The 60,948-nt window shown below is 47.7% G+C and overlaps 2 protein-coding genes across 2 annotated transcripts; one reads left to right on the top strand and one right to left on the bottom strand.

The window, feature by feature from the left end:
* Nucleotides 1-23,452: 23,452 nt before the first annotated feature.
* On the top strand, nucleotides 23,453-41,295 carry Cav3 (caveolin 3). The gene is made up of 2 exons (XM_041638872.1): nucleotides 23,453-23,847; nucleotides 40,532-41,295. The coding sequence occupies exons 1-2, from the start codon at nucleotides 23,734-23,736 to the stop codon at nucleotides 40,871-40,873; spliced, it is 456 nt and encodes a 151-aa protein (XP_041494806.1). The 5' UTR covers nucleotides 23,453-23,733; the 3' UTR covers nucleotides 40,874-41,295.
* A 3,918-nt stretch (nucleotides 41,296-45,213) lies between these two features.
* Oxtr (oxytocin receptor) lies at nucleotides 45,214-58,866 on the bottom strand. The gene is made up of 4 exons (XM_041642487.1): nucleotides 58,726-58,866; nucleotides 58,049-58,219; nucleotides 56,906-57,953; nucleotides 45,214-45,524 (listed from the first exon to the last, which is right to left on the bottom strand). The coding sequence occupies exons 3-4, from the start codon at nucleotides 57,822-57,824 to the stop codon at nucleotides 45,277-45,279; spliced, it is 1,167 nt and encodes a 388-aa protein (XP_041498421.1). The 5' UTR covers nucleotides 57,825-57,953; nucleotides 58,049-58,219; nucleotides 58,726-58,866; the 3' UTR covers nucleotides 45,214-45,276.
* Between the last annotated feature and the right edge of the window lie 2,082 nt (nucleotides 58,867-60,948).

The raw sequence follows: 60,948 nt of genomic DNA on the forward strand, positions 1-60,948 counted from the left end.
CACACGGTTCTGTTACCTTACAGGAGAACAGTGAAGTCCAGACAAGGAAGGGTCAGGGTAGGGTGGGAAAACACCTTGGCCAGGACTGTTTAGATGTGTATAGCCCCAGCCTGCTACCTAACCTTCAGACTCACTCCAGGACCCCCATAGATGGTTTTGTGAGAGTCCCTGGATCTGTTTGTCCCTCTTCCCAGTGTGGCCACATTGAATAAATCTCTTTTAGCTACTTTTTATTCTCAATTTGTCTATTTTAACTGCATTGTAGAGAATAGCTGAAGCTAGCTTCTTGGGGTACAGACTGTGACCCCAAGTTCAGTAACAAGGGGGGTAATAGGAATATTATGTGCCTCTTCTTAGGAGGACACTGATCCTAGTGGATCAGGCCTCCCTAGGACCTTAATTACTTTAGTCCCAATGCACTAAGAAAGCTTTAGCATATGGATACACAGAACATAGGCCAGCCACAGACTGGCCCTGGTATGGCAAAGCCTTGGGTTGTCCTAGGCATGTCAAGGACTTGACCTCTTTCATCATTAGGTGGCTTTAGAGAGGCTATGGCTCAACAGAAACCCAGTCAGAGAGGGTCAACTAGGTCTTTACTCTGAAGGCTCTCCTCAGCTGCCCAAATGTTCCTCCTGGATCCATCTAAGAAGACCATTGATGTGGGATTCCCCTCTGTATGCTGTAAATACCACTGGTGAATAAAAAAAACTGTGGTGGCCTGTTGATAGGACAGAACTTAGGTATGCGGGGAAAACTAAACTGAATGCTGGGAGAAAGAAGAAAGGAGTCAGAGAGAATCCATGGAGCTGCCACTGGAGACAGATGTGCTGAAGCTTTGCTGGTAGGCCACAACCTCATGGTGATGTGCAGATTAATGGAGATGGCTTAAATTAAGATGTAAGAGTTAGCCAATAAGAAGCTAGAGCTAATGCACTAAGCAGTGCATTATTTAAATAATATAGTTTCTGTGTGATTATTTGGGGGGCTAAACAGCTGGGAGCTAACTAGCGGCCTCCCTACAACAGATCATCTCTTCTCTCCCATAGTATCCACCCCTATAACATGTTCCTTCTGAAGATCTCAGCCTTTTTTCAAATAAATGACAAATACACAATGGGTTTGACAGTTAAATACCCAGTTTGGTCTTCTTTTGAATAAAGGAATGCTTGCATAACTGTTAGATTTTGAACATGAAATGTCTCTCGTGGGCTTATATATCAAGTGCTTTCTTGGCCTCCATCTAGTGATGCTATTCTAGGAGGAGCAGGAAACTTTAGGGGTGGTCCTAGCTGGAAGAAGTACATCCTCAGGGTAGTACAATGAAGGTTGTATTTGGTCCCAGGTCCCTTCCTCCCTCTCTGCTTCCTGCCCACTGTGATGGGAGCCCCCTGCTCCACCACACCCTCCCAGGCATGATGAACTGACATCTCTGAAACTGTGAGCCAGGATAAACTTTCCCTCCCTTAAGTGGTTCTCCTTGAGTGCTCGTCACAGTGACAGAAAGTCTAACACAACAGCCCTTGCTCAATGACTGAAGTTGATTTCAAGTCCTGTGTCAAGTCTAGAGTCAGGGCCTCAAACCACTGTGCTAGTGGCTTGGATGCAGTGTCAGCACCTCACAAACAGGCAATGAAAGTTTCTGCATTTCACACAGTCCAGAAGCAACAGGACCCCAATTCTAACCTGGGGCTTGAGACCCCAATTCTAAAGCTATTCCCTAAGAGTTGTGGTGTGGACTGCTTCTGACAGTGAAGAATGTCTTCACACACTCTTCCTGTCATTTGGCCTTTTAGTAGAATATAGGGTATGAAACCATCTCAAAGAAGACTCTGAATAATGTTGCATGTGATAGAGGCTTCAAGAGGCCTAGAAATAAATTCCTGGGGACCAAGAAACTTCCCCAGTTCTCCACTCCTTTAGAATCTGTTAAAGTATGCTTCCATTAAGCAGCCGTGAGCACAGATTACTTGGGTCCCCATCTTCCCTGTGTCCTATCTGTCTCCCATGCTCACTATCACTACATACACATTCACCTTAGACTGGACTCTTATGATGAAGATTCTGGCTTTCAGAATCTCTGAGCCCAAGGGAGAACGGGACAGCACTGCCATTAGTGACCTGAGTCCCCACTACCAAGACCAACACCAGTTTGCTATCAAACAGCATTAAAATCCCAGTTCTCCAGACTGGCAACTCAGCTCCTTGTCTCTACTTTCTTGACCAGAGTACAGACACAGTACTAGGGACCTTCTATCGAGGGCTGCTTTCATGGCCACATAACTCTAGATCCATTAAACACACACACACACACACACACACACACACAAGTGGTGGTGGTACTTGGTGCATGGAGCTGGAACTAGACCAGTCCAGCTTGTCCTGCTCCATCTCTGCTTCACTACCTTCATTGCTGGCAAGAAAACTGTTTCCTTCCTATACCTTGTAAGTCCATGAGTTTCCTTCTCCAGTCTGAACAGTCAGGCACCTGAAACCTCAGGTTCTGATGGTGTCTCTCTCAGGGTCCTTCATACTGCAGGCCATCTTGAAGATGCCGAAATGTCCTCAACAAGAAATGGTTGCTACGTGAGCTGTCCTGTAGTGCGTCATTGGATGAGTCTCCAGAGATGTTTCCTCTTTGGGCAGTGTGTCTTTGGAGACATGCAAGGGTGACTGACTTTCTTCATTGGGTCAGAAGTCTCGCATTCAACTACTGACTTCATGGCCGTGTCTTTCTTTGTAGCAGAGGCTCTCTCGTGCATCCAGAGTGTTCTGCAGTAAGACATCTTGACCAATCCAGATGCCAAGAGCACCCCCAGGACCTAGATACAACCAATGTCCCCTGGTGTTTCTGAGTGACAGCCACCATTTCGATACATAGCTGATGCCTCCTCCACTACACTGCCAGAGGGAACTGTTAGGCTCTGGGAGCAGGAATACTCAGGAATAAGTGACCCAAGTCACTTACAAGCCAGACTAGGAAGTTTTGGCATGCCTGCTGTCACAAAGAACATATACAGGTGAATCAGTGGTCCTAAGATATAGAGGGGGTTTGAGTTTGAGAAGATTCTGAGACTCTGTTGAATATGTTGCTTATATGGAAGGTACAAGGAAAACTAGCATCACGAAGGGGATGAATGCAGGAAAAGGGCATTGCCAACCATGGTTAGCCTGTCAGCCAGTCATTGGCTGCTTATGTCTAGAGTATAAAGCTCATGGAGACAAGTGGCAGAATTGAACACCACATGCTACAGAGTTATCTCTAGCCTGAGAGTCAGGGGTATTTACATACCAATTCCCATCATCCAATGATCATAGGCTTCTCACATGGAGTGATGTTTCCCCAAAGCAGGCTCCAGGGACAAGGGAATGCCTTCAGGAGGAAAGAAAAAAAGGCAGGAGCAGGGAGTCAACTATCCATGCACCAAATTCTATGTCGGCTGACTGGGCCTATTGGGCCTCGCATCTACACCAGTGAGCGTTCAGGTCTCACCTCCCATGAATGGTTTGGGAATTGGTTGGTTGGTTGGTTGGTTGGTTGGTTGGTTGGTTGGTTGGTTGGTTTTTCAAACTAGTGTTTCTCTGTGTAATAGCCCTAGCTGTTCTGGAACTCGCTCTGTAGATCAGGTTGGCCTCGAACGCAAAGACAGAGATCTACCTGTCTCTGCCTCCCTAGTGATGTGGGAGTGATTTCTTATTAATAAAGAAACTGCCTAGACCCATTTGATAGGCCAACCCTTAGGTAGGCGGAGTAAACAGAACGGAATGCTGGGAGAAAGAAGCTGAGTCAGGGAGTCGCCATGATTCTCCCACTCCAGACAGATGCAGGTTAATATCATTCCTGGTAAGCCAGCTCGTGGGCTACACAGATTAATAGAAATGGGTTAGATCAATATGTAAAAGCTAGCCAATAAGAAACTGAAACTAATGGGTCAGGCAGTGTTTAAAAGAATACAGTTTCCGTGTAATTATTTCGGGTAAAGCTAGCCGGGTGGCGGGACACAGCCCGCCGCTCCGTATTTCAACAGAGTGGCACCCAACATGCTAATGAACTCCACGTAAAACCTGAGAGGGCTTAAAAAGGAGAGAGAGAGAATTTAAGACACCTTTTTGATGTTTGTGGGTTGCGTGCCGCAAAGAAATTGTCCTGACTCAGCAGCAGGAAAAAACTGGCTGTTTTAAAATGTCGGCTTTCTGGGCTGTGCCGCCATTGTGATCTCTGTCTGGCTCCTGCGGGAGACAGAGCTTTTAAATGGAACATTTGGAGTAAAGCTCTACGGCTTGCTTGATGGCAATGTGGACTGCTGTGTGCCTGAAACTGTGTGTGGCTCAGGGGCACCAAATGGCTCTGAGGCAGGAGCAGCTTGGCTCAGCTCTGCCATGCTGAACTGTGCTGGTCTCAGGCAGAGACTACCGTAATTACCATAAAAACAGCGCATTTAGGGTTTCAACTGGGCAGGACACAGGCGGTACCGTATTACCTGTACATGGTGCAACTTAAGTTTTTAAGAACTGCTTAACATTTTAAGAAATGCTCCTGGATAGTAAAAAAATGTTAGAGATTCACAATAAAACAGATTCAGACATAAAATACCACACTGTTGGATGAATGTACGTAGGCTTGAGAGAGAGAAGAAAAAGAATATAGAGAATAAAGTTAATGGTTTAAAAAAAAAAGGTAAAGTCTTTAAAGAGACAGAGTATAGATAGTTAAAAGATTAAAAGAAATAAAGAAAAATAAGCCACGTAAAAATGGAAAATTCACAGAGAGTCTGGATTATGTACATTGTGTTTTCTTTAAAATTTTTGACTGTGAAGGAGCTAAGTACAGAGAGACATTTCATTCTATGGGCTGCCAAGTGGAACCAAAACGGATATCATGAGGGTATGACTTCAGAATTTGGGTCTAAGGATATGATGCTTTGGAAAGGGTCTTCTTTTGTTTTCACAGAGGACCAGACCCTGTGGATTGCATCTATCCCGATATGGTATGATAGACCACGACCTCCCGAAAAGTTCCTGTGAACACCATCAAAAAATTACTTTACTCAACTGGCAACTGAGATAAACCTGACACACAGGTTACACCCTAAATGATCTGATTAACAGCGCCCCCATTCAGCAGGAAGCAGTTTGGAGAGAAAAAACTGCGCCCATGTTCCCAAAATATTGTTTGTAAATGTTCTTTTACATTTAAAGGGGGAAATGATATAGGTATGAATAATTTGCATTGGTATGGATTTAAAGGTCAATTTTGTTATATGTATATGTATTTCTGATATTGATTAAGGTATTGTGATTGTGTAGTTCATTAAAAAATGTAATGTATAATTAAAAAATATAGGTTAATGGTTAATCATCAATAATAGTCAAGCTTGTAGTCATGTTAGTTAGATTTTCTAGATATATAGAGATACATTTCAGTTAGATAGACATTCTTCATATCTTTCAAAGACTGCAGAATATGGCATTTAATGTTTTAATAACTTAGGACTTTTCATGACAATGAGACATATCTGCTCCTGGTGGCACCAATCTACTTCGAGAGGAAGATGGGCATCGAAGAGGATCCTTATGGAGTTGGATAGCCATTTGGGCAAGAAACTGCTCTTGCCTGGACTGTTGCATAAAATGGACACAGAGAACCCGCAGAGAGAGGACTGCTAAACTTGCCTAAAGGTGAGACGGTCTTTTGGGGTTCATGACTCATGAAAGAGTCTGCGAGACATTCTGCAGGACACAGCAGATAGTGACTGAACTGTCTTTGAAATTTCCTGCTTCATGGAAATGTCTGCTGGATACTATGGGCCTGAAGGCTGAAGATGGATGCCCCAACCATACAAAAGAACTTTGGGTGACTGTCCAGGCAGCAAGATGTCTCTGTCATTTCTAGAGTTTTCTTATTTCTTGTTTACTTAGGTAGTATTATATCCTTCTGGAGTCTTTGATGGAGTTGAAGAATGAATAGATAGTTATAGTTTTCCTTAGTTATGATAAAAGATAAAATAGATATAAATATAGTAACTGTAATTCTTGCTTGATAACTGTTTTGCTATATGTAATTTTACTATGTTAAAGTTAAAGCCTTTCTTTTTTGTTTAAACAGAAAAAGGGGAAATGATGTGGGAGTGATTTCTTATTAATAAAGAAACTGCCTAGACCCATTTGATAGGCCAACCCTTAGGTAGGCGGAGTAAACAGAACGGAATGCTGGGAGAAAGAAGCTGAGTCAGGGAGTCGCCATGATTCTCCCACTCCAGACAGATGCAGGTTAATATCATTCCTGGTAAGCCAGCTCGTGGGCTACACAGATTAATAGAAATGGGTTAGATCAATATGTAAAAGCTAGCCAATAAGAAACTGAAACTAATGGGTCAGGCAGTGTTTAAAAGAATACAGTTTCCATGTAATTATTTTGGGTAAAGCTAGCCGGGTGGCGGGACACAGCCCGCCGCTCCGTATTTCAACACCCTAGTGCTGGGATTAAAGGCATGCACCACCACCACCCAGTCCCATAGATGTTCTTAACTGCCTTGGTTCAAGTTAAGGTTGAAACTTTTTTTAAGTGTTCTTAAAAGTAAATGTACTGCTTAATAAGACTCAGAAGAGAGTTGTTCTGGTTGGCTGAAGGGACAGAGAGGCAGAGAAGAAACAGAAGTGAAGTGCCAGATCCCCCAAGCTGCTCTGCCCCCTCAGCCCACCCTCCACCAGTAGGTGACCTTATTAAACCTCAGAAGTAAGTTTGCAAATACCAAATTTCCTGTCAACCCTATGACCTTTGACCCTTTACCTCTCTGAGCCTTACTTCCTGAACATGAGATGAGGCAAATTGGGACCCACGTCTCTCACCTACCTTTGTGACTAAACAGGATCCCACCTGTGGCAAAGGTTCCTGGCTCCTCGCCCAGATTCAGCTACTGGTACTGCCTTGAAAATTATAGTGTGCTTCTCCAGAAGCTGAGCTTCGAGGATGAGTGTTCATTCGTCTTTCTTTCTCAGCCCGAGGAAGAATGATTGGAGCAAAAGTCCTTTCTGCTGTGTGCTTGGCAAATGCCTTCCAAGTCAATTCATCAAGTCTCTCCGGGTCCACACCAGGCGTTTCCGGCTTGCCTTAGAAGCCTTCCCTTGAACTGAAGCCTGCTTCTCCCCTACCCCATCCCTAGCTGGAATTCTTCTTCCAAACAGGGTGGCTCACTTGCCAATGAGAACTACATGGTCTACAACATGTCTGTCACTCCAAGACCCCAGTCACTAATTCATCTTGCCAGAACCCCAGTCTGGGTGAACTGGGTTTTCGGTTGCCCCCCTCCCGTCTCTTGTAATAATGGCACTGGTTTAAGGCTTACAGGAGACTGACCTCTGCTTCTTCCCCTTCTCCCAGTCACTGTGAAGGGTCCAGGTGTGAACCAGGCTGGCCACGATTGCCTTTATACCTTGCTGGAAGACTCTGGACTGGGGGATGAGTATTCTCTTCCCTCTGGGATTGGTAAGCGTATGATGATTCCTCATGTCATGGAGAGAAATGGGGAGTCTGTCTAAGAGGGAATGACCTGATGTTGCTCCTTGATCCAAGGGGACTGTACCCCAGTGCTCTTCAGGTTCCTGAGCCTCGCCAAGTCCTTGAACCCACCAATTTGTTTCTCTGGCCAGTGTAATTGAGTCCAGTTTCTGTCATCTGCAAGTGAAAGAACGCTTCCTGGCCTAGGATTTTCCAAGGTTTATAAGCTTTTCCCAAAGTTCACAGGGCAGAAGCTTCACCCCGTGCAACTCTGCTAGGAGGTGGAGCCTGGACACACATGATGGGGTCATGAGACCCTGCCCTCATCAGCAAACTGATATCATCATCAGAATAGGCTTTCCCAAAAGTTATTATTATTAAGATTAGTACATAAGGGTTTAATCATAGTTAAACAAGGGTTAGATGTAAAGCCGCTGTCATGCACATACATAATGTATTTTTAGCATATTCTCCTGCTTCCTACAGCCTTCTCCTCCTTATTCCTCCCCTACCATCACTCACCCCTATTCCTCAGTCATCAGTACATACATGCTTTCATGAATCTATGAAGTCTAGGATTCATGAATGAGAGAAAATACACAGCATTTGCTTTCTGAGGCTGACTTAATCTATTTAATATGATTATCTCTAGCTGCATTTGTTTTTCCTACAAACAATATAACTTCATTCCTTGTTATGGCGGAGAAGAGTCCCATTGTGCATATGAAGTGCCTTTCTGTCCTCCCTTCCTCTGTTGGACACCTCCATCAGCCCTGTAGCCAGCTGTTATAGATAGTGCTGTAATAAACACGGTGTCATGCGGCTCTGTGCAGCTCCTTTCTGTCTCCTTCCCACAATCCCTTACTCTGTCAATTTCCCTCCATGTCACTATGCTGCCTGAGACCCATCCTCACCAGACACGGGCCTCACCTACAGCTCCCACCCTTGCCAGCCTCCACAGTAGTGAGCCAAATCACAGTCTGCTGTCTGTACGTTACCCGGGCCATGAGCTTCTCTCATCTCAACAGAAAGGGACTGAGACTGAGCCAAACTCCTGGCAAGGGAGTCGTATGCCCTCCAAACCTCACTGAAAAAGAAAATTTGAACATTCAATCCCCCCGAGTCCTAGATATTAGTCCCCTGTCCTGCTGAAGCTATCAGGTGCCTTCCTGAAGATCATAACAATGTGTGACTCTGTCACCCTGCATCTTATAGGGACCCACTTCTACCTTGGCTGAATCCACAGAATAATCTGAGCTGAAGGATCTCCTGCCTACTCAAGAGAGGTGGAAAGAACTCGGGCCTTGACTTCAGTCAAGCCTGCTCTTCCGCATCACTTCCTTCCAGAGTAACTGCAGGCAAGGTGTGTTGGTTACAGTTCTGTGGTTGTTAGAAAACACTAAAACCAAGGCAGCTTCTAGAGCAGTGCTTCTCAACATTCCTAATGCCGCGCCACTTTTATGCAGTTCCTCATGTGGTGGTGCACTTCATGTGATGTGTGATGTGTGTGTGATGTTGCTACACTTCCTTGAACCTCAGGAGCACCCATCTTGTGAGGTCCAAAGGAAGTGGCTACAGAGTGCCCACTATACCACCTGCTATCCAATCTTCAGAACTCATTCACTGGGCAAACATCAGTAATACATCTTACTACTCCCTCTCCTCTTATTATTATTAGTAGTAGTAATAATAATGATAATACATCTAGCGGTTGCCGTGGGTCAGGCATTGTGTGCTTTACACTCATTAAGTCGTGGTTTTACTCACTCCACCCTATGAGCTAGGAACTGACTACCCTATGTGAAGAAGAGGAGGCTAAAGTGCAGGGAAGGAAAGTGGCTTTGCCTAAAGTCGCACTAGGTGTGCAGTGGAGCCAGGATGAATATGAGTTTATACAACGCTATTTATACTTTTCAAAAAAAAAGTCTCCAGAATGTCCTGGGTTTAGCATAAGCTTGGTAGCCGTCAATGGCCTTTAAGAGCATTCAAAGTCCAGCTGGGAGCCGTTCCTACTCTCAATTTGCTCTGACATGTCTCACTGTCTGGGCACAGAAGTGCTATCTAAAAGTTCCCTGCTGAAGCATCATGGGAAACTAGCCCAGAGACTATCACCTCCAACTCGATAGCTCACATGGATGCTGTGCTATTCACATGATTTGTTTTTCCCTCAGCCACCTTATCTCACAGACTTTTTGGCTACCTCTGTGCACTGAGACCCATTCTCTCCATGGGTCCCTGTAGTGTTGTGGGATATCTGTACACTGTGTAAAGATACATGGCTGTGGTTGGATTAATAAAAAGCTAAACAGGCAACAACACAGCAGGAGGTTTAGGTGAGATTTCCTAAAATCCACCTAAACCAAAGGAGGTGGAATAGAGGGGCAGGAGATGCCAGGAGACACAGAAAAGAAAATGGGGTTACAAGATAGAAGAGGGGTAAAACCACGGGGTAGAACATAGATTAATATAAATGGGTCAAAATAAATTATAAGAGCTAGCTGAGATAAATCTAAGATAAAGGCCGAGCTTTCATAATTAGTGTAAGTCTCCATGTCATTAATTTGGGAGCTGGCTGGCAGGACAGAGAAAGACTCATCACATTATGGTACCCGAGGGCCAGGCCCTGTTCTACAGGAAGCTCCATTCTAACTGCTCAGAACTTCTCACTGGTTCCCATCAGTTGGCTTCTGACAGAAGTTCCTTTTGGTTTGAAAGGCCAGTACAGCTAATTCCTCAGTACACGATGATCTTGTAAACTCACTTATTCCCCAGTTAGCATGGCTTTCTGAAGGAAGAGACCCTCTTGTTCCTATGCTGTTCTATTCAAAGCCACCCACTCCAGCTTATCTGCCTGGCCTATTCCTCTCCCCATCTCACTTAGTTTGCAAAGCTTTCTTCTCTTCACATCCAGGTCTCCCTGCCTAGCTCTCATGTTAGTTTGCTTTCTATTGCCATGGTAAGCACCATGACCAAGAGCAACTTAGAAGGAAAGGGTTTATTTGGTTTATATACTCCAACCACAGATCATCACTGAGGGAAGTCGGGGCAGAAACTCAAGAAGGAAAAGAAGCAGGAACCGCGTCAAGCTGAAAACAAAAAAACCTTTACATCTCTAAATCTGCTGGCTTCCTGTGGTGATTTACATAAGAATGGCCCCCATAGGCTCATAGATTTTACTGTTTGGTCCCTAGCTAGTGAAACTGTTTGGGAAGGAATAGGGGGTGTGGACTTGTTATAGATCTCTGGGAGTGGGCTTTGAGGTTTCAAAAGCCCAAGCCAGGCCCAGTGCCTTGGTATCTCTTCACAGCAATGGAACAGCAGTTAAGAAACCTTCAGTATCTGCACCTGCCGAATACTCGGTCCTTTTCCCGCATCACTGCCCCACCTCCCTACCCTTCTGGGCTGCAGGGAAGCAACCAATGGGACACTCTGCCTTGAACACAAAACAGATAAAACAGAGAGGCCTTCAAAAGAAACAGCCCATTTCCCTTAATACAAAATGAATGTTTGGGGCCTGGGGAGATGTCTCAGTCAGTAAAGTGCTTCTTCTGCAAGAATGAGGACCTATTTGATTTCCAGGATCCACATAAAAATTGGATGTGGCCATGTGTGCCACTAATCCCAAGATGAAGAGAATCCCTGGGACTTGCTGGTCAGCTAGCCTAGCGGAATCAGTGAGTTTCAGGTTCAGTACGGTGGTTTGAATAGGAATGGCCCCAATAAGCTCTTATATTTGAACGCTTGCTCAGGGAGTAGGGCCACACGACAAGGATTAGGTGGTGTGTCACTGGAGGTGACCTTTGGGGTTTCAAATTCTCAAATTAAGTCTAGTCTCTCTCTCTTCCTATTGTCTGTTAATCCAGATGTAGAGTTCTCAGCCACTTCTCCAGCACCATGTCTGCCTGCATGTAGCAATGCTTACTGCCATGATGACAATGGATTAAATCTCTGAAATGTAAGCAAGCCACAGTTAAATCCTTTTCTTTGTAAGAACTGCTGTGGTCCTGGTGTCTCTTCACAGCAATAAGACAATGACTAAGACAGTAAGAGACCCTGCTCCCTCAAAAGTCAGGTGGGAACTGACTGGGGAGGAGATCCAGTATCTCCCCCTGTCCTCTGCACACACATCTACACAAATGTGAAGATGCAGAATTGTAAATGAGAGCCTAGGAAGAGGGATCGACGGGTAAAGTGCCTGCTGTACAAGCAAAAGGACCTGAGGTCCCTCACACCCACACAAAAGCTGGCACATACCTGTAACCTCACTGCTGTGGAAGGCAGAGACAAGAGAATCTCAGAGATCACTGGCTAGCCAGTCCAGCCAAAACAGCAAGCCATGGCTTCAGTAAGGATCCTATCTCCAAAAGAGTAGAGAATTATAGAGGAAGACATCCAATGTCAACCTCTGGGCTCTGCTTGTGCACACATGGGCACCTGCAGACACACACACATACACGTACATGGACACACACATGAACAAATGCTTGCTCACTAAAGACCATAAATATACAATGGCAAAGAAAAATCTGTACATGGGCAAAAGTTAAGTTTTTCCTCACAAGCTTGTGCCAGCCCTTTGTGTTGAAATGAAATATTACAGAGATACTCTTGTGTGTCTGGGTAAAACAAAGAACTCATACATCAGAGATAAATATCGACCCATCATGAGCTACAAAAGCCCCTCTGCAGTAAGAATTTGTAATTACCTGGCAGAAGCACCACATTCACAAGGTAAACACAGCCTGATGAATCGTTCCTCCCCACAGACATTTTAATGATCCCATTCGCGATCTCTGGGATTTTTCTGGAGATGATCAAAGTCCCATTTTTTAACACATTATTAAACTTCTGACAGCCCTTTCCTAGACATCCTAGCACACTGTTCTCCTTTGAGGCAAGGCTCAATTTTAGCTAGTGTTTACCAAGCTCTCCATGGTAGTTGAACATTTTATTCCCTTTGCGTCCTGGGCAGTGGCTGACCCCACATCTAATCTTAATGCTGGCTACTTGCTCCCCAGACTTCCATCTCGCCTCTTGCCAGCTGCTAGGGTGGCTTTATGAAGATAATGAGGGGATCTTGAGAGGGGTTCCATTATATGGTGGCTGAACTATCACTCCCATATCTGTACCCCTACTCCTCCCCATCCACCCAATTCCCCAGGGGACACCTGACCTGTAGCCTCAACCTTCACCCCTGTACTACCAGACAGGGTTCTAAAGCTACAGTCATGATGGTGGAAAGAGTTTTCAAAGTTACTAATGCTTCAGTTCTCACCCAGGCATTCTGTTGGAACTGACTATGAAGACTATTCTTGGTTGCCAACATTACCACATCTGGAATTAACTAAAACCCAAGCAGCTGGATACATATACTTATGAGGAATTTTTTTTCCTAATTAAATAATTTGAAGTAGGAAGACACACTTTTACTGCAAGTATTTTGAGGTGGGGAGATACACTTTTAATCCAGACCTTTTGAGGTGGGAAGATCCACCTCTAATTTGCGCCACACCTTCCACTGGTGGCCTATATAAAGAACATGGAAGAAGAAGGCTTGCACTCTTTGCCTGGTTGCTGTCACTCTCCCTGGCAAGTCCTTCCTTTCACTGGCACTAGAACCTACTTCTTTGAGATTCTGGTATATACTCAAGACCAGCTGAGATATCCAACCTCATGGACTGAACCACTATTAGATTCATGGAACTTCTATTTGTTGACAATCATTATTGGATTAGCTGGGCTACAACCTTAAAGTCATTCTGATAAATTCCCTTTAGATTAGATAGATAGATAGATAGATAGATAGATAGATAGATAGTTCTGTTCCTCTAGAAAACAAACTAATGACTTGGCCTAATGGGTATCCTGGATTCCGGGGTTCTCCACAGCCTACATGGTACCACATAGCCTCTCACCTTCTCATGTTGAGCCTGTCATCACCTCCAAGCCTGCATAACCAATGGGACCCACATTTCCCACCACTACTTGTTGCTCCCCACTGAGGTTGAACACCCCCCACCAGCTTTCCTCATCTCAAAAGACAGAAGAGGGTTTCTTGGCCTCCAGGTCTATCCAAAGTTGCTCTCAAGGCCAGGTTTTTCTTCCACCTGACCTGCTTCCTTCACTGGCCTTTATGGCTGCTTGCAAGTCTGCATAGACCTCACTCCATTCCTGCCACCATGAATCCTGTTTTGTAGGTGACAAGACTGAAAAGTTCAAGGTCAGGATGCTCTCAGAAACCCAAGCCTTCAAGGTCTAGATGACTAGACATCTACCTTCTGACTTCTACCTGGGACTCTACCTTCTCTGGGTGAGCTGCCAGGCACCTACCTTATTTGACTCACACCAATCTGGCAGTTGGAAAGACCCTCCTAGCAGGAAGCTTCCTGGCTCTTTATGCACCCATAACATCACGTAGGAAGAGAGGGAGGAAAGATTTTACAGTCACATACCTTAAGCTGATCATAAGGCTCTGCTTAGGTAGGATCAGCAGTGTCATGACTGTCTGGGAAAGCGGCCCCTAGATACATTTAGGAATCCCTCCAGAGTCAGAAGCCATGAGTAAGGAGAAGCTAGGTACTTACAAGAAAACTGGTTTCTTGAAGCCTGAGAATTCTGGGACACCATAACAATGGGCCTGGGCAAGAACAGAAAAGACAGAGGGGAGGCACACAGCCCTTGATTTGGAGCTGAGGTGCACTTTGATGCTGGACAGTAAACATTCTGAAAATGACTTCCAGAGATGTTTTCGGTTGCATGAAATTTGCTCTGAAGACATCTGCAGTGCCCTGGGGCAAGGACTGCAGGAGGCCTTCAGAGGTTGCAAGAAGCAAGGAAATCCCTTCTTCTCTAGACCCCCGAAGCAGTGGGAACTTTACTGACACCTTGACTTTTGAGCTTGTGAGACCCACAACAGGCCTTCAGCACCTCATAGTTAAGGAGGTGCAAAGACTGAGGATAGGGTATAGACAAGGTCATGATGCCCTTAATGGTGCCAGGAGGGGCTCCCTCACTACTGGAGACTACATAGCTTGTGGCAACAAAACTCTAAAACTCACAGAAAGATATCTGTGCATGCCTGTTGTGTCAAAGTCCACTACACCCATGAACTCACAGCAGCTGCAGCTGCCTGCATAAGATCTGCACAAGAACAAGATAGTCAACATCCCAGGACAGAAAAGAGGCTCATGAAGCCCTACTGATGTGAGATGTCCTTCTGTATATGCATTGATTTTATTGGTTGATGAATAACGCTTTTTTGGCCAATAGATTAACAGAGTAAAACCAGATAGGAAATCTGAACAGAAATAGAGAGTAGGTGGAGTCAGGGAGATGCCATGTAGCTGCCAAAGGAGAAGACATGACAGAACCTTAGCAGTAGGCCACAGCCTCATGAAATCTTAATAGAAATGGGTTAATTTAAGATGTAAGAACTAGCTAGGAATACGTCTAAGCTATAGACCAAAGAGTGTTGTAATTAATATAGTTTCTGTGTGATTATTCAAGTCTGGGTGGCTAGGAAATGAATGAACACTCTCTGCTTACACCCTACCTCTATCTCAGGAGCTATGGACAGTTAATGACCTCTGGGGAAGGGAGAATCAGCTTTCACTAAGAGTATGGCCCATTGTAGGTCAATCATACTCCAGTGGATGGCCCACACCCACAAGTTTATGGTCAGCACAAACTGGACTCAGTAGATTTAAACTTTAGAAAAGATCATGCATGTTGGGAAAATGCAAAAAGTTAGAGGAGGGATCTGGGAAGAATAACAAAAAGTGTGTGTAGTGAATATGATCACACATTGTATACATGTATGATATTATCAAATAATTAATAAAAAATATTGTATTTTTAAATGCTTGTTATTTTGTACTCTAACCCACCCTGTTGACTGTCCTAATATAAAAATCCCCCTTTCCCATAAGATCTCCTTCAGAGGTACTGGGGTTTCTGGCTCCATTGCTCATAGCATGTCTTCCTCACAAAGCCCAGGGGACAAAGTAACTATGGGAAACACATGACCTGCCCCTTCCCTATCTTCTATTCTCCCAAATTCACTGGAGCTGAAGAAATTAATGTCCAATGGCTGCGGGAAGGCTGCTTCTCACAGTTTACTAGAACTTCAGGGCTTTCTTTAGAGACCTAAGAATTCTCCAAGGCCCTCTTATTCCCTACAGGACTGTGAGGTAACGAGTCCTCGGGGTGCAGACCTGTGATCCACCTACTCAGGAGGCTGAAGCATGGACATTGCAAGTTCAAGGCCTGCCTCGCCTACAGAGAGAGTTGAGAGCTAACCTGGACAGCTTAGTGAGACACTGTCATGAAATGTGTGAAGAGAGGGCTGGGGATGTAGCTCAGTGGGAGAGACCTTAGGCATGAGGTCTTCCCATAACAATCCTTCCCATAACTAAGGGGTAAAAAAGACAATGAGCTTCCTTGCACAGGAGCTATGTCTGCCTGGATCCTGAGGCAGGCTTCTGAGGACTGCACCTCTCTGTGCTTGTAGTGTACCAGGTGCTCTGTTTATCTTCCTCCCTCCACTCTTCTCTCCCTCTCTGCCCCCCTCTCTGTCTCTCTCTTAAGCTGCCTACCAAGTTGGGGTCTCCATCTTCACCATGTTATGCTCAGTGCCTGCCCTATACCACACCCATAAAATATTTGTTGATTCTTTTTTCTTTTGTTCTTTTTTTTTTTGAGACAGGATCTCAAAGAGGATGACCTTGAACTCCTGGTCCTCCTACCCTTACCTCCTGGGTGCTGGAATTGCAGTCAAGCACCACACCATCATGCCAGGTTTATGTAGCGCTGGTAATGGAACCAAGGGTTATGATAGACAAGCACACTACAGAGTTATCTCCTCGGCCCCATTACTTGTTGAAATGATGTGTTATTCATTTTGTTCTCACTCACAGAGCTGAGAACAAATACCAGCATGAAGTCAAAGTAAGCTGAAGGATAATGTGGCCCTGGGATTGCTTCCCTCCACACAGAGGGGTTCCTGGCTGACTCAGACAAGGACTGAGTGAATGGAGATATGAATGGAGATACTCAGAGCCATGGGACTCCCTGCATAGATCCTGCCCATAGGTCTGGCTGAGTGAAATGGATGCTATTTCTTTCTTTTTTTTTTTTTTCAAAACCTAAGATCCTTTGGGGATCTGAGTGAACATAGACAGAAGAGACAGGCAGCCTCAGGCCCACCCCATCCTCACCCCTCATGATAGCATAAGGCTTCCGACAGGCCAGAGCAGGGGATAACCAAGTGAACAGTCTTAGGACATTAATGAGTCCTGGGTCAGTCACTATGTTCTCCATGAAATCTGCAGAACCCCTTCTCAGTTTCATCTCCCCGTGCATTGCTGACATGCTGGATGACAGTGCTCTTCTAGCTGCTTGGAGATAGAGGCTAGTTTCCATCTGGAAGAGAACAGCAAGCTCACCAGCATGGGCCCTCCCCGCAGCCAACTCCTGCATGGTGCCTTCTGAACACGGTGTTTCACAGTTGGTGCTTGAAGCTGAAGAAAGGTTCTGGTGGAAGAATGGATTCTGTCAGAACAAGGCAAAGGTCAGTGTCTCCTGCTACAGTGTCTGCTCAAGGGGATGAATAGAAAGGAAGGAAAGAAGAAGAGATCTTGTAGAGACATCAGATGCAGAAGAGTGTGCATTGCCAACCTGACAGGAGCTAGAGTCACCTAGGAGACAATGACTTGGGTGTGCCTGAGAAGAAGCTTCTAGACTAGATTACTCGCACTGGGAAGACCCATCCTAAATGGGAGTGACTCCATCCCACAAGCCAGGATCTTGCTTTTGATAAAAAGGAGAAAGTGAGCTGAGTGCTAGCATCCATCTCTCTCTGAATCCTGACTGTGGACACAACGTAGCCGGCTGCTTCCCTCTCCAGCTGCCTTGTTTTCCCTGCCATAATGAACTGCACTTTCATGTTTCGTGTGAGGTATTTCATCATAGCAGCAAGAAAAGGGAATAATCCAGAGAGTGACCTCCCCTGTGTGGGAGGCAGGGAAGCCTGTGAGGCTTATTTTAGTACCATGGGCCAGCAGAGCCTTGTGGGAGCCAGCTTCTATGTGGACAACCGCAGGACCCCATGCTATAAGACACCTTGTCATCATTGGGGTGAGGTGTGTCCTCTACAGACTCGGGTGTTGGAACACTTGGTCCCCTAGCTGGTGACACTGTTTGGGAAGGTTATGGAACCTTTGTGTAGGCCCATATTTCTATATGGCATGGCAGCCAAGCCATCAAGCCATAGGCCACACCTGAGATGGGTCACGTATCCTACCAGACAGGCTGTCACTGCCCTAACAAAGGGTCAGGATGTTCTTGCTCCTTTTTTTGTAATTTAGAGGATGCCTGATAGAAATGCTGATTTAAGCCTATGTGATAGCTAGCATGCACAGCACACAGGTAATTGTGGACATGACAAAAAGCCATTCACCTGGTTACCTAGCAGACAGAATGCTAATGTATTTCCCCTAAGTTAAGTTTTGGTATAAAGGCTGTTTGGAGAGTAAAAGCAGAGAAATTCTTCAGGATGTGAACTCAGGATGTCATGAGGGGTCTCTGAGAATCTCCCTCCCGATGAAACCATGTGAGTAGTGTCTTTATTTCTATCTCCTCCACACCAGTCCAGAAAGAGATAGTTTATGTTGGGGTCTGGTAGAGAAATAATTGAGGGTCCGGGTTAGCACCGGACTCTGACACCTTGTGAACATGAAATTTTCCTGGCTGATGTAAGTCGCTAGTGGCCAAGAGGGGTCCTTTGACCCAGTCCACTTCCCACCTGAGAGGTCTGCTTTCCTTCTGAAGCCACCAATCACAAGCTGTACAGGCCTCAAGGTCATTCCACTATCCTCACGTTCCTGATTCTTCCTTCCCAAGGGCTCTTCTTTTTGGTTACCCTATAGATTTGGCAAATTCTGTAATCGGTCTTCCTGAAGTATGTGCTAACTGGCCTGAAGGTTCATGTTTCCCTGTTCTTTTCTTGCCCTTGGCTCCCCCTCAGTTCACTGCCTTCTTGCCTATGGACAAAGCTGACTGCCCTTCTCTGGAGCAGTTTGCTACATGTCTGGATATAGTTCTTCCTTGTACGTTGACAACAGGCCTTCCAGCTGTCATCACCCAACAACCTATTGGGAGTCAGGCACTGGACTGTCTCATTTTAAAGTCTACCACTGAATACATTGCATCTTCTAGTCAACCTTTGGACACTGTGACATGACATTGTCCTCTAGAAAGCTCATATGTAGAAACTGTGCAATCAAATGATGAAAGAAAACTCCACAAACCAACCTCATGGTGCTTTAATTAGATCTAGATTTTGTCCACATTTATATCTTTCCTCAGTCACATGTGACCATGGGTTGGACACACTTGTAACCTTTCAGTAACTTGACAAACTCTCTTTGGTCCCTCTTTCAGTCATCTCTTTCCCAGTCCCAAACCATCCTGTCTCTCCCAAGACATGTTAGACATGTTTCAATACCCATCTTCACTACGGTGTTGTTACCCAAGGTCACAGTCAAGTATGGAACCTGAGCAAGACTCCAAGCCTATTCTGACTCAATTGCTTCCACCTGTCTGCGGTAGATTCCTGCTGATGACCCTAGGGACTTTGTTGTTCTATTTGGAAAATAATTCAAGCCTTTTCAGTCTCTCTCGGTAGGAAAGTAGGACATCTATGAAGTCATGACATCAGTGAGTTTGGGGACAGTGAACTGCTCACAAGATCATGACAGTTCTGTCTTCAAATCCCACGTTCTTTCCTCCCTCCATCAGCCAAGACTTTAGGGACCTCAATTTCTTTATCTATGGAATGGGAAAACTGGGTCTCTTCAACCATAGCATACTATGGTTTCTCTTTGAAATACAAACCTCGAAGCCAGATAGGGGAGACATCAGAAGCCCTTTGCCCCAGTTCTAAAGATTCTATGAAAAACAAAAGCCTTTTTTCCCTGCAAATAATTCCAGCCTCATAGGCCTTGAGACAGCCACCTCCTAGTAGGAGGTCTACCCAGCCTATTGAAATAGAACAGATACAATCATCCTCAGGAAAGGCAAGATCCCTTCTCTCTCTCATCATCTCGTTCTGTCTGTGTCGGTCAACTTTCCACTACTACAGCAGCCCAAGGTCATCAACTTGAAAAGAGGAAAGGCTTGTTTTGGCTCACAGTTTTGGAGGTGTCAGTCCACAGTTGGTCATCCTGTTGCTTTCACCAGTGATGCAGTGGGTGTAGCCCAAGCTAGGCTCAGATTGCTATCATAATCCACATGTAGCTAAGCCATAGCATTCTCTTTCTCTCAATACCTTTGTAGAATAAACCATACATTCCTAGGACTAGAGATCTTAGGGACCTATGCAGGGGCATGAAAAAGACCTCATTGACTGCTAAAGAGACATGACAGTTTTTCTAGCTACCTAACATTTGTCTTTAGAGAAATGACAATGTGTTAAGCTACAAATCTACAATCACATCCTGTGTGACTAAGAGGGATCACCAATGACAGACATAAAACATAAATTAAAGCTGCTGAGTGGGGCTTCTAGTAAAGCTTCGAATGGGACTGACTCCATTGACAGCTTGACCCTCCTCCTTGCCATTTCTCATCTAGACACAGATGTGATGGCTGGAGGAAGAGCCTCCACCTATGCCTAGGAGGTAACTTTGAGATGAGCAGAACAAAATGACAATTCAGATATCTGGTCCATGAAGTAGCCAAAGCAGTCTTAAACTGCCTATTGCAGTGAAAGAGAGAGATCCCTATATTGTTGAAGTTACGTGATTTCTGCATCTTTATTACTGCAGTAGATAGAGCCGCACTGCCTCCAGTTTTACTATTTTCTTTATTTATTTATTTTGGAAACAAGTCTCACGTAACCCAGGCTGACCTCGATTTTTTTTTTCCTCTGTAGCAAAGATGACCTTGAACTCCTGATGTTCCACCTGCCTACTCCTAAATGCTGGAATTGCCAGCTGAGCCACCATGCCCACTTTTATGCATTGATGGGGATAGAGTCCAGGGTTTCTAACAATTGAGCTATATCCCCAGACCCTGTTCTAGCTTTTGATCAGCCTTCTTACCTCAGACTTCCCCTAGTTCCCATCTACCCTATGTGTGAGCACCAGTGACCTTCACAGACAAGCCAGATAATAAACCTCGGCCACCACGATACCGTTAGTGGTTTTCCAGCACTTTGTGTTAGTCCCTTTTCAAGGCTTTGACAAAACGGCAAAGGGGAGCATCAGGGTGGAAGAGCTCTGTGGAGCGGCACTGCTCACTCCACAGCAGCCAGGAAGAAGAAGAGTGGGAGGTTAGGTCTTGGAAAAGGATGTACTTTCAAAAGCATGGCCCAGTAGCTTACTTCCTTCCATCAAGCCCCACCTCCTATTTGCTTAGAAATTCATTGAGGGATGAACTCACTGATGGAGTTAGAACCCTCATGATCCAACGTCTCTCAACAGAACTACCAGCTGGGGGCCAGACCTTTACACGAGGGCCTTTGCAGGGGTTGTTTCGTATCCAAGTCATAATCCGCCTCTAAGTAAAAGTGTGTGTCCTTCTGCACAACAGTTGGGATGCTTCACACTGAGGCTGCAGCCTGCCCTGTCCCCACCCCCTCCCCGCTCCTCGTCCCAGATACCACTATCCAGTCACCCCATGCTTCTCAGTGTGCCACTTCACACTTCTCTGACGCCGCCACCGTTGGTCTGTTTAAAGGGCTTTCTACTACTCATCCTCCAATGCCTAACTCTACAGCCACCTGCCAGGTGGCTTCCCAGAGGGCATCAGGGAAAACGACACCTCCTGAGGGCTTGTCTATAAGCCATATTTAACTTAGATCAGTTGCCACGCTGTAGAAAAGTCCATCAGCTTCCAATCATTGTGTCCTAGCCTGGATCCTTAGGGCAGGGGCAAAGCTTGATCTACCACTTAATCCTCAGAACTTCAATCCTGAATGAATGTGTAGATAACTGGATAAACAGACACATAGCCCTTGGCCTCCAGGGTTCAGCATCCTCCTTATGTTGGAGACAGATAATTGGAAGATGACCAGAGAAAGTGCCCAGAAGGGCCACCCCACTGGGGGATGGCTTCCTGAAGGCTGGAACCAGGGCCATGTGAAAGTGGCAACCCTGGCACATAGAGAATGGAACGACACCCCTCTCAGCATTCTCCTCTTCCTCATCCCCAAGCCCACCCCACCCTGGAGACCACTGACTCCCCTTTCAGAGGAAAACCACAGGCCTGCTCCAAGGCACAGAAGAACAATGCCAAGGTGTTAGTCTCTTCTGGGTCACTGTGAACAAAGCCAGCTTCAGATAGGAAAGATGAACGTTAGCTCACTGCTGCCCGGAGGCTTAGTCTGTTACACTCAGGGCAAACGCTAGAGGGAAATGCCTGCTGCAATGGGAAGACAGGAACACTGGGGAAGATAAGGGAGAGGTTTGTGACTGGGTCCACAACAGCCAAGCTAACTAAAAAGTAAGAAAGCCAGTCCCCGAGAAAACCAACAAAGCCGACCTCAGGCAGGTTCCAGCAGGATCAGCACCTCCCCTGGGGAGCCTGTGAAAGACACTGACGTCCTTTCCCTAGTAAACTTGTCAACTCTCAGGCGTTCACACCTTAGTCCTGATTTCCCTGTCACAGGTTAGAGTGAGGATAGGGGTGACTAAAAAACCTCCATCAATTCTGGGATCACCCGGACTGCTCCAGGGTTAAGCCAGGGGAGGAGGAATGGCAGGACAAGACTTACAAGTCCTGATAGTAAGGACAGGTCTCCCGCCACTCTGCAGGAAGCACTTATCTGATTTAGCTCTTAGGGTGCTAAAAATAAACCTTGACTGTTTGCCAGCCCTACCTGTGCCCTGGGGTGAATTCTTCCTTCCAGGAACAAAAACTCAAGACTGTTGTGGCTGTCAGGGTTAGAGGAATACAGGAGGAAGCATCTTCTGACCCACGGCTCAAAGCAACTCACACGTCACAGGAGACAGGAAGCAGGTGAGTACAGGAAGAGGCTGGACAGGGTATGCCCTTCAAAGGTGTGCAGCTCCCAGTGACCCCTCCTCCAACTAGACCCTGCCTTCCAATGTTCTAACACCTTCAGATCATCTGCTTCAACTCTGAATCCCTCAGTGGGTTCATCTGTAGAAACACCATCACAGTCAGTTCCAGGGCTGTGCTCTCCTAATTCCCTACGTGTCTTGATCCAGTGAAACTGATAATCAAGATGAACTGGGAGTGGGGAGATGGCTTGGTCTCTATAGCGCTTGCTGTGCGAGCATGAGGACCTGAGCTCAGTCCCCCAGGTAAATAAATAAATTATATATATAGGCTCAGCAGTTAAAGGTGCTTGCCACAAAGCCTGATGACCTTAGTTCAATCCCAAGGACCCACATGGCAGAAGGAGAGTACAGATTCTTTCCACTCATCCTACATATATGCTGTGGACTGCTCACTTACATGGACATGGACACACCCACACATACACACAACACACACACACACAAGGAGGGAAATAAAATGTAATTTTTTTTAAATAATAAAACAACAAGTACACAGTGGTTAACCACCACACTTAATCACTAATCTAAGGAGATTCCAAGAGACATTTTCAGTTCCCCCCAGGAAAATCCCCCACAAAACCCGTCTTCTCCCCTCCAGGATAGGAGCGGTCTTGATAGTCATTATCTGTTCCTTATGGTATCCCTGTTCACGGTTAGGGTCCTGGCGGCTAAAAGAAGGGACGTATGCCAAGGTCACTTAGCAGCTAGCAAGAGACCGGGCTGGGACAGAGCCCACCTCCCTTCTTGAGCAGCTGATCCTGGGAGGAGCCTGAGTACTCCAGCAAATTCCAGGGACTCCATGGGAGTTGCTCAGCCCGCCTCCACAGAGTACCGGGAAGGCCAGGCCCTGGAGGCTGGCAGGGAATGCCAGGTCTCCTCTCGCGTGAGGCCAGTGGCCAGCACAGCCCCCTTTAAGGAGTGCTCTGCCATCCAGTCTTAATTTTAGCTTGGAGGCGTGCCACCACCGGCAGCTTTAACCAGAGGCCCGCTGAAGTTATTCAGGACAGCTGTCGGCCGGCATGCTGGGTGGGGCCTATTTAGCCAGCAGGGGCACCAGTCTGGAGACCCCAAGCTTGGTCCTTCTGTCCCAGGACTGTCAACGGCACCAGCTACAAGGCTCGGGTCTCCTCCTGAAGGTGCCACAGCCCCACGATGATGACCGAAGAGCACTCGGATCTGGAGGCCCGGATCATCAAGGACATTCACTGCAAGGAGATAGACCTGGTGAACCGCGACCCCAAGAATATCAATGAGGACATTGTGAAGGTAGGCTCTGTGCCCAAGCAGGGCACCACGGTCCTCGTAGACTTGAGGTCAGTCTCCCCAGAGCCCTGGATACTGTCTTCTTTGAACCTCAGCAAACAGGCCTTAGAAGGCAAGTAGAAAACTTTAGCCACGTGCATGATGGGGCTGAGGGGAAGATTCAAAAAAATACCGTCTTACTAGTAGTTCCAATTGCCTGCCCTGGGCTCTGGCCCCAGGCCCAGGAGGAATTGCTGGGAAGATTCAGAACCCGGGCCAAGTCGGTTGCTCTACTGTGCCAGCGGCACTTAGGCTGTCTCCATAGTGGGCTTGGGGTTAACCTGAGGGCAGCTTCCCCGGTGGCCCCTTCAAGACGCACTAGTTGCCACACAGCAGCGCCTAGTATCTGTTCCTCTGGTACACTGGGCCCTTCAGGCATCAGTCCAGTTCCCTGCCTCACTGCAGGCCTGGTGACCACCACCAGGCAAAGTCCTCAGCAGGCGCCCTGAAAGGAACACTCAAGCCTTGGGTCCCCACAACTCAACCTCCACTTAAAAGCCAGAAGGATCCCCCTCAGAAGTCCCAGCCACCAGCCTCAGAGTCCCCAGAGAGGTTGCGCATTCGGACTAAGTATTGAGAATCAGAGCCAGAGCTGCTTGTAGAATTCCAGGTGCAGCGTGACCCTTGCACTGCCGACCTGTGAACGGTAAAGCCATCAACGGTACTGCAGCCACTCTGTACCAGCCTCTTTGCCCTGTACACGATTGTAGGGGTGCTGTTGTTTAGGCACAACAGTCCCTGGGGTGTAGTTTTACATGTGTAGATTTATAAGATTAGACTTAGCATCGTGCATGGTTGACAGAAAACTAAACAGACGGCGCAGAGATGACCAATGCACCCACCTGCTCTGAAACTTAAACTTTTTCTAGTGGTCACTCTCAAAAAAGAAAACTCTGGAGTTGAAATTGATGTTTAGGGGACTGACAAGATGGCTCAGTAGATAAAGGATGGCCCCTGCTAAACCCAATGACCTGAGTTCAGTCCCCAGAACATCTGTAGTAGGAGGGGAGAACGGACTCCAACAAGCCCTCTGACTTCTACATAGGCACCACAGTGTGTGCATATACACACATGAACACACACACGCTAACTAACTTACTAACTTTTAAATTAATTTTTATTTTTATTAAGCTCTATATCCAGAATTGTAGCATCTCAGCGTCTAAGCTACATAAAATGATGCGTATTTGTTTCTAGAACTTTCTGTATGTCTTGTACTGAGAATATACCTCAGTGTGGACTCCAGGTTTTTCTTAGAAACGCGTGTTCCATATTTGGTTTATAAAATGTAATGTTGAAAACTGATTTACATATTCAAATTATGACAGACATTCTTAAGTTTTCCAACAGGGAAGCTGCCCCTCTTCTTTTGTATTTTGTTTGTTTGATTGATTTTCTTTTTTGAAACAGGGTTTCTCTATATAGTGTTGGTTGTCTGGAACTCACTTTGGAGACCAGGCTGACTTTTGTGCTCAGAGAGCCATCTGCCTCTGCCTTCCCAGTGCTGGGATCAAAGGGGCATGCCACCACTGTTCAACAATATATCTCTCTTTTTATATTGTGATTATGATGACCCAGAATTTAGAGACCTAGGCTCATTTGATTTTGGTAACACAACCAAGGGTTCATTCAAAGGCACAGCCAGAGCTGCCCTCCTTCAGAACAGCTACTTCTACATGATAAAAACCCAACCCCCATGTGCCTGTCCATACCCAGCATAAGCTACTGCCCCCTGTTTGCTGTGCCTGGTGACTCCCCATGCCAGCCTCACGGAGCATGTCCCTGCATCTTGGGCAGAAGTGCTGGCCTTCACTCTACCCAACTCAGACTTGAAGGACACTACCAAATGTCACCTCCTCCAGGAAGACTTTCCTGACTCCTGCAGGTAGCCACACCCCTGTGCCCTTTCACTAGAACTGACCACTCAAACAACTCAGGCTGTTGTGTGTTATACTGACATACATCACTAATGTTGGAGTTATACCTCCATGGGATACTTACAAAGCAAAACTTTCTAACTTCAAAATACTAGAGAAACCTAGCAGTCATGGTTTCCACAGAGCGGTCCAGCTGAACCACCTACTTCAACTCCAGACTCCTCCCCCAAAGTGAAAACCCTAGACATGTCACCTAAGCTTCTGAACCTCCTGTGACATTGCAACAGTACCATTTACCTCCATCAGGTACATCAGACAGCTCTGAGCAGCAGAAATGTCACGGGTGGGCTGAAGGAGATGAGGAATTTGAAGGTGTGTAGCATGGTCCCCACTCCCGGGAAGTGTAGAGTTAATTGGGGCTGAACAGAGCCCTCAAGCAGCTTCCAGTCCAGAAGGCTGGAGAACTGAGCCCTCTGGCGTCCATGGTGAGATCCTGGAGTTGAGGGTGACAAGGATGGAGAAGCAGTTTCTTGGGGAGGCTAGGATGGATATCAAGTGCAGAGGGGACTGGAGTTCTACTGAGCCAGGAGGGGAGCAGCATCAAGCCCTAGGTTCAGACTATGATCCAAAGAAAGAGGTATAGACAGTAATATAGATATCCCGCTTTCTGCAGCTTTTCTGCGGCAGAGGGGGTCCTCTCTGACATCCCTGATCCCCATACAAATAGCTCCCAAAGGCGAAATAAAGGATGCACAGATAGTTTTGTCCAGAGGAAATAACTGACACTGTTTGGTCCCTTGTCTGCCTTGGGAAGTTGTCTGACATTTCCTTTCCTTCATTTTTAATGACTCAGAAATTAAACATTTAGAGACACAGGACAGGGATAGTATCAGGAGATAAATACCACACACAGGTTCACTGAGACTTTAGGACAGTCCACCTGCAGAGAGAGAGAGCTGACTGGCTAGCGGTGGGGGGAGGGGTGACAGGACAGCCTTCTAGCCTGGGTTTCTGTCATCACCTGGTAAACAAACAAGACAGAAAGATGGATGGCAGGTGAGAGGGGAGGTCAGAGAGATAAGATAGAGGCCAAGGTGAAGGCACAGAAGGCCACAGTGGCATACTAAGTGGCCTCTGCCAGGGTGTTCTCACATGTCAGCAGGGTCCTTGTGGGTTACGATGAATCCAAAATCCAGATCAGAATCCAGAAAGGACCTCCTGTGGTCCCCATTTCTGAAACCAGATGGAGACACTCGGCTTGCTGAGTGTCTTGAAAATTCCTTTTGGGTAGAGACACATAGTCCCCTCTGCAATCAGCTGCTGATTTCACACAGTAAAACCCAAGAGAGGAAGCAAACAGAGCCACCTGGGGGGGCACCAGCACAGGGAGGCACCAAGTGGCACTGCCCTTGAATGCAGGCTGGGAAATGAGAGTCATGGAGAAAATGGGACCTGTACACCCCCTAGACTTACTAGTCTGCCATCCTCGGGTCAGGCCCCTGGCTGAGAAGAAGTCATGAGAGATGGTGGCTGAGGAACTGGGAAGAGAACACTTCATTCCCTTCCCCACCAATCTCTGCCCCTAGTGATCCCCACATAGTCCTGAGGACCTGCTACATACCAGGCACCAATCTGACCTAGAAGATATGGTGGGAGCTGTTTGCATAGCACGTACCAGGCTTGGGGGCCACTAAGCTCATTAGAACATGTACCCCATATGATGGCACATCCTGATGACTCCGGTTGTAGAGATTCTAACAGCCCCCGCCATGCATGCCTAGAAACCCCAGCCTACCCAGGTCACTGGACTCACTCTGAGACAGCTCATGACTAATTCCAAATTCCTTCCTTGTTGGCGTACATGTGGGTGCTAGGTCCTGTTGAAGCTCTCCCTCCTTGGGTGCCTCAAGTCAGCCCCAAAGACTTGAATAGATGTGTCAAAACTGTTCCCTTACATGAATTCTCCACCCACTTCCAATTCACACCTGCCACAAGACACCCTGCCCCCTCCAGTGGCACCTTTTGCTTGTCAGCTAAGACCAAGAAGCGCCGAGAGAAGCCAGCAGTCTACTACTCCCCTCAAAGTCCCACTTCTGGCTTTGGTGGAGCTGCGGCGCACTGCTGTGTAATCAAATTGACCCGAGAATCGAAGCCTTGCCATGAGAGAGACTAGAGTAAGTACAGGGAAAGGTGACAAATGCCATGAGCTGGTGTCAGATGAGGTGTCCTGGAAGGTTAGGGAGAAAAGTGACTCGTGCCTGGAAAAATCAGGAGCCATCCTCTCATAGCAAAACAATACCCAAGGTGGACATTTTAAATGAGAAAAGAAATAACTTGAGGAACAGGTATTCTAAGAAGAGGAAATGGAATGAGCATAGATAAGGAGGCTTTTCACAGTTCTGGGAAGACTACTGATGGAGCCGGTGGGCGTGAGAGGCAGGTATAGACACCACCCCTTCCTTCCTGTGTGCATGCAGACATTACTAATGGATCACAGTTCTTTTCCAGGAAGCAAAGCCCCACCTGCTAGCCAGAGTTGGTACCACAAATAGAACCTCTTTACTCCTCTGGCTGCTGGAGAATACTGAACCATCCAATGAGGAAAGCCCGGAGCACCTGAGAGCGATTTTGTGCGTGAGAAAGCAGAAAGGGCATATTGAGGCTAGATAGTGGTTCACACAGTCCTCCCGGCCGTTCCTTCCTGTGCCATGCCCCCATAAGTCACCCCTCAGAATGGCTGCAGGGGCCCTGGGAAGTTGACTCAGTCAGAAGAGCACTCACTGCACAAGCAGGAGTACCTGAGTTTAGTTTCCCACAACCCACATCAAAAGCCAGGCAGGGCTGGTATGTGCCTGTAGCCCCAGCCCTGGGGCTGGGGGAAATGAGATATCCCTGAGCCTCTCAGGCTAGCCAGCCTAGCTGAATGGGTAAGTTCCAGGTGAGAGAATGTCTCAGGGAAATGAAGTGGAAAAGCAACTGAGGAAGATTCAGTGTTGGCCTCAGTGCATGCACATGCACACGAACACACATATACATGCATGCATATGAACACATACAAGGCTTCGTAGAACAAATATGGAGGTATTCTCACTTGGTGATATAGAGACTATGCTGGTCTAGTGGTTCTCAACCTTCCTAATGCTGCGACCCTTTAATGCAGTTCCTCATGTTGTGCTGACCCCCCAACCACACAATTATTTTGTTGCTACTTCATAACTGTAATTTTACTACTGTTACGAATTGCAATGTAAATATCTGTGTTTTCCAATTGTCTTAGGCAACCCCTGTGAAAGGGTCGTTCAACCCCTCAAAGGGTCACGACCTACAGGTTGAGAACAGCTGGTCTAGATCTTTCAAAATGGAGTCTCCTTTGGGGGGTTAGCTTGCTAAAACTTAGTTCCCCATGTTCTGCCATCAGAACTCTTTACTCAACCACGGTAGAGAATGTCTTATGCTTTCATTTTTGAACATGAGCAAACGAGCCTGCCCCCACCCCAGCTTCTAGAAAATGAACCTGGGACCCAGGGTGCTTTCCCCAGAGACAAACTTTTATCAGTATTCAATTGCCATGCAGTACATCTCCCCCCAAGTTCTGTGGATTTGTGGAGCTGGCTAGTCAGTTCTACTCTCTCTGGGAACATCTCCTACAGCTTCAGTCAGATGGTAGCAGAAAGCTGACATCACTTGGGGGCTCTTCTGAGCCGGACTTTTCGAGAAGGTCCTCTGCTATCCTAGGACACAGGATAGGACTCAGTATGAATGCTGGGACGACTGAGCCTCTGTCTCAGAGTTTTAGGACTGTTTCTAGAAGAGCATGTTGTAACATGCACTTAGCACCACTGGCCTTTAGAGCAAGGTATAAAAGTAAACCTCAAAAATTGGTGACTCAGGAGTCCCCAAAGATGAAGGTGACAGGGTTCTTGGTCTTCAGTCTGGAACTGACCCAAAGCTCTCTCTGTCACATTCTGCTGGTTAAAATGAGTCTCATGGCAAGCTCAGACTAGAGATGGGACAAGACCACCCACGGATACAGATATAAAGAACTGTGACTCATTGAGGGTTATTTGAGGAGACCTGCTAGCCTGCGTCCAAAAGCTAGTACATAGTCTAGGACTCGAGCCAAGGCATTTCCACTGCTCCCCACTCCACCAGCACCGTCTTTACCAAAGGCACTAGTTGAGAGGGTAAGAGAGATGCCAAGAAGGAGCCAGCAAGAGGCAAGATTCCAAATGCACTGGGAAGACAGGTTCCTTTCTCATTTCCTGTGGCCCTGTTTGGTCCCTTCCCTGGTACTTACACAAACACAAGTCTTGGTGTTCCAGCAAGGGTCCTCTGGGTAGCCCTGTAAGATGCTCTCAGCCCAAGACACTGGTGATACTGGCCACCTCCTGCACTGTGTTCTGAGCTTCAGCTCCTACTGGGGTATCCATCTGCAGAGAATGGAGAAAGCCAGGAGTGACTGAAGTCCTGAGTGAATGTGTGCTGTTGACATAGAAACAGTGATGTCAAAGCTCCCAAGGCCTTAAACCCATGGAGCAATGGCAAAGTTTTCTCCACAGGGGGTGAGGGTCAGAGGTAAATGGCAAAACTGTCCCTTCTGGTTTGCGTGTGGATGTTGATAATGTGTGCAGAAAGTGTCCACATAGCTTTCTTCCCCTGGATATTTACAACCTAAAGATTGTTCTCCCATAGAGACTGCTCCAACGGAGACTGGTTAAACCAGCCTCCTTCATCTAACTCCATACCATAAACCCTGCCTCTTTGTTCAGCTGCCTGCAATAATCCTGCCTCTCTGACCAACTCTATAATAAATATGCTGAGTTTCCATGGTGCTATGTTTCTCCATCCAAGAGCCCAGTCCGCCTGCCCGGAGCTTTCTGTCTATGTTTGTCTTTTCTTCATTCCCTTACCTCCGCAGTCAGGCTTGTCCCTGGAACAGTGCTAGGCAAGACACCCAGCCCATGTGAAGACCTGAACAAGAAGCATGCAGCAGAGATTCAGGCACAAGCTCTGCTGTCTGTCTGACTTGGGTCTCCTGCTTGGCCCTCAAACACGCTATGAAATGGCTAGTATAAGATACATGGGCAGAGATGATCTCATAGAACCCAAATGCATTGTGGGAATTATCATGGTCACCCCAGATCAGACAGAAATCAGTAATGCCATTTCTAACAAAAGAAGCAAATCTCATCCATCTTTTAGAACTGGTTTTACAGCTGTCATCTCTTTTCACCTTGTAATTTCCTACGTCAGTGCTTTTCAGACTGTGTGGAGAAGGGTCAGTCCTACTGTGACCATGCCAGCCTGTTGTACAGCAATACTTTTGTAAGACATAGTAAAAATTAATGATCAGAGAAATGAAAAGTGGGTCTGTAGTATAAATCCTCATTAACGTTATTATTCAGTAGTCATAAACAACTGCATTGAATCTCTGTGACTACCTCTATCACCTTCTCAGCTTCTGCACTGACCTTCTGGGACAGAATGACCACCCCTTATGTAGCAAGATAGCAGGCCAGGAAACCAGGACCCAGATATGCTAAGCTACTTGCTCCTGTCTTCTGACTCCCAAGCTGATGCTATGCTGAGGATTATGTCTATCCTCTTTTGTAGAGTTCAACACAGCAAATAACTAGACTCCCAGAGAGGAGAAGCCTAACACCTTGAATTACACAGTAACTCAACAGCCAAATGGAAGCTGGAATCCCAGCACCACCTCCCCCACTCCGAGATATCTTATCTGAATTGTCCTGACCCTGGATGACCAAGGACTGAGTCATGTGGAATTCTTGGTGGAGGCCGAATTTTGACAGGGGTAGGTGCTGTCCTTCCCCTTAGGCAACCCAATGGTCCTACACCTTCCCAATCCTCTCAGTGACCATGGGGGCTGTGCAGGCCTGTGCCAGTTAACCAACTGGCTTTCTGGGTGCTCCAAAAATAACTATGTCAGAGGAGAAGACACGCTCCAAAACAGCACCAGTCTTTCCTTCCCACCATCCAGCTTCATAGGTGGCTCTGAGGCTTCCTCAGTCTCAACCCTGCAAGAAACAGCCTTCTTCCTTCCTCTGCTAGAAAAGAAATAGGAAATGAAGTCGCAGTGTGCTTGATGCGCTGGCATGGCCACCTAGAGCTGCTGAGTGACTCTTATGAATGGCTTTTATGAATGACTCTCCAAACCAGCATTTGTGACCAGAGTGCTCTCCGGTCTCAGATTCAATTTAGGGGAGCAGCTGCCTCCCTCCAGCACAGCCTTCCAACAGCACATTGCTGTTTCAAAGAAAAGAGGCCAGTTGTCACACATTCAGCTCTGAAGACAATCCCAGGAAATAACTCAAGTGTGAGTGCCAATGTTTTCTGGGAAGAAATGATAATTAAAAAACACATCAGAAAGACCTTCATGGAAGGGGCAAGCACTTAAAGCAGAAAAAGAGAGAAAGAATTTCGTCCATTATCTGCTGTCAATGAGAGGTGCACGCCGTGTGATGAGGTCAACTGGAGAATTCATCTATTCGTGATCTGGAATGTCAGCAGAACTGCTGAGATGTGTTTTATAGGAACTTAAGTACTTGTCATTGGGGAGCATCTATCATGTGGCAGGTATTGAGTACTGAGCACTGGATGCTCAGTAAGTATTTGTTTCTGTAGATGAACAAATGGGCAATAGATAGATATGAAGAAAGGAGGACAGATAGACAAACAGACAAATAGGCAGGAGGATGAATGAATGGATAGAGATAGAGAAGTGTATAGATGGGTGGGTGGGTAGAAGATGAATGGGAGAATGGATGGTAGATAGATAGATAATAGATAGATAGATAGATAGATAGATAGATAGATAGATAGATAGACAGATGATAGATAGATAGATAGATAGATAGATAGATAGACAGATGATAGATAGATAGATAATAGATAGATAGATAGATGATAGATAATAGATAGATAGATAGATAGATAGATAGATAGATAGACAGATGATAGATAGAAAATAGATAGATAGATAGATAGATAGATAGATAGATAGATAGATAGACAGATGATAGATAGATAGATAGATAGATAGATGATAGATAGATAATAGATAGATAGATAGACAGATGATAGATAGATAGATAGATAGATAGATAGATAGATAGATAGATAATAGATAGATAGACAGATGATAGATAGATAGATAGATAGATAGATAGATAGATAGATAGATAGATAGACAGATGATAGATAGATAATAGATAGATAGATAGATAGATAGATAGATAGATAGATGATAGATAGACAGACAGATAGATGATAGATAGATAGATAGATAGATAGATAGACAGATGATAGATAGATAGATAGATAGATAGATAGATAGATAGATAGATGATAGATAGATAGACAGATGATAGATAGATAGATAGATAGATAGATAGATAGATAGATGATAGATAGACAGATGATAGATAGATAGATAGATAGATAGATAGATAGATAGATGATAGATAGATAGATAGATAGATAGATAGATAGATGATAGATAGATAGATAGATAGATAGATAGATAGATAGATAATAGATAGATAGATGATAGATAGATAGATAGATAGATAGATAGATAGATAGATAGATAGAGATAGCCATACCAGACTTGTCAGACCCACCCATTCAGCAGCTGCACTGATGTGCAACTCACCTTTGGACCCTAGATTCCCAGGTTTTGTTTTTGGTTGGTGTTTGTTTGAGACAGGATCTCACACTATAGGCAGACTGACCTGTAGCCTACTGTGTAGTCCAGGATTTCATCAAACTTATAGCAATTCTCCTGTCTCAGCCTCCCTGGGGTTGGGATTACAGGCATGGCTAGCTCTTTATTGAGGAATGTCCTCCACTACAGTCTCCACCTCTAATAATAGCTGTTCAGTTCATCTCTGTGTATCAAGTACCCTGATGGAGGAAGGTCATTGGCTAATAAAGGCACTGCCCTGGCCCATTTTATTGGTTAGAGGATAGGTGGGAGGAGTAAACAGAACAGAACGCTGGGAGGAAGAGGAAGTGAGCTCAGAGTCTCGACAGCTTTCCTCTCAGGAGCAGACGCCTGAGAGAGACGCCATGCCCCGCTCCTGGCTTGAAGCTCCCACCCAGGATGGACTAGGCTAGAATCTTCCTGGTAAGCGCACCTTGGGGTGCCATACACAGATGATTAGAGATGGGCTAAATTAATATGTGAGAATTAGCCTAGAAGAGAATGGGCCAAGCAGTGATTAAATGAATACAGTTTCCGTGTAATTATTTCGGGCATAAGCTAGCCGAGCAGGCGGCTGGGGTGCCAGGGACGCAGCCCCCCCGCCACTCTTATTACTTCATATGGCGCCCCACGTGATGGACTAAACCCACTTAAAAAACCTGAGAAGGCTTAAAAATAAGGGAGAGAGAGTTTAACACAGATTTTTGCTGTTTGTTGGTGGCGTGCTGTAGAGAGATTTCCTGATTCGGCAACAGTAGCAGAAAAAAACGCTGTGTCATTTTAAAGCGCGACTTCCTGGGGCTGTGCCGCCATTGAGATCTCTGTCTGGCTCCTGCAGGAGACAGAGCTTTTGAATAGAGCATAAATGGAGTAAAGTGCTAAGATTAGTTTGATGGCAACTAGACTCGCTGTGTTCTCCGGTCTGCTCTGCTTGCCAGAGGCAAGCAAGCACCTCATCTAAGAGAGGCTTCCTGACTCAGCTTTAGCTGCAAAGCCTGCAGCTCATTAAGAGGTCCTGCCACGAAATACTTAAAGGGTGTTGACGAAAAGCTGAACGCATGCTTTTCGGTTTTCAGCCGTAGCAGGAAAAAAGCTGCGCCGTTTAAAAATGCTGGCTTTCTGGGCCATCCTGCCAGGGCAAACTCTGACTGTTTGAGGCAGGAGGGCCGGCTACCAAGAGAGGACGTGAGTGTTGTCTGTTGTAGCTCACTTGCTGGCAAGGACCTTGAAATGCCATACAGTTGTTGCAGTAAACATGGCTACAGCCTGTATATCAGCCATGAGGCTGGAAAGCTAAGGAATGGACTGGATCTAGCTGGCAAAGCCATGCCTTTAATCCTACCCATATTGCTCAGTAATTTAAAGGCTCGTGTGGTCAGAAAAAGAGAGATATACAGTAAAGAGAGATTCAAAGACAAAGAAAATTTCTGAATGGTTTAAAGTGTGTTAAAAATATATGCAGACTAAAAGTTGAAGTTCTTAAAGTAAAAAACAAAAAAAGAAAGAGAGTTGTTGTGTGTGGTAGCACACGCCTTTAATCCCAGTGCCTAGAAGGCAGAGACTAACAGATCTCTGTGAGTTCAAGGTGTAGTAGCAAACACCTTTAATCCTGAATGCCTGGGAGGCAGAGACAGGCGGATCTCTGAGAGTTCAAAGACAGCCTGGTCTACAGAGTTACTTCAGGTCAAAGATTCAGAGAACCTATCTCAAAAAGCAAAGAGTTAAAAGTAAAAATAAACAAAATAGAGGTTAAAAAAAGCTGCACAAAGATGGAAAATACACAGAGAATTTTGATACTGTATGCTATTATGCTCTCTTTAAATTATTTGAATGCTGAGGAAGGAGCAATAGATGCTAAAAGATATTTATTTATAAATGCTGCTGAACTAATCCAACATAGATATTTTATAAATGCCTTGACTTTGAAATTTGGATCAAAGGACATGATGCTTTGGAAAGGAGTTTCTTATTTTGTTTTCACAGAGGATGAGACGCTGTTCATTTCTTCTATTCCGATTTGGTATGATGGACCACGCCCTCCTGAAGGGTTGGTGTGAACGCCTTCAAAAAATTGCTTCGCTCAACTGCCAACTGAGATGAAACTAGCACACAGGTTATACCATGAAAGACCTAATTAACGACGCCCCCATTCAGCAGGAAGCAGTTTGGAGAGAAATAACTGCGCCCATATTCCCAAAAAATGTTTATAAATGTTCTTTTACATTTAAAGGGGGATATGATATAGGTATGAATAATTTGCATTAGTATAGATTTTGCTTTATTGATAGAGATTTAAGGTCAATTTTGTTATATGTATAAGTGTTTCTGATTTTGATTAAGGTATTGTGATTGTGTAGTTCATTTAAATATGTACTGTATAATTAAGAAATATAGGTTGTTAATGGATAATCATCGATAATAGTAAAGCTTGTAGTCATGTTAGTTAATATTTTCTAGATGTGCGTAGATATATTTTAGATAGACATTCTTCATGTCTTTCAAAGATTACAGAATAGGACATTTAATGTTTTGATAACTGAGGACTTTTCATGACAATGAGACACTCTGCTCCTGGCAGCACCAATCTACTTCAGGAGGAAGATGGGCATCGAAGAGGCTCATTATGGAGTTTTGATAGCCATTTGGGCAAGAAACTGCTCTTGCCTGGACTATTGCATAAACTGGACACAGAGAACCCGCAGAGAGAGGACTACTGAACTTGCCTAAGGTGAGATGATCTTTCGGGGTTCCTGATTCATTTTGAAAGAGTCTGCGAGACATTCTGCAGGATGCAACAGATAGTGACTGAACTGACTTTGAATTTTCCTGCTTTATGGAAATGTCTGCTGGATACCATGGGCCTGAAGGCTGAAGATGGATGCCCCAACGGTACAAAAGAACTTTGGGTGACTGTCCAGGCAGCGAGATGTCTTTGTCATTTCTAGAGTTTGAAGTTTCTTAGTTCTTGTTTACTTAGGTAATATATCTTTCTGGAGTCTTTGATGGAGTTAAGAATAGTTAGTTATAGTTATAGTTTTCCTTAGTTATGATAAAGATTATTGTAACTTTTACTTGATAACTGTTTTGTTATATGTAATTTTGCTATGTTAAAGTTAAAGCCTTTTTTTTTTTTTGTTTAAACCGAAAAAGGGGAAATGATGGAGGAAGGTCATTGGCTAATAAAGGCACTGCCCTGGCCCATTTTATTGGTTAGAGGATAGGTGGGAGGAGTAAACAGAACAGAACGCTGGGAGGAAGAGGAAGTGAGCTCAGAGTCTCGACAGCTTTCCTCTCAGGAGCAGACGCCTGAGAGAGACGCCATGCCCCGCTCCTGGCTTGAAGCTCCCACCCAGGATGGACTAGGCTAGAATCTTCCTGGTAAGCGCACCTTGGGGTGCCATACACAGATGATTAGAGATGGGCTAAATTAATATGTGAGAATTAGCCTAGAAGAGAATGGGCCAAGCAGTGATTAAATGAATACAGTTTCCGTGTAATTATTTCGGGCATAAGCTAGCCGAGCAGGCGGCTGGGGTGCCAGGGACGCAGCCCCCCGCCACTCTTATTACTTCAGTACCCAAGATGTCTAACTTACAAAGAGTGCTGCTTGGTTTTGACTCATAGTTTTGGAGGTCTCAGTCCAGGACAGAGGCCTCATTGCTTTGAGTCTATAATGAGAATGTCCATCTGACCAAACCATTCACCTCATGGTGGGGAAGTGAATGATGAAGAGGAAGGGACAAAGTCCACCTTACAACCTTCCATGATGTACTAACTCAAAGGTCCTTTGGTCTCTCAGTGGTGCCACACTGGGACCGAGGCTTTAACACACGTTCCATGAGAAGACATTTCAGATCGGAACCCTAGCAGCAGCCAGCCATTCTTAACCCAACTTCTCTGTCCACTCAGTGCCAGCCGTTGTTCTGCATTTTCACATGTCTCAATTCATTTAATCCTCTGACAACGCCTACAAAACCAGGCAAGGAAAATGCAACCCAGAATAACCCAATAACTTGATTGGGCCATCCAGTCAATAAGCAGCTAGACAGGGCCCAGGCACGGCAGCCACTTTAGAGCCAGACACAACAGGAAAAGTGTGTCAAATGGAGGAAGCTGCTGAATTAAAGGGGCAGGCGGGGCTACTGTGATTGATGGGCCTCAGCTCTGGGTAGGCGGTAAAGATAAAGAGCTGCGGCTCTGTCTTGGAATAGGTTTCTCTGCCTACCAAGGGCCAGATCTCACTAGTAGGGCTCGCCCTCCCTGACGGATGCGGCATACACCTTGGGGTCTGACCCCCACTGCAGTAGTGGGAAGACATTGGATTAGTCAGGATGCCGGGACTGAGCCTGGCTCAGGATAGGTTGGGCAAGGAGGCCAGTGGAAAGGAGTCAAATGGGCCAAAGGCAGAGAAGCAAACCTCTGCCCAAATGTCTCTTTGCTGGCAGAGTCTCTGAGGTCATGCGGGTCTCTCTACAGCTACCCCAGGAGATCCTCTCAGGAAGGGTGTTGGCACCGCGGAGGTTGGAAAGGTCTCTAAGGTCAAAACCTTTCCATAGACAAAGTCCCTTTCTGAGAGGTGGGGATGGGGAATGTACCCAGGTTAGGTTGGAAGGGCCCTCCAACCTAACTTCTAGGATCCTCAACATTGGGAGATCCCTGAAGACATAGAAACTCTCCATTTTTGCTACACAGAAACCAGAGGTGAAGATGCCAGTTCTAGGCTGGCTGTGTCTTGCCACGGGCCGGTGGTTCCCTTACCTGTGTCTCCTTCCAACTCACAGCTACTACTGCAAAACAGTTCTCACTGACTCCCACATCCATTCTCACTGCCAGCATGCCTACTGCCCAGTTGCAATAACTAAACAAGCTGCTCAGAACCGAGATTCAGCTGAGCACTGCCCACTGTCATCAAAAGGTCCATGATAGTGAAGTCTCTCCATGCACCCTCTCCAGTAACACCCTGTTCCTTGTTGAATTCAGGAAACAGCTGGATCTCCTGAGGCTGCACTATTCTTTTAGCCCCAATGCTCTTTTCCAACCCACAACTTCTCTGCCCGCCTTCAGACACAAGCTACCACCAGGAAGCACCATAGTCTGAGTTAAATGCCCTTTAGAAGTACCCAGCCCCCATCTCCAGCTTAACAAGTACTTACCACCCACATTAGTTCCACAAGGATCGGAGTTTATGAGATGTCCACAAGATATCCACAAATCTCTGCAGGATAAATGACCATTCAGCTTCTTTTTGTGCTTTTGTTTTTTGTTTTGAAACAGGGACTCCTATAACCCAAATGGCCCTTTAACACTCAAAATAGTTGAGGATGCCCTTGAACTCCCGATCCTCTTGCTCCCACCTCTCAAGTTCTGGAATTACATGGTTTGTGTGGCACTAAGGATTAAACCCAGGGCTTTGTGCATGCTAGGCCAGTGCTCTACCAACTGAGCCTCAACTAGTTCCTGGCCGTCAAACTTCATTAGGATCATTAAATAATAAGATGTATGTGTCATAGCGAGGATTTATGTTGCTGTAATAAAACACCATGGTCAAAGCAACTTGTGAGAGACAGGGTTTATTTCAGTGTACAATTCTCAGGTCATACTTCATCAGTGAGGGAAGTCGGGACAGGAACTCAAGCATAGGAACCTGGAGGCAGGGACTAAAGCAGAAAGCATGGAGGAACACTAGTAGTTTGAATGTAATTGACCCCCATAAGCTCATAGGGAGTAGCATTATTGGGAGGTGTGGCTTTGTTGGAATAGGATGACCTTCTTAGAGGAAGTGTGTCACTGTGGAGGTGGGCTTTGAGGCCTGCTATGCTCAAGTCATGGCCAGTGTCTCAGTTCACTTCCTGTTGCCTGTGGGATCAAGATCTAGCTCCTTTTCCCCTCACAGCTCCATGTCTGCCTTCATGCCTCCATCTTCCACCATGATGATGATGAACTAAGTCTCTGAAACTATAAGTCACCCAATTAAATTTTTTGCCTTTATATGAGTTGCTGTGGTCATGGTGTCTCTTCACAGCAACTGAAACTCTAACTAAGACAAACAATTTACTAGTTTGCTTTCCAAGGCTTGCTCAGCCTGCTTTCTTATATACCCCAGTATCACCTGTCCAGGGATGGCACTGCCCACAACAGGCTGGTCCCTCCTCATACAGCAATCACTAATTAAGACAATGCACCCTAGGCTTGCTCACATGCCAGTCTGGTAGGGACAATTTCTTCAATAGAGGTTGCTTCTCAAATGACTTTAATTTGTGTAGCGTTAACAAAAAAAAAAACTGGTGGTGTCATCTTTCCATCTCTATAACAAACATCTGAAATAAGCAATGTATAGAAAGGTTTATGTGGAGATCTAGTCAGCGGTCAGTTGGTTGCTTTCAGTCCTGTGGTAAGGCAAGTACATCATGGCAGGAGGACATGGTGGAGCCAAACTGTTCCTGATGGCCTAACTTCCTCCCTTTACCCTCTCGCAACAGTACCATCTTGGGGACCAGGCCTTTGGGAAACATTGCAGACCCAAACTATAGCAGACACTGCAACTCAAGCACCGCCATATTAAACAAGCTATTGACTTCTGGGCATCCTTTAACCCAAGCATAGAATGAGGAGGCTGGGCAGGCTTCAGAGTACGTTGTAACTACAGTACGTGGCAAGTCAGTGGGACTGGAGACCAACATTGTCATCAATATTGGACAGTCATTAGAGATATAGCCCCAGGACCCCCAGAGTTTCTTTTATCTTTTTTAATCTTTTGTTTAGCTTCATTTTACTTATGTGTATGAATTGCTTAATGTCCATACACTATGTGCTTGCCTGGGGCCCATGAAATTCAGAAGAGGGTGTCAGATTCCCTGGAACCAGAGTTGAGGGTGATTGTGAGCCACTATGTGGAAACGAAACCCAAGTCTGCCAGAGCAACAGGTGCTCCCTGAGCTGCTCAACCATCTAGCTGGCTCCGCTGGCAGTTTCTGATACAGGTATGCAAACGCTAGAAATACCCACAGATGCTGTGAGTTGAGCTGTCCCCTTCTGGCTCCCGCAGGTAGATTTTGAAGATGTGATCGCAGAGCCCGAGGGCACCTACAGCTTCGATGGTGTATGGAAGGTGAGCTACACCACTTTCACCGTCTCCAAGTACTGGTGCTACCGCCTGCTGTCTACCCTGCTGGGTGTGCCACTGGCCCTGATCTGGGGCTTCCTGTTCGCCTGTATCTCCTTCTGCCACATCTGGGCCGTGGTGCCCTGCATTAAGAGCTACCTGATCGAGATCCAGTGCATCAGCCACATCTACTCACTGTGTATCCGCACCTTCTGCAACCCGCTCTTTGCTGCGCTGGGCCAGGTCTGCAGCAACATCAAGGTGGTGCTGCGGAGGGAAGGCTAAAGCCAGGCTGGGCTACGGGGGCGGCTGGGCAGGAGAAATTAGGCCGGGTGAGCCCCGCGGCTCCACGCCACGTGGGCTGCCGGAGAGCTCCTTCTTTTGAGGGTCCTTTCAATTTCACCTCAAGATGGGAACGCATGGGCAGGGGAGCCAGAAGGAATAGACGACCACGTGTGGAATCACAGACACCCTCGCTCTGCTCAGCCCGCCATGATCCCCTGTGAGCCTGCCTGAGGGCAGATGGTTTAAGAGGCAGCTACCGCAAGGCTTTGCGTTCACTTGTACTGTAATACCACAAACCAGAGCTAGTCCCCTAGAGGTTTGACACGGCTCCTCATGCAAAAGAGAGCAAGCAGTGACTGCAGACATGAGGAGGGTGCTGCAATAAAGGGTTTCTGCTGCACCGGGGAATGCCGTGCTTTGCCTGTCCGTGACTTGGTCGTGTGTCCTTTTCTGGCTCTGAAATCTAGAAAATTCAGTTGGAGCTCTGGGCAACTTGAAAGTATTACCAAGTTGTGTTTTCGTTAGCCTTCTGCTTGTTTGCTGGGCCTAGAGTCTCCCATATGAAGAGATTGTTTTCACATGACTTCTGATGTCCCTGAGGCTGCTATGACTACTCAGAGCAAGTGAGCATCCCTTGATGGGTCCCAATCTCAAACATCACAGAATCTCCCTTCTGGCTCAGAAGATACTGAGCCCAGAGCATACGTGTCTGAGGCCCAGGGTTTACATATCTGGACTAGCTGTGAAATTAACAGAGTGTACTCACAACACCTCGTTGTCCCTCCCCCCCCCCCCCCCCACACACACAGCATAAGCACACACCAAATCTTAGCAATCCAGTTTTCGGATGGCTTTACGTACATTCCCCATTGGGAACTTGATCCCTTCAAGGTGACACTAAAGAATCCCAAACCTCCAGTTAGACCACAATGCACAGTGGGTTTAACAAATCTCATGAGGGGTTGGGTCCAAGATCCTCAAATCTTTCCACAAACAAGTGAGCACACCTAGGACTCCATAGAATAATACCGAGCCCCCCTTCTGGTCCTGCCACAGTCCATACAGCTGTCACTAGCAGACAGGTGACCCTGGAGCCTGCCAGGGAACTAATATGATAGGCCACTGTTCTTGGGAGGGAGGAAAAGGCAGTGAAGTACACAGAAAAATATTTATTAAGTGCACCTTTTATGAAGCAACTGGTAAAGCAGGATTGGCCACATCACTCACCAGATGCAGGGACAAGGAGGCACCACACCAAGTCCATGGAAGAACAATACCAAGGAATTCACACTGTGTGCTAAGTGGCATCTCGTTGCAATTGAATACAAAACACTTATACGCTGAAACCAGGAACATCATCCGGGCAGGCTGCACACACATCCTCTTGTGCTTCCTGAATAGATCAGTCTGATTTATACAAAAGAAGACCACAGCTTTTTTAAACGTCAATTTTTTTTTTTTTTTTGCAGGCCTAAATAACCCTCACAGTTTGCACTCTGGCTCCTCATGGTCAGAACAATGAAACACTCCAGAAAATTCAGCATGCTCCAATTTAATACAACCTCCAGACCTGAACACAGATTGTAAACAGGGTGGAAAATAGGAAAGGACACTGGGGATGTCAAGTGTGGAGTCTGAGGAAGGAAGATGTAGGACACAGGGTTGGGGAAGTGTTTTAGACCCCTGGAGATCCTAGGCTTTGGTTGGGGAAATAACAAGAAATGGTGAAAATACTCTCCCGTGAGATTGGGACAGCAAGTGCCAATCCAATGTTGCTGATGAAGTCAATTGTCATTTATGTCACAGACACAGGTGTCAGGACCATAACAAGACCCAAGGTACCAGCTAGAGCTTTCGCACAGAATGACACAGTGTCCCCCGGAGGTTTCGATGTCCAAACGTGGTGCCCCTGGTCAGAATATCTGAGTTACTGTCCCGTTGACCCCTCCTTTCTCTAAGAATGGCAAATACTCAGTGAACAGCAGGGACGAATGACATCTTCAAGATACAGATGCCAACAGACCCCCACCCTGCTGCCATGTGTACACCCGGGCCACCCGGGTGGCCTAGAACATAGGCACAGATGCCCCAAAGCAGAATCCTGTCAGCTTCTCAAAGAACTAGCTGGTGGTGACATGCATGAGGTGGGCCACTGTGCAATGCCCCTGAGTCCAAAGATGCCCTCGCCTTCTGTCTCCAGCTGGTGCCAACAAGCATGCCTTAAACTGTGGATGCTGAACATGGGCACTGTAGCCCATGGCTCCCTCTTCTCTGAACACCAGACTGTGCTGTCTCATACTTACCTGTGTGTGTGTGCCTATGGTATATGTGTGAGTATGGGCAAATATTGCAGTGCGGCAGAAGAAAATGTGTTCAGAAACAGGGAGAGGTGGTAAAGTGGATCTGCAGATTCAAGGCTTTTGGGAAGTACCCTTGATATATCTCAGGAAGTCCAGAATCAATTCTGGGTATTTCAAAGGTACTCCAGAGTGCATAGTGACCAGCCACAGCCAGAACGCCTCTAGTCAGTTGTGTCCTGTATTAATGACGGAAGGTATTTCTGAGAGAGTCACGTCCTGCCCTCAAGGCTGAGAGGACATTTGAAATCATACTTACTGGGTAAACAAAGCCTTTGAGACTCCAGAGGAATTGCCTGTTCTAAAGAAGAGAGGGCACGGCGCTGCAGAGCATCCCTCGGGCCTTTGTTAGAGCCAGATGGGGGTGATCGCCCCTCTCACTGGCCAGAAGAAAGCAGCCTCTCCCGCAGACACTTGGAGGTTGTGAGACACAGGAGAACCAGCGCTCGAGGAAGAGAGACCAAGAAATGCATCATCATTTTGACTTTCCCAGAACTCAGCTTTTGGACCTCTTATTTTTCACATTTTAAAATGTATTTAGTTCCATGGTTTTTGTGTGTGTGTGTGTGTGTGTGTGTGTGTGTGTGTGTCTGTCTGTCTGTCTGTCTGCTTGCCTATGAGTGTGTGCATGCTGTATATCCACTTGTAGAGACCAAAGGTCAATTTCAGATGTCTTCCTCCACTCTCTACCTTAATTTTTATTTAGTTATTTATTTTGAGAACCCGAAGATGATCAATCTCCTAGGCCAGCTGGCCAGCAAGTCTCTGGGATGCGCCTGTCTTCACCCTCCAGGGCCGAGGTTACAAACGCACTGAGCCTGGCTCCTGCTTGGATGAGGGGCATCTCAGACTTGCTCAGCAGGTGCTTCTCTAAGTGAGTTGTCTCCTCAGCCCCTGGTTCAGTGACTTTTAATATGTTCTCAAAATCATGCACCAACTGCACAATCCAATGCATTTCAACTACCCTAATTCCCATTTCCTCGGGAACTTCAGGATCGGGTTATCAATTTCTGCCAAAGCCAGCTAGGATTTTGATGAGGATTACATCAAATCTGTCCAACAATATTACATCTCTGATCCATAAGCACAAGGTGTCCCTGTTTATTTAGTCTCCTTTCATTTCCTTCCATGGTGTTTGCAGCTTTCAGGACAGAAGTCATACATTTCCTCGGCTAACGCTGGCCCTTCCTTATTCATTCTGGCACATTTATGGGTAGGATCTCTTAAGTTCACCAGAAGTGTAAGGAAATATGAATGGCTTTTGCACACTGATCTGGAACTCTGCAACCTTGCTATTCAACTGTCAGCTCCAGAGTGTGGGGGGGGCTACTTGCATGTGTGTGCATGTACACATGCATGCGTGTTCCTCAGGGTCTCATAAGCATGGGTTAGTGTCGTGTACAAACAGTTCTCCCCAGTCTTGTCTCTCCTGGATGACTCTCATCTTTTTCCTTCTCAAATGTTCACCAAGCATCAGCTTCTTCAACACTTCAGCCCGTGTTCTTGTTGCCTTCCTGAGGCAGGTGGCCTCACGATTCAGTCTCCTGTTCCCATTGTTTTCCTGGGACACTCTGGCCCCTGAGGATGCTAAGATCTGTCCACACAACTCAGGTCACGAGGAAATCAGCACCACTCTGTATCTGAAGCCTCATTTCCCATTCCTTGTCCCAGCCCACTGGGTTTCCTCACATAACTGGTCACCAATCCATGGCTTACTGCCTTTTACAAGATCCCAAGATAAATAAGTAAGAAAGACAATGGAATGAAAGCCAGGTTCAGGAGAGCCCACCCACCACCCGAGAGCACTCTGGTTGGGGTAGTAGAAGCACAGGTGGGAACCCAGAAGACCTTCTGATGGCTGAGTGACTGGCATCTCCCATAGAGACATTTCCCCACCCCAAGTCAGAACATGCCCCCACTCGCTAGCCACCCCAAGGAGGAGAGGGATACACACCAATAGGCACCTTATACAACTCCACGCACAGCCACCAGGGGCAGACTGGAGTCCGCATAACCCCCGCTGCAGGGGTGGGCCAGGCAGGTGGCTCATGCTGAAGATGGTTGAGAGCAGCTCCTCTGGCTGGAGCTGCGGCGACTCAGGACGAAGGTGGACGAGTTGCTTTTCTTGCTGACACTTGTCTCTCCGGGCCTGCTGCCCTTCAGGTAGCGGGCAGAGCAGCAGAGAAAGCGCTGCACAAGTTCGTGAAAGAGGTGGCCCGTGAACAGCATGTAGATCCAGGGGTTGCAGCAGCTGTTGAGGCTGGCCAAGAGCATGGCGATGATGAAGGCAGAAGCTGCAGGGCGGGTCGGGAGGAAAGGAGAACAGGGGGTCACTCTGGGACCATCCCAGACCTTCCTGATTCAGCCACAGTTGTCCCTGCAATAGCAATCTCAGGTACCAGAGGCTGGATCACAAGACAAAGTACCAAACAGGTACAGTATGTCCTTCCACAGCCTTGCTCAGGGCCCATTCCCCAATTTAGCTGGGGCTCAGTACGGCCCTAAAGTTCCCTCACCTTTTCTCTGAACTCCAGCTTCCCCAGGAACTGAAGGCCCCCTTCCTTCAGCGGGAGCTCTATGCCTCACAGCCGGTTGCTCCCTCATCCTTCACCCAGCAAATGGAGTGCCTGTGACTCTGACACCAAAGAACACAGGCAGGGGTGGGCAGGTGACGTCAGACCTCATTTGCATAGCTCAGCCCATACCTATCACTGTATCCAATCCCCATCTCTCCCCAAGGCTTCAGTTCCTCCCATCTTTACATGGGCCAATGACAACTTCCAACCTGCCTGGAAGCCAGCAAGATTCAAAAAGTACCAGGTTCACAAGAGTGTGCCCAGTAAGACGTCGTGGCTGTCAACACACGCCAGGCACCCACTGGACTCTGTCGACAGCAGAATAAAGAGACAAACTAACTCCTAGGTACTTTCAAGCAGAGAGAATAAAAGCAAAATTTAGGCTTCTTTCACTGGCCTTAAGTCTGTTTGTGACAAGAAATGAGTCTAGGTGACAAAAAGACACCCAGAAAGACAAAACTCTCTGCCTGGCTGTCACTTGTGAGGGGAGATCACAGGGAGGGCTGGGCAAACCCCCTGGTTTTCTACCTTTTGGAAACACTTCCAAAACTCACTCCAGAAGTCAAGAGTTCCACCTGGAGAAGAGATCTCCCCTGGGAGGCAGGAGTGGCAGAACCTGGGTGTAGAAAACAGAGGCTTGCCACTGTCGTCCCAGCAGCCATGGAAGAGTAGTGGCTGGGAAGCCTGGGTGGTTCTTAGAATGGCAATCCCAGGGCGTGACAGCTCCTGAAAACGTGGAAGAAACACAAGTCCTCAGGCTCGTGAGAGACACTCAGCTATGGCGGAACAGGCCCTCGGGGGTTCTGAATAGCAGTCAAATGTAAGAGCAACTGATCCAGTTCATTAGTGTGCCAACTGGCACAGAATCAAACTACAATGAACAAACAAACAATAAATAAATAAGAATAAATAAATTTAAAAATAAATAAATCTTGCCAAAAAAAAAAATGTTTTCAGAAATTCAAATGGGAACATCCAATCCCTAAAATGCAAACAGTAACAGAGAGAGAATAACACAGGGAGAAAAGCCAATGTGATCAGGACCGCTTATCTTTATGAAAGAGGGTTTTCTGTTTGCTTCTGTTTGGGTAAAGAGAATGAAGAGAGACAGTGGTGAGATGCCTTAAGGTTAAAATCACCCACAAGACTAAAAATAGACTATGGCCAAATCATAAAAGAGGCAAAAATCAATAAAGGCCAAAAACAATAAAACAAACCATCAGCCCCAGAGAAGATGGAGGTGAAATGAGAGAGGGAATCTCATAGCCAGACCCTAAGGCACCAGCCTGTACCCTGCTAGGGATAATCAGAGTATAGGCTGAGCAGGCCTGATGAGGAAACCCGGCCTTTCAAGGGCTCTCAAGTTAGAAAGTATTTGTGTGTGGACACGATTCCCCAGCTGGAAAGTGCCATACCTGGCCTCATGTGACATGTCAGTCACAACCCAACAGCACTAAAAACCTTGTGTGAAATTCCCTGTGGGCTGCATGTGTACAGTGTACAAGTAGCGTGTATGAATTTCGTGGCTAGACTCAGGTCCTACCCCAAGGACAAACCATTGCATAGGTGGACATGTACCACAATCCAGAGAAAGACTTCTGGTTCTGGTGTTTTGGATATGGATCCTCTCCCCGCATAATCTTGGTGGGTCACCTGAAGCGACTGACATCGTGGCTTTGCATTTAGAATGACGGAAGCATGGACACATTGTCAGCCCAGGGCATAGTGCTTTTCCAGAGGGGCAAGACCACGCCGGTGGGCCGTGTCAGCATCTCTGCCCCAGGCTCCCCAGGAAGGTGCAGTTCCCAGAGCAGTCTGCAAGCTGGTTTACAGATGAAGGGAATGGGTGTTAGAGAAAGTAGATGACCCCCTCGAGGGCGCATGCGCACACACACACACACACACACACACACACACACACACATACACAACACCATACCTTCCCACCCAAAAGGAACAGAACCCAAAAGGTTCCTTTTGAAAACAGGTTCTCATTCTTGGGGTCTGAACAGGCTCTTGTTAGCAGATCCAGCCCCAAAGTCAAGGCTGGCTGAGCAATGCACCCCGGCAGTGTGGACCACAGAGAATACCTCTGTTCTAGGACAGAGTCCTTAGAGGTGAGTGCCTGGGAGACGACTTCAACACCTCCAGTGGGATCATTATCCTTCTCACCAATGACAGATGTGTCCACAAGCAGGGACCCAGAGTCAGAAAACTATGGATGATTGGTTAAAGTCTGCTAGCACTGTTATCAATAAAGTTTTATTAGAATGTATCCATGGCCATCTATTCACCGGCTTTCCATGGCTGCTTTCAGGGGCAGAGTTGAAGAATCGTGAACAAGACCTTGAATCCCAAAGCCTGAAGTATTTGTCATCTGATCCCATATGAAAAATACTCAGGCAGTCCTTGGAGAGCCTGTAGGAGGGGTAGGTGTTAAAAGGTAGATACTCGGGGCGCTGGAGGAGGATGCAGACCCAGAGCAAGTGCATTTAGCACAGTGTAGGCCCCAGAGGGTGAAGACCCTAGAGCAAGTGCACTTAGGGCCTGTGGGCCACAGAAAGAAGCCCCTCCCCACACTACAGTTAACAGAATAAATCGTGCCTTAGTTTTTGAGTCATACAAATCTGGGCAGGGACCTGGCTCCCTCTGGAGCTGTGTGTTCTTGGGAAAGTTACTCAACATCTCTGTACCTCGGTTTCCTCATGAGATAGGAAGCCAAAGCTCCCCTCACAGGAATATAGTGAAACTGGCTTGTCTGACAGACAAGTGTGGTTCAGAATCCAAGTTCCTTAACAGCAGGCGCAGCCTCCACATCGTTGCCATCCCTCCTGCAATGATGGGGCGCACTTCATACACACGTTACTTTTGCAATCCCCAACGGAGTTAGCCTTCTGCATGGGAAACAGGCATGCTTGTGTTCCCCGGGCTTGTGTGTCTGAAAATGTGAAGCACCCTGGGTGGGGCAAGATGCAGGACCCCATGACCGAACTTCTCAATGCTTCCCAGCCATCTGACTGTGTCTGTCACTGACTGGTTCCAGAGTGTGGCTCCTGGGCCAAGAAGGCCAGCAGGCACGTAGACACTTGTGCTGGCTTAAAAGGCCCGCAGGGTGAAACCACACAACTCTACAAGCTTGTCAACTTCTGGTAGGTGTAAGCACTTTGAGATGGGGGGGGGGGGGGGTCTCAACTCCACCAATGAACAAATAACTCACAGTGGACACAAGCACCCTGGGCTCTCAGTGTCTTTCTCAGTGCCCTGGGCACGTGTGCAACTATCCCCTCTGCCTTCCACTTACCTACCAGCCTTGCAGCCTGGAGGACCAGGCTCACATCATCCCTTGGCTCTCTTCCACACTGAGATCCTGCCTCATGTTTATCTTCTTTCCCAACACACAGACTAGTCATGTAAAGCTTTCAGGGACATCCAGCAAACAGCCAGCAGGTTATATGCAGCCCAGGAAAGCTATGAAAGCAGACCAGCGCAGTCACAAACTTACTTAAAGCCTCCCACTAGTATTTTTGAAGCTTGACTGTGCACCACCCAAGTATGAACTCTGCTGATGACAACACCGTGTCTCAGTGTCACATAAATGGGTGTTTTCAAAACCTGCAGGCTATGAATTGGACATCGTTGAAATCTAAAAATATAATCCAAGACATTTTTTTCTTAGTCCAGTGTTTCCCAAAGAAGCCAAAAGGTTAGACACATCCTCACTTTAGGGAGGCTGACTGACCTATCTCTGCCTTTAGGCAAGTGCAGTAGGCTATAAGATGCTGTAGTCCCACCCCACAAGAAGAGGATGCTGCAGCTCCACCCATTCAGGAAGAGGATGATGTGGTCCCACCTCTTCAAAAAGGGAAGGCTGAAGTCTCAGCTCTTCAGGACTCAGAGCTCGCTTTCCAGCTGCCAGAGTGCAGGCTGCTCAGAACTCACAGTGAGTGGGCGGGGCTCCTGCTGCCCCCGGACAAAGGAGTTGCCACATTTCATGAATGCTTTAGTGAAGATGCTCTAACATCAGGAACCCAGCCTTCATCTATCTTTGTTGCAGAGATAGCCCAGATTGTAAGCTCCTTGTAAGCCTGGTCTCCTGTCACATTTCTCGGAAGACAGAGCCATCGTGAAGTGAGAACAGAGACAGGAGAAGTCCAGAGGCCAGGATGGAGGTATACAAAAAACTAACCTGGGAAGAGACACGCACAGTTCACAGAAGGAGACCCGAGCCTGGAGAAACTACCTAAAGGAGAGTGGTGTCTGGAATACAGAACCCTTCCCCAAACCCCTGGTCTAAGCCCCTCCCTCCCCCAGTCCTCTCCAAGCCCTGTCAGCCCTCTGGGTGTTGTTTCCCTCCTCTGGACACTGAAGGTCGCACAGGAAAGAGAGAAAATGGAGAGGGCCTTAAGCTAGCGTGAGACGACTTCTTGTTGCTGCGGCTGATGGATAAAGAATAAAAGATGGGGTCATGTATTTAAGTCCATGGTCAGGGTTCTGGTCAGAGGTCAGTGAAAGAGGCTGCCCTTAGTTCCTTTCCTCTAATGCTTCTCAAAAATTAAAAGAAAAGAAAGAAAAACAGAGCCCTCGGATTGGATGTACTCATGAGAGAGACTCCAGAGAATCCATCTGGGGAAACTTACACTGCCAGCAACGTCATTAGCCCAGCAGGGTAGGTTTCTGCAAACAGGATGATTCTGGAAAGGCAGCTCCAAGACCCTGCCTTCCTCTCTCCTGAAATAAAAATCACACTCTCCCCATGCGCAGAGGCCCTGGCAGGTGCCCAGGCAATCAACCTGGTATGGCTGGTTTCTGCCAGAAAGGGACAATGAGAGGGAGTACTGGGCCATCCGCTTACCCAGGAGCCCCCTGGAGGAGAAAGAGGCCAAACATCTCTCTGTCCTCTGAATCCAATTCATTTATCCTTACCAGAGCCAAGCCGGCACTGGGGACCCATGTAAGCTCATCAGGTTCCTGGACACAGGGATTCAGAGACTGGGTGAAATGACCAGCTCTGAACTAAAGGAGAGAGGCAGCATTTGGGGAGGGGCTGGATGGGCTAGGATGGGACACCTGCGAGTGTGGGCTCCCAACGAGGTAGAGGCATGGGCCAAAGCAACCACACATCCCTAGCCAGAGTCTGGTCCTGGGCACCATGCACCTGACTGGAGAATTGCCTGGGCGTTTGCCTCAGGATTGTGATTCACAGCGAGCAGGAGGCAGGAGGCTGTGGAGGGACAACAGCAGGCGTTCCACCTCCACCAGGCCAGCTTTACTTACACCCCTATAACCTCCCCTTTTGGACTTCCGGGCACTCACTATGCCCTGTGCTCAGTGCCCAAATTAGCCCAGGACAGCTGGAAGGCAGCTGGCCACAGCCTACAGGCAGTATTGTTCCTGAAACAACCCAGGCATTCCCACACAGTGCAAACGAAGGCTTATGGCTCGTCTCCTCTGACTCACGTTCACCAGTCACTTCCTAAAATTCCCACCCAGGAAGCCAGACTCCTGGGCAAGGCCTCCCCCAGAATATGGAGAACCTGGGGGAAGCCCCTATTACTACACAGACTTGTGGGGTGTGGCAGGAGGGCTGTAAAAGCCCTTTCAAAATGTTCCTTCTAAATATGTACATAAATGGTTACATAGAGATGAAGTCCCGGAATACGCCACAGGAGGCATCTTTGCAAAGACAGAGCTTTTACCACTATGATCCTTCTAGAACTCTCTGGGGTATAGTAGCTCCATGCATTTCAGGGCTGTGAAGAGCACCTAGGTTGCCAAGGTTGGCTTTTAACCTCAGGATCTGGTCACATCTGGCCAACATGTGAGGCTGGTGTGCTGGGCTGAAGAAGAAAAGCCAGACCTTCCTGTGTATTCCACATCATGCATTCTCAAGGAACAGTTCATCACGGAAGCATGTGGGACGCACGTGGCGGGCTTAGGGCACAGACTATGTCTTACAGTTCTGCTACTCAAAGCGTAGCTGGCGGCCGGCTTCATGGGCACTGCCTAGCATCACCTGTCTATATACCAGAGATGCAGGCCCTGAGGCTTCGCCCCCAGTATGCCAAGTTACACCAGCCTTTTAACCAGAGCCTCAGGGAATTTTGTACAGCTAAAATTCTTTCCCCAACTCATATGGAGAAAGAATGGGGAGAAATAATAAAGCAACTGTCTATGCTTTCAACTATGAGATGTGAACTGCCTCTTTGTACAATAAGTTCCTATTCAGCCCTCAGAAACTTTTTCAAACACTGCTTCCTCTCGGAAACCCTCCAGAGTTCTCCTCCAGGGCAACAGAATCAGCTACCGCCTGTACGGACGTTCACATTACATGGCAAATGAATATGTCTAGTGTGGAATTATCCCACCGTGTTCTCACTATTTTTTATACTTCTTGGCTGGAGACTCTGTCCCGTCTGTGGCCATGTCCCCGGTTGCAAGCAGAGACTGGAAAATAGGAAGAGGTCGATAAGGGACTGACCTGAATTGAAGCATGAAATTAGCAGACAGGAAGTCTTGATAAACCGGCCGCCTCCTCTAGCACATCGGGAAAGCAAAAAGACAATCTCCCTGTTAGATGACAGGACATGGCCTGCTCGCAGGGTGACTGGACTCAGATGCAGTTACCTCTGGGAAAATTAAGCTCACACTCGGATAGTGAGGTGAGTGGGGAGAGAGAGAACACGCCAGAGGGATTGTTCAGGTGTGAGGTGTGGCCAAGAGGACAGAAACCCGTCCCAGAAGCGCCACCTCCTGGCTATGTGTGGCTTGAAAGGAAAGCCGCTGCTCCCAGTGGCTAGGACCCAGGAGCAAGCAGCCCAGGAAGAGGACACTGAAGACACCTGCTCTCTTCCTCGTTCCCTTACCAAGGGTTCAGCTGCGATACTTCCAAGACCAGGGCTAGGTCCTCCCCGCTCCCACCAGCCTTCCCACTATGGGCAAACAAGACACTCACTCCTTCACCTTTACCCTGCTTCTTAGCTTCCCAGGCCAGCCAGCTGCCACCCACTGCCACAGCCCACCACGCTACCCCTGCTCTCAAAACTAGTCCCACCTCTCACCGGCTCCCTAAGGCCCCGGTACTTGTTAAAATGTACTTCTTATTTTTCAGAAGTAGACATGGTTCAGCTGTTAAAGTGCTTGCCTTAGAAGCTGAGGACCTGAGTTAGATCGCCAGCACCCATGTTGAAAAGCCAGCACCGTGGTACATGCATGCAACCCCATTGCTGAGGAGATGGAGATGAAGACGGGGGATCTCACTGGCCAGGCAGCCTTGTTGAATCAGTGGGTTTCAGGGCAATAAGAGACAATATCTCAAAAAACAAAGAGAAGGCACCAGAGCCACTGCATAAGGTTGACTTCTGGCTTCCATACACACTTGTATACAGTGTATGAGAACCTATACACACACGTGCATAACTACTTATACACATGCACCCACTCTCACGTGAACATAGCATGTACACACACATACACATGCATACACACATGACACGCAAGTGAACCAACACCCACACAAGCAAACACACAATGCATGCACATACACATGAACATACAAGCACAGATATATGCCCAAACCAACACCTACGTAAGCAAACACACAAGTCATACACAGACTTGCACCACACCAACATGAACACACATACATACACAAAGACAAACAAAATCACACAAAACCCATATGAACACACACTTACACATACAAACACATGAATACAAGTGTATGCAGGTTCACCCACAAGCCCACACCCACCCACTTAAACACACAAATAAACACACACATACCAACATGAACGCACACACAAACACACCTTCATTTATGCATCCATACCCACATGAACACATGTGTATACACACAAACATGCACCAACACACACACACAGAGATACTCACGTGTATACATTTGTACACATAATCACATACACACAAGGTGATCTGTCCCAAACTACCAAGAGGGGTGAGGTGAAAAGTCGTGCTTCTGGCCAAGAAGAAAAAGGGGAACACAGGTAATGAGGGCTGGGGCTAAGGCCGCAGAGGCCGTGCAAGGCTTTAGGAGTCCAAGCAATGGGGTGGGGTGGGGGACCCGAAGTACTGAGAGCACCGTGTCATGGTCATGGTGGAACCAGTAAGGCAGTGTCTCCTCTGTCTCTATGGGTCTTCCATGGGGCCCACAAGCAAGTATTTTGTCAAGGGCCCAGGAAATCCTTATGCTGAGGTTGTCCTCAGTGGGTGCAGTGGGGTGCAGGGGAGCAACTCAGTCTGTTCATCTCCAGTGGGAGATGACATGAGGTCAGATCCTGGCCCTACAGATTTTGAGGAGTTGCCTCTCTGAGCATCAGTCTCTTCGTGTTCAGGCTGGATACTCATACATGCTGAGTTTGGTGAGAACTAGAGAGTTCAGGCACACACAGGGGACACACAGGTGAGCATTTGTCTAACGACTCACTTAACCCAAACTGATACCCAGAAAGGGAGTCTTGCTCCATCATGGCTGTCATTCCTGTTGCTTAGACAGGAATGGTCCTGATGCTGTGGGAGGCCCCAGTCCTAGGGATGGCAACAGGTCTCTGATAGGGACTTGCTCCTTCCCATGCGTAAGGTCTTCTGCCAGCAGGGCCTAATGAAGTCTAGGGGATGATTCCCCTAACAGCCCTGGCACTAGGAGGAGCCTTTGGTACTCTTGGCTTCTAACTTGCCAGAACAGGGGGTGGGGTTAAAGCAAGCAGGCTTCAAATCCAGCCCCAACCCAGGCTCTGCAGAGAGTATGCTGTGGCCCAGGCTGTAGGCTTAGCTCCCCAAATCTAAGGCCTCCCAAGCTGCAGGCTAAGCATCCAGATCCAGGGACTCCACGCTGCCTTTACCTCCTCACTGCTCCCAGCCCACTCAGACATCTGTCAAACAGGAAAGGCTGTGCCGCGAGTCTTTTTTATACCATTAATCAAACCTTTGAGACCTGGAGGATTAAAATCACTTGCAGCAGAACCCAGGGAAACAGCACAACCCAAGCCCAAAGCACAGAAGTGTGCACAACCACCCTACTCCAGGAGCCAAGACAGCTGAGACCTGTCCATCAGATCACAGAATCAGGCTGGAAGGTGTTCAAGGGCCAAGAAGGGAAAAGCTGCCTGGTGTCCCTGTGCCCACCTTCCCCATGGTTTTTCCCAGGGCTAGGTTACTGAAAAGTCAGGCCCTCCAAGGTCACCACAGGCACTGAAGTGGCCTCATCCTCAGAGGTAGACACAGTGGGTCAAGGGACAAAAGGACTCCTGACCCAGCATCTCAGAGCCAGTTAGGTCAGGAGGCAGGGCCGGATGTCAGGTGCAAGGGTCAAGTCTCATTTTCAACTTGACAAGATTTAGTCACTAGGAGATACACCTTTGGACATGTCTGTGAGGGTAACATTTCCAGGTTTACATGGGGAAGGCCAACACACTCTGAACATGGGTGGTACTATCCATAGGGTGGGGCCTGGACCAGATGAGGAGACTCGAAGCTGGGCAGCAGCGTTCCTCTCCATCTGCCTTCCGCAGAGGGTGCAATGTGACCAGCCACCTCATATTGTGAGCTAAAATCAACCCTTACTGCCTCAACTGCTTTTGTCCCAAAGTCAAGAAAAATTACCGATAAAGCAGATATCCCCCAGCTTGCCCGTAGGGGTGCCATCTAGCATCTGCAGCCATTGGCACTGGAGATCCCTCTGTTCCACGTGGGCTAAGATTCCTCCCGTTCCACTGAGGAAGCAGCTAGGCCTGGGGCCTGAGTTCCCACTTCAGTCTCACACCTCCCTCAGCTCCCTGGCTGTGCTCCTTCCTAAGAACCCTGGTTCAGGAAACTCTTGCCCGAGCTCCTGCTCTGCCCCCCCCCCCAGGTTTCTGTATGACCCAGTAGACATGCCTTCCCTTTTCTGAGCCTTTGGAATCTGTGAACAGAGGCCACATAATGGACAGAGTCCACACAGCATCTTCACCCGGTCTACCATAGCCCCTCAGTAAATGCTGAGTGACAAGTGTCCTGGCCACTACCGAGCAAAGCAGAGGGCCCTGTGAAAGCAGGTCACCTGCCCTGAGAGCCTAGCTTCCCAAGCAGATGGATTTGGTGTTGGAAGCAGTGGTGTTTATATCCATAATATCATTTTGCACTATCCAGGGTTAGCACAGCTAAGTCCTTTCTGCCAGGTCTGTAAAGACCAGACCCGCACAGATGTGGGCTGTGCTAATCTTCAAAAAAGATGTAAGGCAGGGCCACACATGATGACAGCTTCTGCTCTTTCCAAATAAGACACGGGGGCTGGTGAGATTGGGGAGGGGGGCTGTCTGGGTGCTGCACCTGGTGCCCAGCACAAACCACAGGCCCAGAGCCCGGACTGCTGTTTCCCAGCTCCTCCTCCAGGTGGCTAACAAATTCAGAGCACTGTTCTATAACCTCAGTGGTCTCCGGGGTGAAGGCTCTTCCCTCCTGTGTGGCAACCACACTGCCTCCCCGTCAAGGCTAAGCATTGTCCTCTTGGCCCCCTTCCTCTCTCACAAAATCAAGTCAGTCCTGGGCACCCCAACTCTGTTCCTGCCCAAGCCTCTGTGGCATTTGCCTCTCCATGGCCTCCGTCTGGTGATAGGCCCTGGAGCTTGTCTTGGGAGACTCATTCAGTTTTCATTGGACAGCTGTTCAGCTTTCACAGGACCAACCGTCCCTTCCTAGGGTTGACCATATCCAAACATAAAGTAGTTCCGTTTAAAGTGAACTCAAAGTAGGAACCTGAGCCTGTGCTTGGAAACCCACCTTCATTCTGTCTCTCTGTGGAAAAGACAATCCCCTGCCTCAGTTTCCACCTCCATAATAAGGATTTTCACCCTGAAAGTTGTCTAAGGCCTGTGCTGGAGATTTTGCCTGCATTCTGGCAAGAGTTCGTACTTTCATGGGTATTTCCATGCTGCAGAACTTTTAAGTCCTGGAGACACTCAGAGAGGTTATCTCCGCAAAATTTATGGACCAGGGGATGGTAATGTCAAACCAGGTCATACCCCAGGATGACCCCAGAACTTTGAAAATACAGAGATAGCAGAACTAGGGCCTACCCCTGCCGCCCTCTCCTCTCTCCGCACTACCTTCCTTGGGCGCATTGACGTCCCAGACGCTCCACATTTGTACGAAGAAGAAAGGCGTCCAGCACACGATGAAGGCCAGTACAATGATGAAGGTCATCTTCACTGTGCGGATCTTGGCCTTGGAGATGAGCTTGACGCTACTGACTCGAGCCAGCGCCGCGCGCCCAGCTCCACCGGCAGCAGATCCCTCAGTCCCCTCGGCCGCCGCCGCCGCCGTCTTGAGTCGCAGGTTCTGCCAGATCTTGAAGCTGATGAGGCCATAGCAGGCGGCCAGCACTATGACAGGCACAATGTAGACGGCAAGCGTGATCCACGTGACATAGGCCTTGGGTCCCCAAGGCTGGATGAAGACAGCCCAGCAGTCAAAAACACCGTCCGCCACTTCGCGCAGCGAGAAAATGTGCACCTGCGGCGCGCTGGCCACCAGGCAGCCCAGCCATGTCGCTAGCACCGCCAGGCGGTCGGTTCGGCGTCGCAGAGAGCGCAGCGGCTGGCAGATGGCCAGGCAGCGGTCGAGCGACATAAGCAGCAGCAGGTAGGTGGAAGCGAACATGCCCACCACCTGCAAGTACTTGACCAGACGACACAGCAGGTCGGGCCCGTAGAAGCGGAAGGTGATGTCCCACAGCAGCTGCGGGAGCACCTGGAACACAGCCACCACCAGGTCAGCGATGCTCAGGTGCTTCATGAAAAAAAAGAGGCGCGAGTGCTTGTGGCGTGTGGTGCGCAGCGCCAGCAGCACGCACGCGTTGCCGCTCAGCGCCAGGAACAGAATGAGGCACAGCACCGCCACCTCCACGCGTGCCAGGGCCTCGTTGCGCTGCGGTGGCCCGGCTGTGAGGTTCCCCTCCACCCCCGGCGACACTCCACTCCCGAGGTCCAACTCGAAGCTCCAGTTGGCTGCGGGGGTGCCCTCCATGACCGTGACCGCGACCGCGAGGGAGCGCCCGGCCTTGCTGCTCTTTAAAGCGTGGCTCGTGGGGCGGGGCCCGATGAGTTGTCCAGGTGTCTGCCGGAGCACCCGGGCACTGATCTGCCTCCTTCCGCCCTGAAACAAACCGAGAGGGCAATGAGAAGATCTTTGCGCTTCTCTTAGGACGCCTGTGGGGCGTGCCTGGCCCCTTCCTGGCAATCTGAAGTTACCTGGATCTCAGGACACAAGCCCAGCCACTGGGCTGCTCAGCCACCACCGCGGAAATCCCGGTTTGCCTGATCTCCTTTGAGTCTCTGCAAGATGCAGACCTCCTTTGAGCCTCTGCAGATGCGCTTGAGCTTGGGTCCCGGGAAAGTGTCAGGCGCTCTCAGGCGCTCTACCTGCGGAGAGAGGAGGCTCGCGATTAACCGCTTTCCCGAGAGTAGGGACCCCTCTCCTAGCCCCATTCCCCCCGGGGAGCCCCCAAACCTACACCTCTCCCCTCAGGACAGTAACACAGCCACCTCCTAATGGGCACCCATGGCAGCCCCCATCTTGGTAAGCTTTACTCCAGGTACATCATCCTGGGGTTCCCCAAAAGCTCAGCTCAAGCACATCCTTCTTCACCTTCTTCACATCCAAGACACTTAGCCCCGGCTCCCGGAGGGAGGGGCTCCTGCCTGTGAGCCTAGCACCCTAGGACGCAAGGCTGCTATGAGAGGAACTCCTGGTGTCGCCGCCTCTCACAGGAAACCCCTAACCCAGCAGCCTCAAAGCCCCTCGGAGTACCCTGAGCGCCTTCGGGAACCAGAAGTGTGAGAGGCGCCAGAGCCTTTCCTCAGAAACTGATGGTCGCACTGGTACTAGCCATCCTGTCCCCAAGGTGCGGTGCGCAGGACCCAGCCACCTGGAAAGAGCCTGCAGGTTAGCCCAAAGTTGCCTCGCCACTGGGGAAGTTGCACCGCAGCGGATGGCCTCAGAGATGCGCGGGCTCTACGCCCAGGATGGGAGAGCTGCCGGCGCCACGCTCGGTGCCACCACGAGTAGATCCCAGCGTCTTTGCAGTCCTCTAGTCTGTGGCTTTGCTGGTGGCTGGATGCGGACCGAAGGCAAGGGATGAGCGGTGGCCAGGCTGTGCGCGGACAGCGTCAGCACGCGGCGCTGTCTGAAGGTGGCCGGCTTTCCCACAGTCCAGAACTGCAGCACCACATATATCCGCTAGGGGGCAGATCAAGCCGGCCGCGGCGATCCCAGAGAGCCAGGTCAGCTCACCCACACTGTTGGTCCCTCAGATTTATTTCATAGTGGCTTGCGAATAACCTACCTAGCTTATTCCTGTCTAGGTTTAGCTCTTGATGCTCTCAGAGATGTACGAGCCTTGGATAGCGACAGTTTTTCCCAGAGTAAATTTTAATGAAGTTACATTTCTGCTCTCTCTCTCTTTCTCTCTCTCTCTCTCTCTCTCTCTCTCTCTCTCTTTCTTCCTTCTTCTTCACATTCTTTTAGGAGAGCTCGTGCAAGCCCTTGCTCTAGAATGGCTTTGTTCATATTCCCATTAAGGAGGAATTGGAAATGTCTGCTCTCCCCACCCCACTCCCGCCACCAACCTTGAGAGAAATGTTCATTTTTTAGGTAGTTAGTGATGGAAATCTTACACACCCGCCCCATCACCCCAAGTCTATCACCATTTAAGATTATTCTGCTTCTCAGTGGGCCAAAGGCTACCCCTGTCTCCTCACCAGGCTTCAAAATTAAAAATCCTAGCAGGAGCCAGAGGAAGATGAAATGGGAAGGGCTGCTCCTCCACTCCCCTGTCCTTTTCTGTTTTGAAATCATTTTTTCAACTGATTGACGGTGACAAAGGACCAAGGCAGGCACAGAAAGGGCCAGGATTAAAAATTGAACGGGGCTCTTTAACATGAATTAAATGCGTATTTCCTCCTGACATTTCATTTCTCCCTCTTCTAATTATGTGGAGAGAATTAAATGAGCCAAGGGCAGTGTTTCCTGGATCCACAATTACAGCACTGTGCCAAGATTCCCTAAGGGCAGAGTCTTCCAGGGCCTGCTCCCAGGTTCTACATGACAGCGTGCCAAGGTGGCATGGGGATTCCCTGAGCTTTAGCAATGGGAAGAGGCAAAGACTGTTCTCTTCTTGCTTTGGGACTGGATTTGGGACAGTATCCGCCCCAGCATCTGCCACACACAAATGACAGACTAAGGTTACAGAACACTCCAGTGAGAAGTGGCCTGACCTGAGACCCCAGTTTTCTCATATGTAAAATGAGGGGTCAGTGCCATCACTTTGGTTTTCTATCTGTGTATATGTGGTGTGGGTGTGCAAGTTCATGCTCACACACGGGATGGGGGGGTTCAGACCACAGCCTCGGGTGTTAATGTTCATTTGGTTTGATGCTACGTATGCCGGCCAAGCTGCCCTGGGAGTGTCCGGAAACTAAGCTGTCTCTGCCACCAGAGACGCAGAACTGGGATGACAGGAACATTTTAACATGCCTGGCTCTTACACGGGTTCTGGGGATTTGAACTCAGATCCTCACACTTTACTCACTAAGCCATCTCCTCAGCCCCTATTCTTTCTAAAGCACAATGGGAGGGTAGTGCTATCCCAGCAGGTCAAATAAGCCTGCTCTACCCCATGGCTGGATGAGGAAGGATTTGTTGGACAACCCCCTGACTGGGAGACCTGGGAAGGAAAGTGTTGGGCTTGCAGAGGTCAACCTGCTCTCTCCCTGGAGGGGAGTGACTTTCAGGGGAAGCCAGCCACTCACTTCCCCAGCACTGGCTCTTCTTCCCCACAGGCCCCATCCTGTGTGGTCCTGTGTTGCACATGGTTCCATCACATTGTAAATTTACTAAGAACGACCAAAGCTAAGTTCTCTAACTTGGCCTTCATCTGAACAAAAGCATCAGTGAAAGGCTCCCAGCCTCCTTGTTTATTGTGCAGATATTGTGCAGAAACAAGGCAGAGAGGAGAGGCTCTGCTTGCCTGAAGGTCCCTGAAGCACAGGCATGCATCCGCATCCTTGAACCCTAGCCAGACAGAAAGGCACTTATCTATTTTCAGTGTGGTGAGGATAAGTTCTAGCAGAAAGGGACAAAGTTCTTGGAG

The sequence above is a fragment of the Microtus oregoni genome, unplaced genomic scaffold (genome assembly GCF_018167655.1).
Source record: "Microtus oregoni isolate MIOR12 unplaced genomic scaffold, Mior012 000002F_ref0000024, whole genome shotgun sequence".
Classification (NCBI taxonomy): domain Eukaryota; kingdom Metazoa; phylum Chordata; class Mammalia; order Rodentia; family Cricetidae; genus Microtus; species Microtus oregoni.

What these genes read in the sequence shown, in the direction of transcription:
- Cav3 (XM_041638872.1), top strand. Translation starts at nt 23,734, where the DNA reads ATGATGACCGAAGAGCACTCGGATCTGGAGGCCCGGATCATCAAGGAC. An exon ending in TCAATGAGGACATTGTGAAG is followed by an intron (nt 23,848 to 40,531) that starts GTAGGCTCTGTG and finishes TGGCTCCCGCAG; the next exon opens with GTAGATTTTGAAGATGTGAT.
- Oxtr (XM_041642487.1), bottom strand. Translation starts at nt 57,824, where the DNA reads ATGGAGGGCACCCCCGCAGCCAACTGGAGCTTCGAGTTGGACCTCGGG. An exon ending in CGTCAATGCGCCCAAGGAAG is followed by an intron (nt 45,525 to 56,905) that starts GTAGTGCGGAGA and finishes CCCGCCCTGCAG; the next exon opens with CTTCTGCCTTCATCATCGCC.